Source organism: Capra hircus, chromosome 6, assembly GCF_001704415.2.
Source record: "Capra hircus breed San Clemente chromosome 6, ASM170441v1, whole genome shotgun sequence".
Taxonomy (NCBI): Eukaryota; Metazoa; Chordata; class Mammalia; order Artiodactyla; family Bovidae; genus Capra; species Capra hircus.
In genome coordinates this window covers 90,988,844-91,044,971 of record NC_030813.1, presented here as the reverse complement: position 1 = coordinate 91,044,971, position 56,128 = coordinate 90,988,844, and the positions used below count along the sequence as shown (strand labels likewise).

At 39.1% G+C, this 56,128-nt stretch overlaps 1 protein-coding gene and 1 pseudogene across 3 annotated transcripts; one reads left to right on the top strand and one right to left on the bottom strand.

Annotated features, from left to right (window-relative positions):
• G3BP2 (G3BP stress granule assembly factor 2) lies at window positions 16,068-54,609 on the top strand. Of its 2 annotated transcripts, XM_018049593.1 has the most exons (12): window positions 16,068-16,341; window positions 37,519-37,637; window positions 39,831-39,912; window positions 40,634-40,807; window positions 41,251-41,341; window positions 42,219-42,321; window positions 42,839-43,019; window positions 44,003-44,101; window positions 48,418-48,520; window positions 49,766-49,894; window positions 51,191-51,309; window positions 51,639-54,609. In XM_018049593.1, exons 2-12 carry the CDS (start codon window positions 37,543-37,545, stop codon window positions 51,909-51,911), a joined length of 1,449 nt encoding a protein of 482 aa, XP_017905082.1. In that variant the 5' UTR covers window positions 16,068-16,341; window positions 37,519-37,542; the 3' UTR covers window positions 51,912-54,609. The 2 variants fall into 2 exon arrangements, with proteins under 2 accessions (XP_017905082.1, XP_017905083.1); XM_018049594.1 differs by lacking the exon at window positions 44,003-44,101.
• LOC102183498 lies at window positions 35,185-36,697 on the bottom strand (annotated as a pseudogene). Its single transcript, XR_001295812.2, has one exon. The product of XR_001295812.2 is annotated as a BRCA2 and CDKN1A-interacting protein pseudogene (transcript).

Below are 56,128 nucleotides of genomic sequence, written 5' to 3'. Positions count from 1 at the left end.
AAATTTCTATATTTTCTCAGTTTGTGCAGAAAAATAGGGAAGAAATGCAGAGGTTTTTCATGGAAATTAAGCCCAGCTTTTCTTAGACCTCTGTGTTGTCATCTTTGCCCGTCATAGAAGTAGGTTCTGGGATGAAAGTATTTGTGCAATTACTTTTTCTGGGATTTATTTACAGTGGAAAAGCTTAAAGGTAAAATTTCTTTAAATGCTATTTGCCCTGCTCCCTCCTTTTTGAGATATTGGGTTCAGCCTTGAAGCTGATGTTGTGGTAACACCAAACTACCTCTTCTTGCCAATACATGTCACCATTGCTCCAGCTTTGTACTTGCTCTTCCTTCTGCCTGGGACAGCTGTTGTCAACCATTGCACTTCCTTCCCTGGCTCATTCTTTTGTTGTTCTTGTTTAGTTGCTAAGTTGTGTCTGACTCTTTGTGACCCCATGGACTGTAGCCTTCCAGGCTCCTCTCTCCGTGGTGTTTCCCAGGCAAGAATACTGGATTGGGTAGCCATTTCCTTCTTCAGGGGGTCTTCTGACCCAGGGATCAAACCCACATCTCTGTTGCAGGCTGATTCTTTACCACTGAGCTACCTGGGAAGCATGGCTCATTCTTATGTCCAGATTCAGCTCAGGTGTCATCTCCAGGAATTCTGAGCCTCCAGGTTGATGTCATTGCCCCTTCTGTTTGTTCTCACCGTGCCCTGAGCAAACCTCCATCTTAAACCTTAGTATAGACACTCCTTGAAAGCAAACTATTAATAAAAATGATGGCTTATATAATGTCCTTTTATTTTTCTTTTAAAAACCATAATATTGGCCAATTTCCAAGCTTTAGGTTTATTTAAATCCTTAATGGAAAACATGTGGCTTTGTGAAATGCACAGTATCATTATTATTTTGTCTACTATTAAACAGAAATGATCTAGATGAAGATTCTAAGTCCTTAAGTACACCATGATGCTGAGCAAATATGGGCTGGTGTACACATTGTGAAAAATTGCCTCATCTGCTTTTGTTTTGTGTGTCTTTTGTGTGTTCCTTCCTTTACTAACCGCTTATGGTCTCTGTTGAGGCTTCCCTGGTGGCTCAGACGGTAAAGAATCTGCCTGCAATGCAGGAGATCCAGGTTCAATCCCTGGGTCGGGAAGATCCCCTGGAGAAGGAAATGGCTACCCACTCCAGTATCCTTGCCTGGGGAATTCCATGGACAGGGGAGCCTGGCAGGGTCTCAAAGAGTCGGACATGACTGAGTGACTAATACTTTCACTTTTCACTACTGTCTCTGTTAAACTAGATTTTCTTTCTTCTGATTTCTAGAAAGTAGTTCCTTGTTTATGCTGTTTACTGCCACTTTAAGGATTTTTGTTTCCAAGATTACCCCAAAGGAAACAATTTCCACTTTAACAACCATATATGAAAACCATGTACCTGCCACTCAGTGAAGGCTGCTATCCAGGCTATGAGCATTTGGCCTAACAGTAATCATAATAATTTATATCTGTACCAGCAGGTCTATGAGATAGGAATTGCAATTGTGCCTTTTTATAGATTCAGAGAACTTAATAATTTTTCCAGCATCATGCAAGTTATAATCGCAGAGCTGGGTTTAAGAACAAAACTCCACCAGATTCCAGAACTTATGTTTTAAAATTTTTAACTGTTTTTGCAATAGAATAAGGATAGATTAATAGAGAGTTGCAAAGAAATGTGTGGGGAGGTCCTATGCAACCCTCATCCCATCTCCCCCAATTTGACATCCTGTATCACTGTCAGTTCAGTTCAGTTCAGTCACTAAGTCGTATCCGACTCTTTGCGACCCCATGAATCGCAGCATACCAGGCCTCCCTGTCCATCGCCGACTCCCGGAGTTCACTCAAACTCACGTCCATCGAGTCAGTGATGCCATCCAGCCATCTCATCCTCGGTTGTCCCCTTCTCCTCCTGCCCCCAATCCCTCCCAGCATCAGAGTCTTTTCCAATGAGTCAACTCTTCGCATGAGGTGGCCAAAGTACTGGAGTTTCAGCTTCAGCATCATTCCCTCCAATGATGTTAACATCAAAACCAGGAGATAATTCAACACCCCTTGGTGTGGTATCCCCCAATTTGACATCCTGTATCACTAGTCAACATCAAAACCAGGAAATAGTTTAGCATCCCTTCATGTGGTAAGCCAAAGTCACTGATTAGCATAGAATTTTAGTTAAATATGGCTTTTGTGAAGCTTCTTTATATTGTAAAGCCTTCTTTTAAATAAACAACTCATTATTACCATGATACACACTGAAGAAGAATGTGATTTAGATCATTAGTTCTTAACCTTTTAGGTTAGATATATTTTAGAAGGCAATGCAACGTGGACCTTCCGGGCAAAAAAAGATGCATGCGTGCATATGTACAAAATCATGGTTTCCTAAACATCCTCTATCTCCACCCCTCAAAATGTGCTGAGACTTAGATTAAAAACTTCTGGTTTACAAGCAGCATTTAAGGAAGTCACATTTGCTTAATCTGAAACAGTCTTTCTTAGTGCTTATCTTTTCCCAACTCTGCTTATAGAGAAGCCTCCAAACTCTCTTATTACTCTTTTGTTGACATTTAAAGGGCTGAAAGTTCCTTGGGTTTCCTACAACTCTTGGTGGCTTAGGGAAAAACTGTTTGCAACATTATTGCTCTTGTGAACACACTTTATCTGGGTCTGCTTTCCTGTGCATAGAAGTCATTTGGTCAATAACTTTTAAGTTGTCTTTCCCTTTTCACAACTTGGGTAATCTGGGGTCCTGGCTCTGGAGTTAGGGATCAGGCCTGGGATCTCTGAAGCCCGGCTATATATGAAAATGCCATTGAGAGCTTCTGTCAGTTTTGAGCCAGCTACCAGGACCCTGGAAATGTGTTTCCACAGCCAGGGCTCACCCAAGAGAGTTCGAGTTAACAAGTCAGATGTCAGAGCCGCAACCTGGAAGGAGGAGGGTAGATATATATCTATATATATAAAGTCAGGCTGATGGTCTGCCCAGAAGGGTAGGACAAATCTTTGATTATGAAGAAGATTCTTGCCTTAATCATAAACCTCTTATATGCTTCCTGCTGAGGTAAAGCTCAGAGGTGTGTTCTGCTGCCGGAAGCCAGAGTTCAGTGAGCCAAGAACCCACAAGGAAGTGGTCACACCTGGAAATGTGTGGGTGAAATTAAGGGCTGATGCTGACACTTTGCATGAGGAATTGGCTGTATTTTGTGCTCAATTGGCTAAGGCAGAAGAAAGCCAAAATACTTTTACTGTGTATCAGCTACCTGATTTTTTATGATGATCTTTTTCCAGTCAGAAGAAGTTTCATACCAGCTCTATCACTTTTTTTTGAAGTTTTCTGTCTGCTGATGAATGCATTTTATTTTGCATACGGTTGGCTTTTACTGCCCTGAATAATTCTGTAGCCTGGTTGCTGAAAGAGACTAGTTGAATAAATTGCTTTCAAAGGTATCGTGTCCATTTCCTCCTCCTGAATTTGTCTACTTAAGACGAAGTTTTTTACCGTGGTTTCTTTGTACTGTCAAACCAAGTATTTGACCCAAGAGGAGAATGAAGATTGGAAGAAGGGAGGGTGGTCCTGGGCTAGTGTCTAACTTTGTCCAGTGCTGTGTTGGGGTCCCCTGTTGTTGAAGGTCTGCCTCAGTTTTATAACAGGAATCAGACTCTTATATCTACCATGCCAGACACTGTGCTAAACACTATAAATAATCCTCCCAACAACCCTAAAGTTGGCTCTTTTCTCTTGGCCGTGCTATGTGGCATTCAGTATCTTAGTTCCCTGACCAGGGATTGAACCCGTGCTTCCAGCAGTGGAAGCACGGGGTCTTGACCCCTGGACCACCAGGGAAGTCCCCTAAAGTTGGCTGTTTATCCATGAGGAAAGTAAAGGTCAAAGAAGTAAACTAACCTGACCAGTGTCTCAAAACTAGTGAGTGAAGAAAAAGGGGTTTGATCCCATGTGTTTCATCCTTCTGTATTTAAGGGGAGGATTTGGCCTTCAGCTCTGGCTTCTCATGCTACAACCTCTCTCTTCCCCTCATCCCTCCATGAGGAAATCTGGCTCAGGGATAGGAGTTAACACTTAATCCGTTGAAGACTGATTAATGACCCCAGAATGCCTTTTCACAGAAGCAAATATGCCTTTCCAATAAACAGAATATCCACTGACCAGGGACCCTCCTCTGGGTCAGAGTGCTTAGTGAGAACTGCTGGCACTGCTGCTAAGTCGCTTCAGTCGTGTCCGACTCTGTGCGACCCCATAGAGAGCAGCCCACCAGGCTCCCCTGTCCCTAGGATCCTCCAGGCAAAAATACTGGAGTGGGTTGCCATTTCCTTCTCCAGTGCATGAAAGTGGAAAGTGAAAGTGAAGCCGCTCAGTCGTGTCCAACTCTTTGCACCCCATGAACTATACAGTCCATGGAATTCTCCAAGCCAGAATGCTGGAGTGGGTAGCCTTTCCCTTCTTCAGGGGATCTTCCCAGGGATCGAGCCCAGGTCTCCCGCATTGCAGGCAGATTCTTTACCAGCTGAGCCACAAGGAGAGCCTGGATACCTTGAAGGTATATCATATCCAGGCTGTAGTGTTAGTTGCTCAGTTGTGTCCGACGCTTTGCGACCCCAGAGATTGTAGCCCACTAGTCTCCTCTGTCCATGGAATTCTCCAGGCAAGAATATTGGAGTGGGAAGCCATTCCCTTCTCCAGGGGATCTTCGCAACCCAGGGATCGAACCCAGGTCTCCTATATTGCAGGCGGATTCTTTACTGTCTGAGCCAAAGGCCTGAAGAATTAAACACAGCCTGTAGCCCTGAGATGGCTATAGGCCATGTAGCCATCTGCCAAATATAGTCTACCCTGAACAGTGCAAGATAAACACTGATGAAGCTTCTTTCCAAAGTCATCATTTTCTGCACTCCAGGCAACTCAGGGCAGATGACTCTTCTTTTATTTATGTTATCTTTAGTTGTTAGGATTATTCTATCTCTTAGATCACTTAGCCTGAGGTGATTTTAGCTGTCATCATAACTTTCTGAGCATTGGATAGAATTCATTAGAATTTACAAACCATTATTCAGGGTGGCTTACTTTTGTAATCCCAAGCCTATTTCTTGATTTATGATGAGATTATTGTCTCTAAATTCTGAAGAAGTTATCTCAAGAGTTTGCAACCTTTATTCTGTCAAGTTTGGTAGCTTTTAGAATCTCCTCTACTTGAAGACTTTAGTGATCTAAACCCACTACATGGCTGAAAATCCACCATCTAGAGCAGTCATTTATTTACATTTTATACTGAACAGCAAATGGGCAGGCTGCACAAGTTTTTAATGCACTTTATGGATGTGTGACACTTTCACATACAATGCCTGAATGGAGAGGAAGAACATCTCTTCAGTCTTAGCCTGTCCCAGTCTCACAAAGATAATGGATGGAAAGATTTCAGGAGAAATGAACATTTTGTTCTTTGTTCAGGCCATAATAGTCTTTTTCCTCTTCTGCCTTAAAAGGAATGAGGTTTATCTTACTCACCAAAGTAGGTTTCTCTTTGCATCAAAAAGCTTTGTAAAGGAGCCAGCTGCACCAAGAGAGTCCTGAAAGTCTTGAGAAACCAGTTTTCAATTAGGAAGGCTTGATCAAAGGCTAAGGGGGTTCATCATTTAGTGGCACTAAATTAGCCATGGGGGACTCTGGGGTCTCTTTCTAAATTGGCCACTTTTAGCCTTGTGCAGCCTGCCTGCTTTGTGAATTGCTTGTGAAACTGCAATGAGGTAATGTTTTGAAAGTGTTTTGAAAACCATAAAATGCTATATACAACTCTAAGTTGTTCCTTCAGAGCAAAGCAGTGAGCAGTGAAAAAGGAATCAGCTGAAAGCAATTGGTACATTTACTTTTTCATGAACCAGACACGAAGTGCTGATGTTTACACTCCAGTACTCTTGCCTGGAAAATCCCATGGACGGAGGAGCCTGGTAGGCTGCAGTCCGTGGGGTCGCGGAGTCGGACACGACTGAGTGACTTCACTTTCACTTTTCATTTTCACACATTGGAGAAGGAAATGGCAGCCCACTCCAGTGTTCTTGCCTGGAGAATCCCAAGGACAGCGGAGCCTGGTGGGCTGCCGTCTATGGGGTCGCACAGAGTTGGACACGACTGAGCCACTTAGCAGCAGCAGCAGCAGCAGGCATGGTATAAATGTTTTGCTTTTATTAACAGATCTAATCTTTATAGTGTTGTAATAAGGTCGAGACCATTGCTGTTGTTTAGTTGCTAAGTCATGTCTGACTCTTTTGTGACCCCATGGCCTGTAGCCCACCAGGCTCCCGTGTCCATGGGATTTTCCAGGCAAGAATACTGGAGCGGGTTGCCATTTCCTTCTCCAGGGGGTCTTCCTGACCCAGGAATTGAATCTGTGTCTCCTGCTTTGGCAGGTGGATTCTTTACCACTGAGCCACGAGGGAAGACCATAAGGTAGATACTTATGGCCCATTTTACAGATGAGAAACACTGAAGCACAGAAAAGTTAAGCATCCTATCCAAGGTCAAGAGGAAATATACTCAGGTCATACATTTAGTAAGTGATGAGATGAAGCTGGGATGCAAATCCTGGCAGCCTGGCTCCAGAGCCCAGACTATATTGCTGGCAGTCCAATCCTTCCTTACTAACTGAATTGGTAGCAGGTCCAAGACATTTGTTATGTATGTCTCAAAAGGTTAAATGTTATGTAAATCTTGAAAGGTTAAATTTGTGATGAGTAAAGACACTAAGAAAAATGAGAATCCTTTAAGGATTTGGATTTGATTCTCTTCTAATGCCTAGTCTTCATAGTTTTGGGTCCTATCTTACTTATACAGAATAAGTGTGGTCCTTAAACATGCTTGTAAAGTCATCTCTTAAACACCCACTTCATCAGCAAAATTGTGGTAATGGAATTGTTTGATCTTCAAAGACCAATAAGATTGAAATGAGAGGGTATAAGGAAAAACTTTATAAAGTAAAATATCAGTGAAGTATTTTATGCTGAAGTCTATAAATAAAAATCAGCATCAGTTAATATAATTCTAATAATTTTACTCTTCTAAAAAATTCACCTGCTGATGGTGATTGGCTCTCTTTTCCCTTTTTTTTTTTTGTAAAAAAAACAAAAACAAAAAACCCCAAACTGGCCGCACTTGCCCTCTGCAATGGCCCACACTCCGTCTGTGGACTGTGCTTCTCTCAATCTGAATAAATCCATTTCTTACCTTAAAAAAAAAAATAAAACAAAAACAACCAAAAGTATCAACTGTATTTTTTAACCTAAGATTGATTCATAAACATGTTTGGATTTCATACTAAAATATAAATATATAACTTAAAAATATATTCTTAAATATTTAAATCTATAGCTTTTGATGTATATGTGTCAAGGATATGTGTCATAGTTAACCATTCACTATTATCAGATGTTTAAGATGCCTCTAGTTTTTAAATGATAATAAATAATATCACAATGAATTTCTTGGTGCATATCTTCAGAGGAATAAATACCCAGAAGTAGAATTATTGACCCAAAAAGTATAGACATCTGAAAGCTTTTGGTATGTCTTGTTAAACTTTTTTTAGAAGGATGAATTAATATTAATTACAGGGTAATTAATAAAAATGTACAGGGTATATATTTTTTGAAAATTGGACGTTTTCGTTTAAAAATATTTGCCAGTTTATGGTTTGCATTGTTTCCATTTAACAGCTCTTCATATATGTTTGATGCTAAGTCCTTTTTTTTCTATAAATGGGACATACTTTGCATGTCTATTGGTTAGGTTTTCATACTGATTTCTTATGAAGTTTATTAGTCCTTTTGATTCACATTTGTAGCAGAAATGTGTTATTATGTAGCTTATATTTATTTTGATTCCATCCTCATAATTTTTTTTGTAATTTAGCTTAAAGTCTCTAAGCTTAGGATGTCATTTCTCACCTATGGAACCATTGAAAAGAATTAAGTACTAATAATATAAAGTGCAATGGCACCCCACTCCAGTACTCTCGCCTGGAAAATCCCATGGATGGAGGAGCCTGGTGGGCTCCAGTCCATGGGGTCGCTAACAGTCAGACACGACTGAGTGACTTCACTTTCACTTTTCACTTTCATGCATTGGAGAAGGAAATGGCAACTCATTCCAGTGTTCTTGCCTGGAGAATCCCAAGGATGGGGGAGCCTGGTGGGCTGCCGTCCATGGGGTCGCACAGAGTTGGACACGACTGAAGCGACTTAGTAGCAGCAGCAGCAGCAGCAGCAATATAAAGTGCAGAGAAGGCAATGGCACCCCACTCCAGTACTCTCGCCTGGAAAATCCCATGGACGGAGGAGCCTGGAAGGCTGCAGTTCATGGGGTCGCTGAGGGTCAGACACGACTGAGCAACTCACTTTCACTTTTCACTTTCATGCTTTGGAGAAGGAAATGGCAACCCACTCCAGTGTTCTTGCCTGGAGAATCCTAGGGACGGGGGAGCCTGTTGGGCTGCCGTCTATGGGGTCACATAGAGTTGGACATGACTGAAGTGACTTAGCAGCAGCAGCAGCAATATAAAGTGATGTCCAGTTACACTGTTAAGAAAAAAAGAGAATGTCTTGCAAAACAATGTTAATTATGATCCCATCTCTCTCCCTCTTTCTGTCCCCCTATCCCTCTCTCCCTCCATATACACACACATACACGTTTATTTATTTATGAATTTATTTTGAATGTCTCCTTTGTGGCACAGATATAGCATTGGTCAACGCAGACAAAATCTGAGTCCTTATGGAACTTGGTTTATTGGAGAGGCCATACACCAAAGGATTGGGAATTCCCTGGTGGTCCAGTGGTTATAAGTCTGCACTGTCACTGCTAAGTACCTGGATTTGTTCCCTGGTCAGGGAACTAAGATCCCACAAGCCACGGGAGAAAAAAAAAAAATCACCAAAAATAAATAGAATGTTAGATTTTGGTAAGTGCTATTAACAGAAGTTCAGTTCAGTTCAGTTCAGTCACTCAGTCATGTCCGACTCTGCAACCCCATGAATCGCAGCAGAAGTAGAGCAGGGTAAAGAGATGGAGAGTGACGGGGGCTCCTTTAGATTCAGTGGTCAGAGACCTTTCTAACGTGGCATTAAGATCAGAATGTATTGAATGAAGTAGCTAGTATAATATTGTATATACCCATATGGATAGAAGAAACCCAAAGTTCTGTATTCCCCTTCTCAGTGAATATTAATGGTGGTTCTTTTGTCACTCAGACAAATCCAGCAAAGGAATCTATCCTAAACTTTTCCCTTACCTCCCATACCTAGTTAATCATCACATCTTTGCCACTTATATATTTCCAAATTTCTTTTCTACTTGCCATTGTCTTCTCTTAGGCCTTTGCCACTTTTTGTTTTCTTTCACTTTTTGAAAAGATATAGTGGTTTATTTTTATGCACCAAATAGTGTGTAATTAAAATCTGTAATACACTAGAACTAACTTGGTGTGGCTTCCACTGGTCAAGGGCGGGTAATGTGAGCATGAAAATAAACATTAATAGTAATGGATTATCAAATAGGAATCTGGGAGTTCACACTGATATAAACAAAAGAATTTTTAAAAATGAGAAAGAAGAAAAGGTCTTACCTATAGTAGAAATGCAGCTGATCAATGTGGAAAGAATGATAGAATTAGAAAAATCATAACTAGGTAGCCACTATTACAACAACTGACTTGGCCAAGAGTCGTCAATGGCTGCTAAAACTGGGTGAAAGTATGATGATAAATGGTATATATATATAATCTCAAAGTAGTAGCCTACACAAGGTACTTACTGATTATAAAGGGAAAAATAGTAACTTATAGTGGAGAATTCCTTCAGACACTGCATTAACCAAGCAAAGCAAACATCACTGGTAATAGGACACCTGGACATCACCTGCCTCCATCATGCACTGAGGACAGAACAGTACTTCTTTGGTATTTTTGCCAAAAATGCGTAACCTAGATCTAAATACCACGAAACAACATAGGTTACCACATGCAGGGGCATTCTTCAAAATAACTGTCCTGCACTCTTTAAAAGTATCAAGGACATGGTATTTCCCTGGTGGTCCAGTGGCTAAGACCCTGTACTTCCAATGCAGGGGGCCTAGGTTTGATCACTGGGTGGGGAACTAGATCCCACATGCTTCAACTAGGACTCGGTACAACCAAATAAATATTTTAAAAAAATAATAAAATAAAAATATCAAGGTCATGAAAGAAGACTGAGAAACTACTTTAGACTACAAAAGACTAAGGTGACAGATGATATTTAGATTCATTTGTAATCCTAAATTGTATCCTGGTTAGAAAACAATTTTCCCTTTTGATATTAGTCAGACAGTTGATGAAATCTGAATGTCTAAACCCACTCCAGTATTCTTGCCTGGAGAATCCTATGGATGGAGGAGCCTGGTGGGCTACAGTCCACGGGGGTTGCGAAGAGTCGAACACGGCTGAGCGACTTCACTTCACTTCACTGGTGGCTCAGATGGTAAAGAATCTGCCTGCAATGTAGGAGATTCATATTTGATCCCTGGGTTGGGAAGATCCCCTGGAGAAGGAAACGGCAACCCACTCCAGTATTCTTGCCTGGAGAATCCCATGGACAGAGGAGACTGACAGGCTACAGACGGTGGGGTCGCAAAGAGTCAGACATGACTGAGCAACTATCACTCATTCACTCAGATTATAGTAGTGTATAAATGTTAATTCCTGATTTCGATAACTGTATTGTGGGTATAGAAGGAAAAGCCCTAGTCTTTTAAGAAATAATACTAAAGTGTTTAGGGTAAAGCATGTCCAAAGAAAATTTCAACTAGAACCTCTTCTAGATGCTTTTTCATGGATGGAGGTCATATGACAATCTATCAATTGTCTGATGGAGTATCCATAATAACCACTTGCAGGTTTCTTTGATACTCCTGGATTTGTTCGTTCAGGAGCCATCACTGAGTGCCAGTGTGTAAGCACAGTACTGTGTATGCATGGGATGAGGCAGGAACAATTGAAACGTGTCCTCAGGGAGTTGACAACCTATAGGAGACAAGCCAAAGAAAATTAATGAGAATGAGAAAGCAAATGTAGTAAATACTAACATTTGAGGAATGTAGGTGACGGGTATCCATTTATTATTTTTGCAAATTTTCAGATCTACGAAATTATTGCAAAATAAAAAGTAAAAAAGGTAAAAACTATTAGAAAGATGAAAATAAATTAAAAGACAGTAAAAAGATTTCAACTGCAAAGGAAAATAACAAATTCTACAAAGCACAGAAATGTACACACCATACTCACAGACTATAAGCACTAAAGCAAGTAAAAATAAAGTGTTTAAAAATCCAAACCGCTTAGGCATCTCAACTCTCTCTAAACCATAACTGAATCAAAGAAGAGATACTATATACTTCCAAACAATTTAGATTATGTGTTAGTTGCTCAGTCGTGTCCAACTCTTTGCGACTCAATGGACTGCAGTCCACTAGGCTCCTCTGTCCATGGGGTTTCCCAGGCAAGAATACTGGAGTGGGTTGCCATTCCCTTCTCCAGGGGATCTTCCTGATCCAGGGATCCAACTCAGGTCTCCTGCACTGCAAGCAGATTCTTTATCAACTGAGCCACCAGGGAAGCTCATTTAGAATATATTTATATATTTAGAATAGAAATATATATTTCTGTATTTAGAATATAATAGTAATGAATAAAACCTCTGGGATGTTGCCTAAATTATAGGGCAAAAGTATAAAAACTACTAGAAGTCCAAGAGGAACACTGTGGTGCTCTCCCTTCTCTGCTCTCACAAGGCTTTGTCAGCTACTTTATGGAGCAATTTAGGGAGCACTTTCAGTGGGCCAGTACCGAGTGCTGGACTGGAGAAGCAAACAGGAGTATCTCTTTGTGGAACTTTCAAGGTTTGTGTGTAAAAGAGGGAAAATATCAGATAATAAATTATAAATCCAAAAATTCAATGAAGGTTAGGAAGGTGAAGTACACAGTGCTATTCAATATCCCTGGTGTAGTGTCACTTAACAGGACTGTCTGTTGGCACTGCCTCCTTCCCTCCTGTTTTTCTCTAACTTTACCTCTCCCTCTTTTCCTGTCTCTCCCTTTTTGTTTTCTCTTTTTTCCTCTCGCTTTCTCTCTCCCCCACCTCCCAATTTCCTGAAGACAATATGCTTATTTTTGCCTCATCTTGAGCCTAGTTCTTTGCTTGATAGCACTCAGTAGTGGCCACTGAATGAACGTATTGAGAAATTAATGAATGAACCCTATAGGCTATTACTGAGTGGACACTCTGCCAGACAATGTGTAGGTTACCATTTGATAAACTATTTATAAAAAAAACAACCTAGAAGAGAACATAGGAAATATATACTATAGAGTACAAAATAGCCACAAAATACTGTTTAGACAGGCTAGTAGACTGTTTAAGCAGTATAGGGTTAATTGAAATTCTATGAAGGGTAGTTTGTGTAAGGGAAAATCATGCCTAGTTTATTTTTTAGAATGCCTGAATGAAGTATTTCAGTGTACTCTGGGAAATCAGTACATGCAGTTTATTTTGATTTTTCACAGAATTTTGATGAAGGTTCACATTCAAGACCCACATTGGGGTGGGAATGTGAAGTGTCAAAGGAAGGACTGAGGTGTATGAGAGAAAAAGTAGTAAGAAAAGACGTGGAAGTAATAAGTGAGGACTAAATTAGGGACACCTTGCATGGTAAGGACTTGGGATTTTATTGTGCTGCCTTTGGAGAGTTTTGCGAATGTTATCTGATTTATAGCTGTATAGGATCTGGTTGCTGTGAGGCTAAACCATAGTTAAATAAGAGCAGTACATCAAGACTAAATAAAAGGTTGCTGCAGTAGCTGACGGTGGTATGAACTACAATAATAGCAGTAATAGTAGTTAAGGTGAAGGTGAAGGTGCAGCCGCTCAGTCGTGTTCAACTCTTTGCGACCCCGTGGACTGTAGCCTACCAGGCTCCTCTGTCCATTTCCTTCTCAAGTTTGCCATTTCCTTCTCCAGAGGATCTTCCCGACCCAGAGATCGAACCCAGGTCTCCTGCATTGGAGGCAGACGCTTTAACCTCTGAGCCACCAGGGAAGAAGGTAGAGGAAACAGAAATTTACTGTGATTTGCTGTGTGGTGTAAGAAAAACAGAATCAAGAGTGACTTAGAAGTTTTTGACTTGAGCCATTGAATGAATACATTTATACTTGTCTCCTTGCCATATTGCCTGAAGAGGAGTGAGTATTTCATGGAGGTTATTTCTGTAGGATAGGGAGATTACTTAGGAGGTTGTTGCAATCGTTCTGGAAAGATGAAAGGGGCCTGAATCCAGGTATCAGCTCTAAGTACGGAGAGATATTCAAAGGTCACATTCTTGAGAGACATTTAGGAAGTAAAAATAACGATTTAGGAAAGCAGTTTCAGGTATTTCAATAAAAATTCAAGATAACGGAATTTTTCCCAATAACTCCACCTACTGATACACTAAACCTTTGAGCAAGGTTTGTCTGAGGCCTGTTTTTACACAGCCCAAAAGCTCAGAATGGGTTTCCCAGGTGGCACAGTGGTAAAGAATCCACTTGCCAATGCAGGAGACTCAGGTTCGACCCCTGGGTTGGGAAGATCTCCTAGAGTATGAAATAGCGACCCACTCCAGTAATCTTGCCTGGAAAATTCTATGGACAGAGAAGCATTGAGGGCTACAGTCAATGGGGATTGCAAAGAGTCAGACATGACTGAGCACACATGGACAGAGCTAAGAATATTTTTTTTTTAACATTTTCAAAGTATTTTAAAATGCAGATGAGCTTGGATATGTAACAGAGAACATTTATGGCTTCCAAACCTAAAACATTTACTGTCTGGCCTCTAACACTGTATGTTTGCCAACCCGTGGTGTGGATTAGTGGCTTTTTTTTCGTTTGTCTTTAATCTTCTATTTCTTTAAAAAATTATTTTTTAATTGAAGGATAATTGCTTTACAGAATTTTGTTTTCTGTCAAACCTAAACATGAATCAGCCATGGGTATACATATGTCCCCTCTCTCTTGAACCTCCCTCCCATGGATAAGTGGTTTTTAAAGTGTGGTTCCTAGAGCAGCAAGCAGCGCCTGGTAACTTGTTATAAATTCAGATTTTCAGGCCTCAACACAGACTTGCTGAATTAGAAACCCTGGGAATGGGACCCAGCATTGTGTGTTTTAACAAGTTCTCCAGGTGATTCTGATGCATGTTAATTTCTGATAATCACAGATCTAGAGAAATTTTTGTACCTGGTGAGAAATCACGGCTTCTCTTGAGGCTCAGTGGTAAAGAATCCGCCTGCCAATGCAGGTGATGCAGGTTCGATCCCTGGATGGGGAAGATCCCCTGGGGAAGCAAATGACAACCCATTCCAATATTCTTGCCTCGGAAGTCCCATGGACAGAGGAGCCTCGCAGGCTATAGCCCTTGGGATTGCAGAGTTGGAAACAACTTGGCAACTGAGCACATGAAGAATAACAGTATTGTGCATAAGAGCTTCAAACTGCAAACAGAAATGTCAACCAATAGAAAGGTTGGTACGATGAAAATATTTAATAGCTTGTGGTAAAGGGCATGTCACTGAGTGCACATAAAAGGCAGACTGCTTGTGTTTGAATCCCAGCTCCATCAGAGTAGCAGCTGTTATGACCTTGGGCAAGTTACTTGACCTCTCTAAGCCTCAGTTTCTTCATGTGTTAATGGGCATAAAAATATTAACTACTTTATAGGGTTACTGTGAGGATTAAACAAAGTAGATGAGTGGCTGGTACATAAATATTAGATATGAAGGGCAATCTGCATTTAATGTATTATGCTACTTCTAAGGAAAAACATGTCAAAGTTCACTTCATAAAAGTGACAGCCCATATATTTTGCATATAACAAAATGACTGAGCAACCTAAAAGTGTAGATTTTGGAGGTTCAAATGTTGGCACTGCCCTGTAAACCTGTTTTCACACGTGAAAGAAAAAGCTTTAAATTGCTTTAATAGGATTGTGAAGAAAACTGCTGAAATGTGTATGCCTACATTTTGTCTGTATATGGGCATTTCCTAATTGCCTTTAATTTCTTTCACCATTTCCTCAGCTCCTCTTTTCCAAAATTCCTCAGCTGTCTTGATAGTCCCTGAGAAACATTGCCAGAACTAAGGTGCAAAGTGGCTTCCTTGACTGTAAGCAGATTTGGCTTTTTCCATGAATCAAGGTCATGAGTCGGTGTCTAGTGTTTTCTCAGCTATGCCCCCGGGGCCAAGTCTGAGCCTAGATCTAGGACAGGGCTGTAATCCTGATATCTCCTGGGATTTCACCCTTTTAGCTGCTTTGGCATATAAAATGCTTATCATGTATTTAGCAACGCCTGAACACTGAACAGGCACACAAAGAAATAGAACCTCCCCCCCGACACCCGTGGAGGCCACGTCGTATTTTTTTCCACATCCCAGTACCTAGAACGCAGTAGGCCCTATAATGTACGTTGCGTTAAACCTGTTTGAACGGATCTGCCCTTCTCCGTGGAGCTTTAAAACCTCCATTTCCTAGACTGAGTTTGCGGTGCAAGCAGCTAGAGCCACTAACTGCATTTTACGCTCGTCTAGAGCAGCAACCTGCAGATACCTAGTTCAGAAAGAAGAATCACTACATTCTCTCCCCCCTTAACATTAATAATGTAAACGGACCAGAAAAATCAGTCCCCAAAAGGGCACAGCGCAGAAAGCACAGCGCTGCAGCCACCTGGCTCCTGTTACGCCGCGATCTCGAAGGGCGACGAGGCCCGAGCCTTGGGCCGGAGAAAGGCAGCCTCCTTGTGACGTCAAATCAGCGGACTCTCGCCCCGGCTTCAGGCCGGTTCCGGTTCCCCGGCTTTCCGGGAGCGAGAGTACGTGAGCGCGGCGGCGTTCTGCGCGTGCTCCGCAGAGGGACGCGAGAAGGTTGGGTCCAGCTCGCGGAGGAGATGCTTGATTGGCTGAAGCCGTGCTGGGGGGTTCCCCAGCCCTTTCGGCAGGGGTAAAACAATAAGAGGGGGCGGCGGCAAAGGGGGCGGGACGTCCGTGTTCCTTGTCGCTCGCCGCAGCGCTTGGCACCCGGGAAGAGGTGTTTGTGAGGGGAACCAGCTCTCGGCTCTCCGGCTTGCTAGGCTTGAAATTTGTCAGAGGGAGGGGGCGGCGAGTGAGACGAACCCGCTGCAGCCGGTCCTCGGCGACTCTCCGGCTGACCTCCGCGCGACGTACCCGCCGCCGCTGTTGGTTGGAGGTGTGTACGGGGGCCGGGAAGGGCGGTCGGTGTGGTGGTCGGAAGGGGACATTCCCGTCGCGCGCAGCGGCTCGCGGCAACCGTTCTGTGCGTGAGCCCCGGTGTCGGAGGTGTTGAGGCCGAGAGAGACATTGTTCTTGCCGGCTGCCTACGCTGCTGGTGTGTGCGTGAGAGAAACCGAGCCTTTCCTCTCAGGTGAGGGATGGGAGGCCGCGTGGGCAGGGAGGTGACCGGCGCGCGTCGTGCGGACGGAGGGCTCCGAGGGCACAGGTGGGGCCGGGGTTGGTTGGGGATGAGATGGCGAGCTGGGTAAGGGGACGCAGCGGCTCCAAAGGCGCGCTGATGGAGGCTTCGGACGGGACGTGGGGGAGTGGGCTTGCCGGAGAGGATGTTTTCGGGTGCGGAGCCCTCCACTCTCATCCTCGACTCTTGCGGCTCTTATTCCCGGTTCCCCGGGAACGGGGAGGCCGCCGCTGCCGCCCCGCCCGTGGGGGAGGGGAAAAGAGGCTGTGTCGGCGGAGGCAGAAGCGACGCAGATGCGAAAGTAGCGGCCTCCGGGCACCATTTCTCTGCACGGAAACAGAATCCGGGTCTGAAGGCAGCCGCTGCTTTGCTTACCCAGTACCTGGTGTTCCGCGGTCTCTGACCCCCTCGGTTTTATCCCGAACGAGTTCTGAAACCCGGGCTATATATAACGTGCTCCTTCTCCTTGCCCTTTTATGCAGGCGATCTCTTACTGACTCAGGAATAGAAAAGATGTTTGCGTGCTCTGGGGAGGGGGTTTATTTCTTTTCTCCCATTTCTTTCTTGGGGAGAGTGGGAAGAATAGTCAAGGGGAGAAACATAGCGTCCCTAGGTTGTGTTAATTTTGTTAGTTGAATCTGATCGAATTTTACCTGCATCTCTAAAGGCAGATTTCTTAAGATGGCCCTGTGCCGCTTTGGGGCGAGTGTAGATTGCAGCTACAATTTTCCGCATAGATCAATTTTTTGTTCCTCCAAGGTATGCCTAATTTCTTAACAGAATTTTTTTTTTGGGAGGGTCAGTGCCTTTGCTGTCTTAAAGATCAAAACACAAACAAAACCACACACGTGCACCGAAGGTGGAGTAATAGCAAAGTTATTCCGTCTTGCCCCCCATATGATTGTTGTGATAATAACTTGTGTCGAAATGCTTTGGCACCTCGTGCTAGTCTTTCAAATGTTAGCATTGCGTGTACCTGGGTTCGTGAAACATTAACTTCAGTTTGGGGAGCCTCCTATATTAGAGGGGAAGAAAATGGGAATTCCTTGTCTAGCTCCATATTTGGCAGTTAATATAGCCTTAGGCATGTGAACAAAGTTTCAGAGTAAACATTTGGCCCTGTTAGTATCCAGTGGTCCTTTTGATGTCCAAAATTCCTGGTCTCAGAAAGTAGACTGTATGATTCGTTTAAACTGAAATGTGTTGTTTCTTTGGTGATATTAATTTCCCGTTAAATATTTGGGATTAGCTATAGTATTTGGGATTACCTTCTTCCCTGGTGGCTCAGAGGTTAAAGCGTCTGCCTCCAATGCGGGAGACCTGGGTTCGATCCCTGGGTCGGGAAGATCCTCTGGAGAAGGAAATGGCAACCCACTCCAGTATTCTTGCCTGGAGAATCCCCTGGACGGAGGAGCCTGGTAGGCTACAGTCCACGGGGTCGCAAGGAGTCGGACACGAGTGAGCGACTTCACCTTCATAAGTAAACATGCATTATGATTTCATCTCTTGAGGGTGTTTAATTCTGAAAAGTTAGCAAGGAATTGAAGGGAGGGTAAGGACCTCAAATGGATTTCTTTCTATTTAGGAGCTGTTATAGTTCAAGTTGTTGAATATTTAGGGGTTGAAATATAGATAGCATATTGAAAAGCAGAGACATTAGTTTGCCAACAAAGGTCCCTCTAGTCAAGGCTATGGTTTTTCCATTGGTCATGTATGGATGTGAGAGTTGGACTGTGAAGAAAGCTGAGCGCCGAAGAATTGATGTTTTTGAACTGTGGTGTTGGAGAAGACTCTTGAGAGTCCCTTGGACTGCAAGGAGATCCAAAAAGTCCATTCTGAAGGAGATCAGCCCTGGGATTTCTTTGGAGGGAATGATGCTAAAGCTGAAACTCCAGTACTTTGGCCACCTGGTGCGAAGAGTTGACTCATTGGAAAAGACTCTGATGCTGGGAGGGATTGGGGGCAGGAGGAGAAGGGGTCGGCAGAGGATGAGATGGCTGGATGGCATCACTGACTCGATGGTCGTGAGTCTGAGTGAACTCTGGGAGTTGGTGATGGACAGGGAGGCCTGGCGTGCTGCGATTGATGGGGTAGCAAAGAGTCGGACACGACTGAGCAACTGAACTGAACTGAGCAAGAGGAAAGAACTAGAATGCTTGTGGGGTGGATAGGGATCAAAAATGGAAGAAGTAAATGTCTTTAATTTGGTAGTCGAGTGAGTGAGTAGTTAGTAGGTGAGGAGAACTGCTACCAGACAGCTCTTGAGTTTGAATAGTATTGGCACTGTTGGTAGTAGGTTATTTTCATTACCCACAATTCACTTAATGAAAACGTCCCTATCAGTTACTGAAAATATATAAATACCAGTAGTGTCTTTAGGTTAACAGTTTCCTTGTCCTGAAGAATAATTGTTGTTAATTGCCCATTATCAGGATTGAAAATTCTTCCCTTGATTGTTTAAATAAGACTTTTGCCCGCATATTTTATACTGAGTAAGTATGGAGGTGAGGAATGACCCCTTTTCAAGGCTGATTTTGATAATTACAAACTAGAGGGTTGTTCCTGAACTTAAATTCAGTAGAATTTAATTGACAGACATAACTCTGTCCGCTGGGAAACATTTAAAAGCTGACAGAACAAACAAGTTCCATCTCCTGGAACTCTGGACTGGCTTCAGCAGCAGTGTAATCAGTTTGTTGATGGCTGTCCTTCAACTTGTTTTCACCTTTTAAATTCTAGATGTTTTACCCTATGTTGATAGTGTAGGTGTGTTGGGATGACTGTTGTGGGTTTCTTTTTGTTACTGTCTTTTGTCTTTTAACTTCTCCCTACAGTATCAAATAAACTAACAGTTGGACTTTAAATTTTTTTTATATTCTTGCATCCCTGAATGGTCTTCAAAAGTGGTAGTTCTTAAACAGATATAATGAAAACATCACTGTCCTAGGGAGGAGACCTGATTTCAAATGCTCTCTCTCATAACTGAGGGACTTTGAACTCCTTTCCTTAGGCTCTTAACATGGTGGCTTCCTTTTCTGTAAATGAAGCTATTATCCTATCTATCTCAAGGAGGTAAAGGGATGTGTAGGTTACTTGTTTAAGGTTACCTTAAAGCATAGTATAAATACACACTAATTTTTGTGGGGCAACATTTCCACTTTAATGCTTGGTTACTTTTAATACCTTCTGAACTTAAAAACTCACCTCCTTACCTTTGGGGCCCTTGGAAAGAAAAGGCTTAATCCACAACTATCTCTCATTTCTGTGACATGCTTAGATCTTGTTTGTGATGCTTTCATTCCATGGTGTGCCACAACAAATTGAAGGTTGCTGCTTTCAGATTAGATAAGCGTTGCTGTTTTGATTGGTAAAGTCATTTTAAATAGAGACCCTTTGATAGTTCCAAAGGTTTCTATTTTACTATGGGGTTAGCTTTTAAGAATGGGTATTACAGCCCATGCTTCAGTGACAGTGGACCTGAGCCTGACTAGTGTGAGCCAGCCAGGAGTGAGGGGCTCTAGAGAGGAAGGGGTGGGGAATAATTATTCAATAGTAGAGATAAGTTCTGTCCTAGCATAGACATAGCCTTTGGTAACATAGTGTCTGATAAGAGAACTGCATCTTCTTTCTAGGAGTTCACTTTTTTTTTAATAGAAAGCAAGATAGAGTACTACTTCTAACTTCACAATACTGAAAAATTATTTTTGTAGAATTTTTTGTTTTCCAAAATGTCATTTTCTTTTGGCTTCTTGACTTTTTTAAAAAACAAGACAACATGGGGTCTCAACTTTTTTAGCAGTTTTTATTTTGGATTTTTTTTCCCTAAGTATTAAATTGTGATGGAATTTCATGTGATTAGTTTGCAATAACTGAAATTCCCCATCCCCAACTGTTTGAGCTAAAGATCCTGCAGTTCTCATCACTCGTTATAGATGGTGGTCAGAGTATTCCAGGCTCTTTGAAGAGTGAATTTTCAATTCTGCATTTTGATGCTTATGGGGCTTCCCAGGTGACTCAGTCATAAAAGAATCTGCCTGCAATATGGAGACCCTGGTTTGGTCCCTGGGTTGGGAAGATCCCCTGGAGAAGGGAATGGCAACCCACTCCAGTATTCTTGGCTGGAGAATCCCCAGGCAAAGAGGAGCCCCAGAGGAGGCTGGTGGGCCACAGTCCATGGGGTTGCAAAGTGTCGAGCATGACTGAGCAGCTAACACTCACTCACTTTGTTATTTATATATGGTTGAGGTGCAGCTAGGTGTTTAGCAGTTTAGTATAGTTAGATTTTATGATCATGTGTAGATAGAGCCATTTTATTACTGAGTAGAGAACAGAGGTGCCATCTCAGAGATTCCTAAGATTAAAAATTATTAAAGGAACACAAAAGTTTTTCACTTGGATAACCTTATCTTTTGTATTGTATTCTGCACTGATCATTGTTTTGCAGTAGTAGATCTAAAGAATTAATTTCATTTTCCTGTCCAAGTGCATACATTGCCCTTCATGTTATTGAAATCATACTTTAGTTGCAGATTTTATATTTCATTATTTTCCCCCTATGGTTTTAGCCTTTGACAGTATTTTAATGACTGCATATGAACTGATGTTCCACAGTTGGTGTTCAGTATATTACATTTTTGTTTTCAAGACCATTAAATTAACATTAAGCTATCAGAAAAAAAATAGTACTATATCAGGTAAGCATACCAGATGTTTTTAAAATTACCTCTTGGAAACAACAATATTCCACTGTACCTTTGGATCTCGGCAGTAAGTTTCTTTTTGTTTCTCTGTGTAGCTGCTCATTTTAAATTCCAACATGGTATAGCTTTACTAGTCTGTTCCCCTCCACCTCCACCTACTCAACTTCAATTAGTTGGTAGTATTTAAGCACACTCAAGATTTTAACGATAAATTGTCACTAATGTAGCCATAATGTCAGATTATTTTTGCTCTGCTACTAGTGCTAAATTAATTTTCACACTTTTGATCTTTATTTTAGAGCCATGTTTTCGAACCAATAACATGTATCTGCTATGGTTATCAGAAAGCCAAGTGAAAATTTTAAAATGTTTTTTAAAATTACAAAATTAATTATACTCTTTTTAATACTCAATAAATAGTTTACCAGTGGTGGTGCGAATTGATAGGCAGTTTTTTTTCCCCCTAGACCCACAACACATTTTATCTTGTATACTTCTTTTTTGTATTATCCCTTTTTTCCCCCCCGAAGATGGGATTTGAAGCATTCTAGAATTTACTGTTTCTCCCAGCAGTCTTGATTCCAGCTTGTGATTCATCTATCCCAGTATATCACATTATGTCCTCTGCATATAAATTAAATAAGCAGAGTGACGACATACAGCTTTGTGTTCCTTTCCCAATTTTGAATTCTGTTGTTCTATGTCCAGTTCTGTTAATAACTTACTTCTTGACCTGCATGTAGATTCCTTAGGAGACTGGTAAAGTGATCTGGTACTCTATTTCTGAAAGAATTTTCCACAGTTTGCTATGATTCACTCAGTCAAAGGCTTTCTTGTAGTCTATGAAGCAGAAGTGGATGCTTTTCTGGAATTCTCTTGCTTTCTATGATCCAACAAAATGTTGGCAATCTGATCTCTGGTTCCTCTCTGCTTTTTCTAAATCTAGCTTGTACATCTGTAAGTTCTTGATTCACATACTGTTGAAGCCTAGCTTGAAGGATTTTGAGCATTATGGTGCTAGCATGTGAAATGAGTGTGATTATGTTGTAGTTTGAACATCTTTGGCTTTGCCTTTCTTTGGGATTGGAATGAAAACTGATTTTTTCCATTCCTGTGGCCACTGCTGAGTTTTCCAAATTTGCTGACACATTGAGTGCAGCACTTTAACAGCATCATCTTTTAGGATTTGAAATAGCTCAACTGGAATTATATCACTTCCACTAGCTTTGTTTGTAGTGATGCTTCCTCAGACCCACTTGACTTACACCCCAGGACGTCTGGCTCTAGGTGGGTGATCACACCATCGTGGTTATCAGAGTCATTAAGACCTTTTTGTATAGTTCTTCTGTGTATTCTTGCCACTTCTTCTTAATCTCTTCTGGTTCTGTTGGGTCGTTACCATTTCTGTCCTTTATCATGCCTATTCTTTCATGAAATGTTCCCTTGGCATCTCTGATTTTCCTGGAGAGAGCTCTTCTTGTTGTTATTCAGTGGCTCAGTTGTGTCCAACTCTTTGCGGCCTCATAGACTACACACCAGGCTTCCCTGTCCTTCACTGTTTCCCAGAGTTTGCTCAAACTATGTCTATTGAATTGGTGATGTGATCCAACCATCTTGTCCTCTGTCATCCCCTTCTCCTCCTGCTTCAGTCTTCCCCAGCATCAGGGTCTTTTCCAATGAGTCACCTCCTCATATCAGGTGGCCAAAGTATTGGAGCTTCAGCTTCAGCATCAGTCCTTCCAATTAATGTGCAGGGTTGATTTCCTTCAGGATGGGCTGGTTTGATCTCCTTGCAGTCCAAGGGACTCTCAAGAGTCTTCTCCAACACCACAGTTCAAAGGCATCAGTTCTTCAGCGCTGTCTTTTTTATTGTCCAGCTCTTACATTCATATATGACTACTGAAAAAACCATACCTTTGATGATATGGAACTTTGTTGGCCAAGTAATACCTGTGCTTTTTAATACGCTGTCTAGGCTTGTCCTAGCCTTTCTTCCAAGGAGCAAGCATCTTTTAATTTCATGGCTGCAGTTACTGTCTGCAGTGATTTTGGGGCCCAAGAAAGTAAAAGTCTGTCACTGTTTCCATTGTTTCCCCCATCTGTTTGGAATGAAGTGATGGGACAGATGCCATGATCTTTGTTTTTTGAATGTTGAGTTTTAACCAGTTTTTTCACTCTCTTTCACCTTCATCAAGAGGCGCTTTAGTTCCTCTTCGCTTCCTACCATTTGAGTGGTATCATCAGCATATCTGAGGTTGTTTATATTTCTCTCAGCAATCTTGATTGACAAGGGCATTTCATATGATGTACTCTTCATGGAAGTTAAAAAAGCAGGGTAACAATATACAGCCTTGATATACTCTCCCAGTTTTGAACCAGTCTGTTGTTCCATGTCTGGTTCTACCTCTTGTTCTTGATCTGCATATAGGTTTCTCAGGAGGCAGATAGGTGGTGTGGTATTCCTGTTTCTTGAAGAATTTTCAACGGTTTGCTGTGATCCACACAGTCAAAGGCTTTAGCCTAGTCAATGAAGCAGAAGCAGATAATTTTTGGAATTCTCTTGCTTTTGCTATGATCCAACAGATGTTGGCAATTTGATCTCTCGTTCCTCTGTCTTTTCTAAATCCAGTTTGTACATCTGGAAATTCTCAGTTCACGTACTGTTGAAACCTAGCTTCCCATACTGAAAAAAAGTCTATCTTCTTTCCCATTCTGTTGTTTTGCTCTATTTCTTTGCATTGTTCACATAAGAAGGCCTTCTTATCTCTCCTTGCTATTCTTTGGAACTCTGCATTCAGTTGGGTATATCTTTCCCTTTCTCCTTGCCTTTCCCTTTTCTGCTTTCCTCAGCTATTGGTAAAGCCTCCTCAGACAACCACTTTGCCTTCTTGCATTTCTTTTTCCTTAGGATGGTTTTGGCCACTGCCTCTCCTGTACAATGTAATGAACCTCCATCCTTATCTTCAGGCACTATTGTCTACCAGATCTAATCCCTTGAATCTACTTGTCTCCTTTGCTGTATATTTATAAGAGATTTGATTTAGGTCATACCTGAATGCCTAGTGGTTTTGCCTAATTCCTTCAATTTACATCTGAATTTTGGAATAAGGGGCTTATGATCTGAGTGATCCTCAGATTGCTCCGGGTCTTGTTTTTGCTGGCTGTACAGAGCTTCTCCATCTTCAGCCGCAAAGAACATATCAGTCTGATTTCAGTATTGACCATCTGGTGATGTTCATGTGTAGAGTCTTCTCTTGTATTTTTGGGAACGGTGTTTGCTATGACTAGTGTGTTCATTGGATGAAACTCTGTTATCCTTTGCTGTGCTTCATTTTGCACTCCAAGGCTAAATTTACTTGTTATTCTTGTATCTCCTGACATCTTACTTTTGCATTCTAGTCCTGTATGATGAAAAGGACATCTTTTTGGGGGGTTCTAGAAGGTGTTGTAGATCTTCATAGAACTGGTCAGCTTCAGCTTTTTCAGCATCAGTGTTTGGAGCATAGACTTGGATTACTATGATATTGAATGGTTACCTTGAAAATGAACCAAGATCATTCTGTTGTTTTTGATGTTGCACCCAAGTAGTGCATTTCAGACTCTTGTTGACCGTGAGGGCTACTCCTTTTCTTCTGAGGGCTTCTTTCCCACAGTAGTATGTAAAATAGTCATCTGAATTAAATTCAGGCATTCCCATCCATTTTAGTTCACTGATTCCTGAGATGTTGATACTCACTCTTGTCCTCTTCTGCTTGACCACATCCAATTTACCTTGATTTACCTTTACCTAACATTCCAGGTTCCTATGCAATAATAATACTCAAAATTCTCCAAGCCAGGCTTCATCAGTACATGAACGATGAATCTCCACATGTTCAAGCTGGATTTAGAAAAGGCAGAGGAACCAGAGATCAAATTGCCAACATCAACTATATCATCGAAAAAGCAAGAGAGTTCCAGAAAAACATCTACTTTTGCTTTGTTGACTATGCCAAAGCCTTTGACTGTGTGGATCACAACAAACTGTGGAAAATTCTGAAAGAGATGGGAATACCAATCCACTTGATCTGTTCCCTGAGAAATCTGTATGCAGGTCAAGAAGCAACATTTAGAATTGGACACGGAACAGCAGACTGGTTCCAAATCGGGAGAGGAGTATGTCAAGGCTGTATATTGTCACCCTGCTTATTTAACTTATATGCAGAGTACATGAGAAATGCTGGGCTGGAAGAAGCACAAGCTGGAATGAAGATTGCCAGGAGAAATAGCAATAACCCTGAATACGCAGATGACACCACACTTATGGCAGAAAGTGAAGAACTAAAGAGCCTCTTGATGAAAGTGAGAGAGGAGAGTGAAAAAGTTGGCTTAAAACTCAATATTCAGAAAACTAAGATCATGGCCTCTCGTCCCATCACTTCATGGCAAATAGATGGGGAAGGAATGGAAACAGTGAGAGACTTTATCTTTTTGGGCTCCAAAATCCCTGCAGATGGTGACTGCAGCCATGAAATTAAAAGATGCTTGCTCCTTGGAAGAAAAGTTATGACCAACCTAGATAGTATACTAAAAAGCTTTAATAATGTTTCATTAAGAAAGAGACATTACTTTACCAACAAAAGTCTATCTAGTCAAAGCTATGGTTTTTCCAGTAGTCATGTATGAATGTGAGAGTTGGACTGTAAAGAAAGCTGAGTGGTGGCAAGAATTGATGCTTTTGAACTGTGGTCTTGGAGAAGACTCTTGAGAGTCCCTTGGACTGCAAGGACATCCAACCAGTCCGTGCTAAAGGAAATCAGTCCTGAATATTCATTGGAGGGACTGATGTTGAAGCTGAAACTCCAATACTTTGGCCACCTGATGTGAAGAACTAACTCATTTGAAAACACCCTGATGCTGGGAAAGATTGAAGGTGGGAGGAGAAGGGGACGATAGAGGATGAGATGGTTGGGTGGCATCATTGATGTGATGGACATGAGTTTGAGTATGCTCTAGGAGTTGGTAATGGACAGGGAAGCCTGGCGTACTGCAGTCCATGGGATTGCAAAGACTCGGACACGACTGAGCGACTGAACTGAACTGAATGTTCCAAGTTCCTATCCACTGTTGTTTTTTACAGCATCACACTTTATCTTCACCACCAGACACATCCAAGCTGAGCATCATTTCTGCTTTGGCCCAGCAGCTTCATTCTTTCTGGAGGTGTTAGTAATTGCCTTTCCTTCTTCCCCAGTAGGGCTTCCCTGGTGGCTCAGAGGATAAAGCATCTGCCTGCAATGCAGGAGACCCGGGGTTGATCCCTGGGTGGGGAAGATCCCCTGGAGAAGGAAGTGACAACCCACTCCAGTATTGTTGCCTGGAGAATCCCATGGACAGAGAAGTCTGGCAGGCTACAGTCCACGGGGTTGCAAAGAGTCGGACACGACTGAGTGACTTCACTTTCTTTCTTTCTTTCTTCCCCAGTAGCATATCAAACACTTTCTAACCTGGGGGCATCTTCTGGTGTCATACCTTTTTCTGTTTCATACTCTTCATGGGTTTCTCATGGCAAGAAATTGGCAGTGGGTTTCCATTCCCTCCTCCAGTGGACCTTCTCCATGTTTTGTCAGAACTCTTTGCTATGAACTGTCCTCCTTGGGTGGCCCGACGGGCCGTGGCTTATAGCTTCATTGAGTTGGGCATGCCCCTTCACCCGGAGAAGGCATACATGAAGGGGAGCATACATGAAGTGATACATGAAGGGGAGCATTAACTTTATCTTTGAGTAATACTTTGGAAACTCGTTTATGTTGTTGCATTTTGCATGCTAAGTTGCTTTAGTTGTGTCTGACTCTTTGTGACCCTATAAATGCAGTGTAGCCCACCAGGCTCCTCTGTCCATGAGACTTTGCACACAAGAAGAATGAGCTGCCAACCCAGGGATGGAACCCATTTCTCTTAGGTCTCCTGTATTGGCAGGTGGATCTTTACCACGAGTGCTAGCTGCATATTATTGGTAAATTATTTTTATTGCCGAGTAGTATTTGATTTACCACAGTTTGTTCATTCACCTGGCTAATGATCATTTAGTTGTGTTCCAGGTTTTGAGTGTTAATAAAGCTGCTAGAAAAAACATACAGTTCTCTGTATAGACATATGCTTAATTTCTTTGGCATAAATATCTAGGAATGGAATTGCTGGGTAATATGAGACATGTATGTTTACTTTTATGAGAAACTGCCATACTGTTTTCCAAAGTAAGTGTACCTTTTTTCAATTCCTACCAACTTCTCCCATCCTTGCAAGCACTCAGTACTTTTAGATTTTGATGTAAGTATTATTAAAGATATTTAGTGCTATGTCATCATGGTTTTAACTTCCAAATTTTAAAAAAAGTATTTATTTATTGGCTTTGCTGGGTCTTGCGCTTTTCTCTAGAAGCAGCAAGTGGGGGCTGCTCATTGTGGTACCTTCTCTTGTTGCTGAGCGTGGGTTCTAGAGCACAGACTCAATAGTTGTGGCACATAGGCTTAACCCACCAGGCACCTCTGTTAATGGGGATTCTCCAGGCAAAAATACTGGAGTGGTTTGCCATGCCCTCCTCCAGGGGATCTTCCCAACCCAGGGATCGAATCCCGGTCTCCTCCATTACAGGCTAATTCTTTACTGCCTCTCTGAGCCACCAGAGAAGCTGAAAAATTCTTGAGTGGGTAGCGTATCTCTTCTCCAGGGAAACTTCCTGACCCAGGGATCGAACCAGGGTCTCCTGCATTGCAGGAGGATTCTTTACCAGCTGAGCTACCAGGGTTGCAACTAAGCGCTGGGGCAGCTAAAAGAAAAAGATAACTAGAGTGTAAAAGATTAGCTTTCAAAATGTTTTGAAATTACATGATTAATGACTTAATTATTTTTTCATTAGCATTCCAACATTGCATCAGATGGTAAATCATATGCCTGTAATATAGGAGACCCAGGTTTGATCTCTTGGTTGGGGAAGATCCCCTGAAGAAGGGAATGGCTACCCACTCCAGTATTCTTGCCTGGAGAATTCCATGGACAGAGGAGCCTGGCCAGTTACACTCCATGGGGTTGCAAAGAGTCAGACACAACTGAGAAACTAATACACAATTGTCATAGCATTATATAAGTTTGTGTGCAGCGAGATGATTAGACTTACATACATTATGAAATGATTATCATAATAAGTGTTTGACTGTCCATCCTCTCATACAGATAAGAAATTATAGGACTAGAAAGAAAAGGTTTGTGATGTGACCTCCTTGAATTGACTCTCTTAACAGCTTTCATATGTAACATAGAGCAGTGTTAATAACTTAAGTTTATCATGTACATTACATCCCTCATAGCACTTTAGAAAGTATTGAAATACCTTTGTATTTTGGTAGGCTCCTTCTCTTAAGAGTGTTTTGTGGGTTTTTTTCGGCTGTGCTTTGTGGCATGCACAATCTTAGTTCCTTGACCACGGATGAAACCCCTGCCCTTGGCAGTGGAAGCATGAAGTCATAACCACTGGACCACCAGGGAGTTCCCTTTGGAAGTCTTCAGCATCACAGATTTGTTCAACAATTTTTTTTTAATCCTCTTAAGTACAAAGGAATCGTAGATGCTGCAAAGAATCTCTTGAGCATCTCCTGGAAGCATAACACTGCCAGGCCTTTGTTTAGCATTAACTTAAGGAATCTTCCAAACAGGAGAGGGTTATGCCTGTGCGCATGCACACATTACTAGGACTAAATGTGTTAATAAAAAGAGCCAAAGATGATACACGTAGTACTTAGAAGAAATGATTAGTCCTGCCTCAGGGACCTAGTTAAGAAAGCCAGGTAGGATTGGAATAGGATCTTGAGTATGTTTTTGAAAAGCCCATGAAGGAGAATTGATGGTTTTGAAGAGATGGTCGTTCCCTAAATACTTTCTCTTTTATTAATAGCTTTGATTTGGAATACTTAACTTCCATCTTCTGCATGCCAGATTTCTGTTCCTGTTCCAGTTCAAGTGGTACATTCATTGTGGTAGGGCTGTAGCATTTATCACATTAGATACTTGCATTTAGGAATTCTGTCTCCCACTGGACTTGAAATTTCTTTGGAGCAGCAGATCAAGTCTGTCATATTCACCTCTCTTTTTCCTTGCATAGTTTCTGGCCCTTAGACAGTATGTATTTAATAAATATTGAATGAATTTTTATTGTCCCACCTATTTATCCAGCTGGTGTTGAATGAAGTAGGACAGTAGCCTAGAGTATGAAAATTGCAAGTTCAGGGAAAGATGCTAAGTAGTATGATACTCTTGCTTATTTACTCAGTCATGTCTGACTCTTTGCAACCCCATGGACTGTGGCCCTCCAGGCTCCTCTGTCCCTGGGTTTCTCCAGTCAAGAATACTTGAATGGGTTGCCATTTTCTCTGAGGGATGTTCCTAACCAAGGGATTGAAACCAAGTCTCCTGCATTGCAGGTGGATTCTTCACCATCTGAACCACCAAGAACATAGAATTTGTTTAGAGAGGTGAGAAGTGTAGGGGAAGGTACATTTGAAATGTTGGTTAGGGCTGTGTATATCAGCCTGGATTTCTGTGGAAGGCATAATACTTCAAACTGAATGCAGGTGTTTCAATTTTACATGTACAATGAATGCTACACATGATACAGAAGTTTGGAAGACTTTTTTTTTTTAATGAGGACATTAAACTTAGAAAAATTATTCCTTTATTTTTGGTCGTGATGGATCTTTGTTGCTGTGTTGTGGGCTTTCTCTGTTTGAGTGAGCAGGTGCTGCCCTTCCTTGTACTCCGGCTTCTAACTGAGGTGGCTTCTTTTGTTGCTGAGCACTTGCTCTAGGCACAGAGGCTCAGTAGTTGTGGTCATGAGCCTAGTTGCTCCACGGCATGTGGAATCCTCTCAGAACAGGAACCTCACCCCTGACCCCTGCGTTGGCAGGCGAATTCCCATCCACTGTACCAGTTTGGAAGGCTTTTGAGAAAGAACTGAAAGAGTCTGAATTTAGTGGGAAACAGAAAGGATGGGACAAATTCCAAGAGATTTTTGAGTTGTCAAGATTTTACTTGGAAGCTTTTTAAAGAGGACAAGTCACTTAGGACTGAGCTTTCAAGTAAAAAAGGTGGTGGCATCATTAACAGACACAAGGAAACTGCTCTATCTATATAGGGGAGCGTGTATGTATTGGTTTACTTATGAGATCATGTGTGCGTATTCAGCAAGGGGTTAAGATGTCAAATTTGAATTCTAGCAGAGACTACATACAAATTTAGGTAAATCTGGGAGCTGAAGTTGTTTGATGATCAGTAATTGACGCATTAGAAGACAGACCTTGAGAACTTTGCATTTTAATGAGAAGAAAAGTTGCCTCATGGTAGAACTCTAGAAGTGTTAGGAGGAGGTGAGCATCAATGGTGATGCAGACTGGTAGAAGACTGAGGTCATTGGAGTTTTGAGAATCGTGACTTTCTAGAGAATTACATTTAAGGGAGAACTTGGGTTATAATATTTGAGAGGGGAGTAGAGAAGGGGAAGACTAAGATAGATGCACGGTTAGTAATTTAGGTCAGAATATGGTTAGTAGAGTGCAGAGTGCATGATAGCTCCTTGGCAAAGTTATGACCAACCTAGACAGCATATTAAAAAGCAGAGACATTACTTGTACAATAAAGGTCCATCTAGTCAAAGCTACGATTTTTCCAGTAGTCATATATGGATGTGAGAGTTGGACTGTGAAGAAAGCTGAGCGCCAAGAATTGATGCCTTTGGACTGTGCTGTTGGAGAAGACTCTTGAGAGTCCCTTGGACAGCAGGGAGATCCAACCAGTCCATCTTAAAGGATATCAGTCCTGAATATTCATTGGAAGGACTGATGCTGAAGCTGAAACTCCAATACTTTGGCCATCTGATGCGAAGAACTGACGCATTTGAAAAGACCCTGATGCTGGGAAAGATTGAGGGTGGGAGGAGAAGGGGACGACAGGATGAGATGGTTGGATGGCATCACCAACTCAATGGATGTGAGTTTGAGTAAACTCTGGGAGTTGGTGATGAACAGGGAGGCCTGGTGTGCTGCAGTCATTGGGTCACAAAGACTCAGACACGACTTATGACTGAACTGAACTGAGTGCATGATAAAAAGTACTTTGAGAATTCAGAGGAAAGACAGGAACCAAATAAAAAGATGTTTGAAGATACACAGGAGTTACAGGCAGAGTTAGTGAATGACCTCTGAGGTAGTTGAGGTTCTGTTAAATAGTATGGAAAGCCAGATGTAATCAGGTTAGTATCTTGATGAATAAATAGGATGATATTGCTTTTAACTGACAGGAAAAGAGTACCTTTTACACTGTACGTTCCAGTGTGACAACAGTCTCCACATAATCACGTGTTTTGGGAGAAAGTAGGACTTTATAGGGGAATTTGACATTCTGTAAAAAGGTGTTAGATGATAATTGCTCTTTGAAGTTGATTTGAGGCTAACAACCTTCTGAAGATTCTTTTTGTACATAAGTATTCTTAAATCTTGCCTGGAAAATCCCATGGACGAAGGAGCCTGGTAGGCTGCAGTTCATGGGGTCGTTAAGAGTCAGACACGACTGAGTGACTTCACTTTCACTTCTCAGTTTCATGCATTGGAGAAAGAAATGGCAACCCACTCCAGTGTTCTTGCCTGGAGAATCCCAGGGATGGGGGAGCCTGATGGGCTGCCGTCTGTGGGGTCGCACAGAGTTGGATACGACTGAAGTGACTTAGCAGTAGCAGTATTCTTAAATCTTGGCTCTTTGTTAAACTATATAGTCTTGTAGGTTTGACTAAAGATCACTTCTTAATTTGTGAGTTGAGAAATCACTTAACCATCTCAAAAGGTTAAGGCTTTTTCATGGCTTTAGTTAAAACCCTTTCCTTACTTTGATGTTCAGGGTTTTATTTTATATACAAACATAAATGAAAGGACCCAAATCCCATAAATTTCTTGCCTGTGACTTGGTTTCTTTTCTGTGAATGCATTTCCCTACTCCAGGGGAGAAAACTGAAAGATGGCAGTTCTTTGTGTAAGTAAGTGCAGGTGTTTGTGTAAGTAAGTGTTAGTCGCTCAGTCATGCCCAACTCTTTGCGACCCCATGGACTGCAGCCCATCAGGCTCCTGTATCCATGAGATTTTCCAGAAAAGAATACTGGAGTGGGTTGCCATTTCCTTCTCCAGGGCATCTTCCAAACCCAAGGATTGACCTTGGGTCTCCTGAGCTGCAGGCAGATTCTTTACCGAGTGAGCTACAAAGGAAGCCCTTGTAGCTTCCCATGTTGTTTGTGTAGAATACATTAACCTGTTGTTAAAAGTAGAGTGAGGTTGCTTTCCATACCCTTCCCCTCCATACTTTTTACTTTCTGGTTAATGTAGTTGATTTCCCATCAGTCAATTATATTTTAGCTCTCTAAATTGAGTCCATTTAAGTCAGTGTATTTAATTGGAACACCGTCCTCTATGTAACATTTTCATTTCATCTATTCCCTGTGGGAGTTTACCTGTAACTTTTAAAAACTGGACTTTGCACAGCCTCTTATGCATAGCTGTTTGTTCAGGCTTTTACCAGGTTAGCACTGCTTTATCTCATTCCCCATTCAAAGTTCACTTTTCAGGTTATCTCTTTTCGAATAAATGTAATTTATTGAGTAATCAAATAAAAAGTTACCCCCACTGCCAGTTTCCTTTGCCTGTCTCTCTGATCTAAATTGATGATACCATGGCTTCATGGCCATCAACTTTAGTGACTGTAAAGGTAGTGGGCAGTGTGAAGCCTCTCTTGAACTTTGTTACAAAAACTCCAGTGTATTTTGACCTTTCTTTGATATTGATTTGTGTGACACTTTTTTTTTTTTTTTTTTTACTTTGGCAGTACGTAGGTGACAAAAGTGGCAGGTGAATGTGTACTTTATAAATGTGATGGGAAATTGGGATAAGTAACAAAGTCTCACCAGAGAAGGCAATGGCACCCCACTCCAGTACTCTTGCCTGGAAAATCCCATGGACGGAGGAGCCTGGTGGGCTCCAGTCCATGGGTCGCTAAGAGTCAGACACGACTGAGCGACTTCACTTTCACTTTTCACTTTCATACATTGGAGAAAGAAATGACAACCCACTCCAGTGTTCTTGCCTGGAGAATCCCAGGGACGGGGAAGCCTGGTGGGCTGCCATCTCTGGGGTCTCACAGAGTCGGACACGACTGAAGCGACTTAGCAGCAGCAGCAGCAACAAAGTCTCGCTGAAGAAAATCTGGAAGTAGAGAAGAAAAGGGAAAATGAGAATCCCCAAACTCAGAAACAATACCTAATAGTGTTTTTTGTCATTGACCTTTGAACAAAACTGTTTTGTACATAATATTTTATTCAGAGGGTAAGTTAGTATTTTGCCAAAGCTTGACATCAGTTGTTAACAGTAGTATTAAATGTACGTAATTTCCACGTTTTTGTTGTTTTATAAAATTTTACTGGATAAATCTCCTGTTCTTCAACCTTGCCTATTATTCTTAATAGAAATACTGTGGTTTTTTTCTTCACTATTTTTTAAGAGTGTTTATTTGCCTGTGTCTTCATTGTGTCCTAGAGGAGCTTTCCTTTTGGTGCTTGGGCTTTCTAGTTGTGGTGCATGGGCTCAGTGGTTGCAATGCTCAGGCTTAGTTGCTCTGTGACAGGTGAGATCTTAGTTCTCCAAACAAGGATTAGCCCCATCCCCTTGCATTGCAAGGTGGATTCTCAAACATTGAGCCATCGGGGGAAGTCCCTGCTTCATTTCTTTAAACATAGCAAATAAGTCTCTCTATGCATCAGGATTTGTTAATCCTTATTGTTGGAGGTTTTTAGGTTTGGGGGAAACTAATGGCACCTGAAGTGACTATGTCTAATTTTGCTTTGTGCCTTATCTTTTTTTAAATGAGTTGGTTTAAATGTAGGTTGCACAAAATTTAAGGTAGAGCAAAGATTGAAGAACAGACTGCCTGGATTCTAGGCTGGGTTTACTTTGACCTCACAACTAGGATAGAAATGACTAAGGGAGAACTGAAGGGATAAGCCACTGTGTGAACATTTCTTTTCTTGAATGTGCCACGGGCTCCAAGACAGCACTTTATTCTAGCTTATTTGTTGTTGTGTAGTTGCAGAGTCATGTCCAACTCTTTTGTGACCCCATGAACTGTAGCCTGCCAGGCCGCTCTGTCCATGGGGTTTGGATTTCCCAGACAGGAATACTGGAGTGTGTTGCCATTTCCTTCTCCAGTGGATATTCCTGTTTCAGGAATTGAACCCACTACTCCTGCATTCTGTGCATTGGCACATAAATTCTTTACCACTGAGCCACCAGGGAAGCCTTTTATTCTAGCTATTGGTGGCAAAAAAAAGTTATGAAAGAGAATGCAGTGTTTAAACAGCAGCGGAAGTAAGGATTACCATCACCTGAGGCATAAGGAACAGCTTTTTGCCAGATTTCCAAATTCTGCCTGTGGCCTGGGGCGCCTTCTGCATGGCCTTCGCTTTTAGCTCCTCCAGCATCTCTGCTCCTCTTTTTGTTACTGCTTGAAAGCCTTACCTTTCTCTTCCATCTTCTTCTCCTGTTTCTTCGGCTGCTTCAAGGACTTCTTGCCACTGCCTCTCCCCCCAGACCCTGGCACTGGAAGCAGTTAAGCATTATATAAAAATATACAAAGAATTTTTTTAAAATATCAGTTTCAAGGCAATCGCAAAAGGAGAAACAGGGAACCTAATACAGTATTATGTAAAAATTGAGTTAGGAGTCACCAGGATTAATTTAATAGAGTTTTATCCGTAGGCTCCTTTATGGCTGGTATCTGATTTTTGTTAAAAAGCATCACAGTTGTAATGATAATGGTGGGCTATCTTTGCGAAATTTTTATTTATTTATTTATTTATTTAAAAACTAAAAATAGAAGTTTTTATTGAGTTCCTTAAATTACTACCCTGTGGTTTTTCTTCTTATTGGAAAAGTTCTTAACCGTTCTTAATTTGACCAAAATTTTAAAAAAGCAAAGATACTTTGTAAATGTGTCGCAGACACGGCTGACAGAACCCAACTTTTTGTAGGACCTTCATCTGAATAAAGTCGTGAGTTTTTCAGGAAGCCTCCACCAAGTCTTCCGGTAACTGTGCAGAAGCCCGCCCGCCACGGTCCATGGGAGATGGGTTAGACAGAGAGATGTTCTTTCAGTTTTTCCATGATTTCATTCATTTTGTCGCCTGGAATTAACATCACAGTTCGCAGGGGCTTCATTGGTACATCATCAAAGGACCATCGGCCTCCCAGACACGGGTCGCTCTCCTCCTGCACTGAGTAGTTGAACTTCAGGATTGCCTTCTCGTAGAAAAATTCTTCTTCCGCATTTGCAAACATTAACGCTTCTTTCTTTTGGTTGCTCCGTTTCTTCTTGGAATTGCTTTTTCCTGCTTCCACAAACGTCTTGCTAATCAGAAGGTAGAAGTGACACTTCCCACACGGCTTGTTAGTTCTGCGTGCCTCTGCTAATTCTTTCTGAAGCTGCTGGTGCATAGGCAGTGTGATCTGTGGAGGAACGTTAATGAATCTCTCACTCAGCAGAAAGCCCACAGGCCTGGCGGTGTCGTTGAAAAGCCTGTCCAACTCCTCAACCGTGCTCTTCTCACAATTCTTCTCACAGAGGCTCAGAATCAACTCCTTACTTTGCTCAGCACAAGGGATTCCCTTTCTTTCAGTTAAATTTAAAAGACTTATGAAACCAAAAATCTTGTCTTCATCCACATCGTCATCGCTGTCTTCTGAAACATCCGTTTGCTTAATCACACTCCCGATATGGTTCTGTTGAATCAAGAGATCTGTGAGTTCTGCGGTGTTCACAGGGGCTTTCAGAAAAAGCTGCTGTAGTAACTTCTTAATTCCATCATAATCGTTATCTGAGATAGAATAAGCTTCAAATTCAATATTCACTTCCTCATTGACGACCTCGTCCTCTTCATCTTCTTCGTCACTGTCATCTTCGTCCTCCTCCTCCACTTCATCCTCCTCTTCCTTGTCGCCCAGAGCCGGGGCCACGGGGCTCACAACACGCCGCTTCGGCCGGGACGCCATGTTGCCGGCGCCCTGTGAAATTTTGAAAAGGGGACCTACTTTGGGGGAATTCCCTGGCAGTCCAGTGGTTAGGACTTCTCACTTTCACTGCGGAGGGCATGAGTTTGATCCTTGACAGGGAGCTAAGATCCAGCAAATTTAGTGCAGCAAAAAAAACCCACGTTGAAGTTTATTTGTTAACAGGAATTTAAACTGCATCTTGATTTGCTCAGTAGTTTGACACACACAAACGTGTGTATATATGTGTATTTAAACTAGTGATACTCATATTTTCTCTTTTTTCCTCCCATTTCTCTTAATTCCTAGTGTTATGACTTTTACTGTTTGGAGGGCTATAGGCATAAATTATTTACTTTAAATGATGAAAGGTTATGTTTCTATTATATTTTTTACTTATCTTTGAGAGTTGGGGCTTAGAGGTACATTTAGGTCGCACCTGACCCATTCTGTTCCCTGTTTGCATGTCTATATTCCATCATAGATTATAAACTCGGAAGGCTAGAGTCCTGTTCACTGAGGTATGCCACTTACTATGAACAGTGCCTGACATGTAGTTAGATAATTAATGGCAAGAAAGGTTGAAAAGACATACACTAAATGTGAAACACCATTATCTGAGTATTTCAAGTATTGCTGATTTTTAATGGTAATTATTATGATTTTGAAACAGTGCAATTAATCCCTAGAAGGCGAGAGTATTACATAAAGAAGACAAAAGCTAGTACTGTCTGTAAGTGCAATCTCCCAAGTCTTGAGTTGTGCCCTGTGCTTAGTTTTCAAAAACAAACCATTAGAATCTAAGAATGTAGGAGATAATGTTCCCCAAAGGAAAAATATACCATGAGTAAAAAGACTTTATTATGGTGCCACCTAGTCTGAGACAGCACTGGACATGCCACTTCCCCCTGTATTGAGACATAGGGAGATCAAGAAATAGAGACATTGAGACAAAGAGGGAATGGAAAATGTTGGAGGTTATAAGTAGTTATTGGGAATTTATTATTTTACTGTTATTTTTTAATAAGTGATATTTTATTTTCATTTGAATGGCTAAGAAAATTTGCTTCATGGTATTTAACAAAGATGACTTTTAAGAGTTATTATTCCTATGTTTGTTTCCCTAGTATTTGACATTGTGCAGCAAAGAAATGGTTATGGAGAAGCCCAGTCCGCTGCTTGTAGGGCGGGAGTTTGTGAGGCAATATTATACTTTGCTGAATAAAGCTCCAGAATATTTACACAGGTAAATTTTAATTGGATTATTTACTATTTTTATTTACGTTTATTTTCTTGAATATGACTACATATAAATTTTGTCTTTCCTGTCTCCTTGCATCCTGACAAGTATCTTTACAAAGCTCATCCAATATTTTAACAAACTGATGGCATAAAACCCATCTTTTTTCAAGTTTCCTCCTTGAATGAAATCTGCAGTAAGAAAAACACTTATCAGATCCCATTATATAACACATTCACATCTGTACACACACTTAACATACACAATTACATAGTCTGGTATTTTATGTTTCTTCCTTTTTTTAAACTACAGACTTGACCAACTAATGGGTTCTAGTCTTGATGGGAATCACAGGTTAAGTTTTTCGTTTGGTTTTTGTGTGGTTTTTAAAAGTTCTCTGTAGCAGTGTTAGGAAATGAATCAGTTAATTGATTTCATTTGTGAAAATTCCTTCGGATTGATTCACAAGAAAATATTCCTTTGTGAGATGGCAACAGTAGCCTTATTTACTAGTTTGGCAAGACATGTATAAGCTTACTTTTTTCCAGAGATGGAAATGAAATTGATTTATATTATGAGTAGTATTTATCATTTTTGTTCTACCTGTTGTATTTTTTAGTAGGTCAGAGATAAATGAGACCTTTGTAAGGACGCTTTGCCAGCGTTTGTTGTAGAACACCCTAGCCAGATGAGTTAAGGATAAGTATGTCATTGCCGCTTTGCATGGGAAAGAATGTTAAAGGACTTTTCTCTCTGATATATAGGTTCTCTTTATAAATGTGCTGGGCATTCTAAAGTTCTATTTTGCATTGTGCCCTGCCATTGTTAAGCATGTGTGTAATACTCCCTATGTTATTCCAGGAGACATTTTTAGATAACTAACACTGCCCCCCCCAAAATGAATCAGTACCTGTACATTTTTATGATTATAAAAATAAAAACATTCCTGTTGACAGTATATGTGAGTTTGAGGGAGAATGGAATTATTAAGGCTTTTCATTATCTGAAATTTTATCTTCACTGTGTAGGTATTAGCATTTTTAACTTAAGTTTGTTTAAAATTTTTCAGTTACTAACACTGTAGTGCATATCCTTACATGTGCGTTTTTGGGCATCTTTCTAGTTGTTTCCTTAGGATAACTTCCTAGAAATAGAACTGTTAAATCAAAGGTATAATTTTCTCTAAAGCTTTTCTTATGCACACTTAACAGCCAAATTGTCCAAATGATAACTGTATACATGCTTGCCAGTAGTACATGAGAGAGAACAGTGTAAACATTTAAAAAAAATATGGGTAGTGGTTAAAAGCATGGGCTCTGGAGCCAGCTGCTCTGACTTGATAGGTGTGTAACATTTGAGGAGTTAATTTAACCTCTTCTGAACTTCAGTTTGTTCATTTAGATAACAGTACTTAGGTTAGTCCTGAGGTTGTTAGGAGACTAGAATGAATCAATACATGTGTAGTGCACTGAGAAAGTTGTTTGTCATAGAGGAAGTCTTCCATGATTTATTGCAATAGGAGCTGAGTTCTCTTTATGAAAAAATTTATTTTGCATATTTGATAACCTTAATTTAGGAAGATCTCCTAGTTGCTTTAATACCAGAGAAACACTATAATTTGTCATGTACATAAGAGCAGTATAAAAGTATTGAGAAATTAGATGCTAAAATAATATATATATATTTTAAACTTGATCTCTGAATTATTTCAATTAATTTAAATCTAAACTTTTAACCTTAGCCTTTGGAATTAGTAGTCATTTGGAACTCTTAGTAGAATGAATGTTAAATAGTATCTGATTCTAAACAGATCTAAACAACTGAGTTTTTATATTTAACAAAAATGGGTAAATAAATAGCATCTGTATTTAGAATATTTTGAATGTCTCATTTTCCCACTTAACAGCATATAGATACAGTAAGGTGAGAATAGCTAAAGACAGCATAACTAATAGCCACGCACACTAAGAATTCTATGTCATTGCTCATTTAATCCTTATAGTAACTCTGTGGAGAAGTTACTCTTGTTCCAAGTTACCAAGGAAAGTGAACTTGAAGACTGTAAGTCTCAAGGTTACACAGCTAATAAATGACAGAGCCAGACCTGGAAACTAGCTCTGCTTAATAGCGGGATTCTACTCCCTCTTAGGCTTCTTTCACTTCATAACTTAATGTTAATCATTATCATTGCTTTTACAGGTTTTATGGCAGGAATTCTTCTTATGTTCACGGTGGAGTAGATGCTAGTGGAAAGCCCCAGGAGGCTGTCTATGGCCAAAATGTAAGTGTCAATTTCATATACATTTAAGATTATTTTAACCTATTTAAACCTACTTTAACTTGTTTAAGTTAAGATTATTTTATTTAAGTTAAATTAGAGATTTGGAAAATAGCCTTCTTGTGCCCATGGATTTCTTCTTGACTGTAATCGGTTAGCTGTGCTAAAATTTATGTTGCAATACTTGTCAAATGTGCTTTGAGTTCTTATAAACATTGATTTTGTAAGAAGCACAGTATTAACATTGGCATGGATACAAAAGAGAATATGGGACATTTTTTATATCACTGGTGTATTTTATACCTGAAACAGTTGAGACAGTGTATAACATTTATAGAAATATGGGCTAAACCTTATATTACAGGAATGAATAGAAATATATTCCTTATGACTATGTAGAGGATGTGGGATTTCAGCTAGTCTCTGAATTATAGGATTGGCCTTACCAAACAAGAGGAAATTGAAGGAAGAAATGCAGACAAGCAGTAAAGTAAAACCACGTGTGAGGTCATGTAGTAGTCAACATAGTTTATGGAGCATGGGTCTGTCAGTAATGCATAGCATGGCGGAATGGATTCAAATGAGGCAGAGAGATTAAGCAGTTAGAATTCTAGAGTTGTGAGGAAATCGGTGGAAGTCTGTAGTATTGAATAGGTAACCTAGTATTAAAAAGGTAATGCAATATCATGAGTTTGTATTTCCTCCCTACCTTCTCCTAATAAAGGATATACACCACAAAGTATTATCTCTGAACTTCAGTGAATGTCATACTAAAATTCGTCACGTGGATGCTCATGCAACCTTGAGTGATGGAGTAGTGGTCCAGGTCATGGGTTTGCTGTCTAACAGTGGACAACCAGAGAGGAAGTTTATGCAAACCTTTGTTCTGGCTCCTGAAGTAAGTTTTCGTTTCAATTAATTTTCATTTATGTGATTTCATTTTGCAGTTAACTAGTTGCTGGAAGTGGCTAGAGTTTCCTCTTACAGGTATAGATATGCATGTAGCTGTTTTTGAGAAATCTGTGTTGGACCTGTTCGTTTATTTGAACTTTCTGTGCTTTGACTATTGAGCAGAAAAAAACGAGATCCTGATACAAATGTGCAAACAGATGATTAAGATTACAGAAGTAATATTAAAAGTGTATTAATAGTTTGAAAGTAGTCATTTCTTGAGTTTAAGTATTCTGTGATTTTCTTCATATTAACATTATAGCATGTTAAGCTTTGGAAAATTATATTTAGTCTATATATTATTTCTGTGTTAAAATAAAAACTTTATTCTTTTTATGTCATACCATGTTTATGGGTATTTATGGAGTATTTGGGTGTTTTTTTTTATAGGGATCTGTTCCAAATAAGTTTTACGTTCACAATGATATGTTTCGTTATGAAGATGAAGTATTTGGTGATTCTGAACCAGAACTTGATGAAGGTGAGGTTACTTTCAAGATACAAGGGTTTTGTTGGTATCAGTACTCTTTAATAACATGTAAAGTGTGAAACAGAAATTTGACTCTGTAACTGAGTCAAAGCCCCTTTGCTCCTTTTTGTTCTTTTTTTTTGGTTTGTTTAAAAAACAGATGTTCTTTATATGAAATTATATAAAAATCATACACAGAAAGTAGAAAAAAAATCTCCCTCAATGTCATCTCTATAGATAACCAAGAATTTGGTGCCTACTACAGAATTTTGTTATATTCTATACCAACTGATACCTTCCTAAAAGTGGAAGTAGCTGATTCAAAGCTAGGCCTTTTTTTCATCTAATTTATCTTTGTTAGCCGTTGATATTTTTTTGTCTATACCATAATTATTTAATCTTCTATTGACGTACATCAGCTTGTTTCTTATTCTCTGTCATTATTGCTTCATTGAATTAATGTGGCAAAGGAAACTGAGTTATGACTTTAAGACCATTTTTTCTGGGGACTTTGCTGATGGTCCAGTGACTAAGACTCCACACTCCCAATGCTGGGGGCCTGAGTTTGATCCCTGGTCAGGGAACTAGAACCCACGTGCTGCAACTAAGATATGGCACAGCCAAATAAATAAATATATATATTTTAAAAGACCATTTTTTCCTACTCTTTCCTTTTCTTACTAATAGATCTTTTTAAAAAATAGTGTAATTCCAAACTTCTTCTTGCTTGCTCTTTTTTAAGAGAACAAGGAATATTAAGTGCCTTTGTACTTTCAAGAAACACGCTATTTTTAAACTATTTTATGATTTCTTTGAACATTAAAAATATATATATGAAATTGTATATTAAGCCTCTTAATAAAAGATGTGGTGTATTATGTGTTGTCAGAATCAGAAGATGAAGTAGAGGAAGAACAAGAGGAAAGACAACCGTCTCCAGAACCTGTGCAGGAGAATGCTAACAGTGGTTACTATGAAGCTCACCCTGTGACGTAAGACTAGTGCTTGCAAGGCCACCTTTGGCCTAAACTATTCATATCATGTAGTTGCAAGTGGTTTTTGTTCCTAGAATTGTTGCTGAAAGTAAATTCTTGATAAAGCTATGTACCAGTGCCTGAGTATTTACCATGTATATGCAAGAAATTTGGAAAGCATTCTTACGTTTAATTCAAAAATCAAACGTGGGTTTGACCTAAAACTAATCACTTGCTAATAATGTGTACTGTTTGGGACAACACAGAGTACGCATTTTATTTTTTAAATAATGGGTTTTCCTTATTTCCTAATAGTACTAAAGTAAACATGTTGAGTAATCCAGTTTTTACATTTAGGTTAAAGAAATGCTGCATGAGAGTATTGTTCCTTCTGCCTTCTGGTTCTTAATGAACTTTGCTTCAAGACAGTGTATATTACTTGTTCTGCCCATTAATTAGAGAAATGCTGAATTTTCTCCTATTTGAGTTGATCATTTCACTCCTGCTGAAAAGTGAACAAAATGTTTTGTTGTAGTAATGGCATAGAGGAGCCTTTAGAAGAATCCTCGCATGAACCTGAACCTGAGCCTGAATCTGAAACAAAGACTGAAGAGCTGAAACCTCCAGTGGAGGAGAAGAACTTGGAAGAGTTAGAGGAGAAGTCTGCTTCTCCTCCGCCTGCTGAACCTGTTTCTCTGCCACAGGAACCACCAAAGGTTAGATCAGAGGAACTCTTTAGACCCGTAACATCACGCTTTCATACGGTGCCGTTAATGAAGCATGACTTTTGTTCTGTTGTGTTAATTGCTGAATAGTAAACTGTGCTTTTTTATGTGTATGAAAGAAGCTGTGGGGTTTTTTTTTTTGTAATTGTGAGGAAATCATATTTCACCCCCTAAAAAAAACCCCTCAGAATAAAATTTAAGATTGATTCTTATCTGTGTGCAGTGTTTAGTACCATACATGAAATTATTCGAGTCCATGTAATAAAGCCGAGAGTTGCTCTTCCATTCTGTATTAAGTCCTCTACACATGGATGCAAATAGGAGTCATGCAGTTTCCCAAGTTAAAACAAATTGGCCTATTGTTAAAACAAGTAACGTGTGCTATTTCTAGTTTAAATGGGAACAATTTCCTTACTACACCAAACTGTCTTGGAAAGATGAGTGATACCCATAGTGTTTCATTTAAACCTACCTAAAACATCTTTTATCTTTCTGTAAAGTAGGTATATTTGGGTAGTGAGAGGAGGAGATTGCTTGTTTTATTTGTGAATGTCTGTTAAAGTTTCCAGCTAGTACTCTCTTCTTTCCTGTCCTTCCTCTCTCCCCTTAGCGCCATCACAACACCTTATCTTCCCCCCAAAAGGGGAAATAAATTGATTCTATTAGGTTCTTATTTTTCTAGCATGTGTAGTTGTTAGTGGTTTTGCTTGCCACTTGCTCATCTACTTAGAGCATATAGGAACTTGCTTGTGGATTTATTTAGTAGTTCAGACAAACAGTCATAATCTTGCATAATGAGATTTTGAAACCTGGCACATAGACTGGCATGTGTGTGTGTGCCTTTCTCTTTAGGAGTCCTCCAATATAGAGCAATAGTTTAGCAATGAAAAGAAAATATATATTTGGAAGTTTCCCTATAGGAATGTTGGTGGTTTTCCATGATTAGTAGTCTAGGTTTGTTGCATTTCCTGCAGGCTTTCTCCTGGGCTTCAGTGACCAGTAAAAACCTGCCTCCTAGTGGCACTGTTTCTTCCTCTGGAATTCCACCCCATGTTAAAGCACCAGTCTCACAGGTAACCAATCTGTGAACACATTGGATTGTATCCTTGTTACATTGCCAATTGCTTATCTTTTTCATACTTTTTAAAATGAGTCAATCAGAAATTATGGATTAAATATACAGAAAAATTGTATTAAATGTCAGTTGCACCCACTTTAAATGCCAGATCTCCATTCATCATCTATATAGGTGGTATTTGGGGTATGGGTGTGTGAAATACAGATTTAGTTAGTTTTAACAATATGTATTGTCATTTAAAAGCCTTCTTAAAATAACCAAAAAATTCCTTTTTTATAAGTTTAAAATATCATTTAGCAAAAATATTAGGGAAGAAATTTGAAAGCCACAGAGTAGTATGGCATTATAAAGAATCGTTTTTTTTAAAAACAGAAAACTTAAAAAAAAAAAAAGCACTGCCTAAGCTCTCAGTCTGTAAGTGGTTCATACTGTTTAATTGAAGCCTGTACCAACTTATGACTGTAGTGTTCACCTTAACTGATCATTCTAGTATTCTACCTTTTGTCTGTCATCTTACCCACCTCAGAGCTTTCAAAAACATTGAAAAATAAAGACACTGGCTACCTAATGTGTTCATTAGATATACTTTAGAGTTAACCAAATTCTAAAGTAAATAGGCACAGTTAAAGGGTGTCCAGTACTTCTCCTACATTTTGAGTCAAGCTTCATTCCGGTATAAAATTTACATGTAAAATGGTTAGTGCACATAAAATTGTGTTTATGCACTTCTTTTTGTGCTCTAAACATTGAAACTGTGAGATTTCAGAAGTAGCTTGGAATTATTAGGCAGTCTGCCTGGTGTTGGTACACATAATTAGCTATGTAATAGAATACGTGGCCTTGCAGTAGCTTTTCTTTTCTTTTTTTTTTTTTTCAGCTAGATATTCAGGAAATACTGAGTAATTACCTCAGAACACAAACTAGAAGTCTGTCTTAATGAAGATAATTATTTTGCCAAGTACTGATTGTACTTTTCTACCCATCTGAAGACTCAATAAGTGATTTTCTGAATTTTCTTTTGGAATTCTTGGTTTCTTACCAGATTTGTGTTTGGAATCTTTTGAATTATTACTTGAATTTCAGAGAGTTGGCTACATTTATTTTAAACTTAGCGCTTTGTTAAAAGTTAGAGTAACTAATGCCTATTATGCCTTTAGTATGGCACCACACATTGTGCAAAGTACTTATTTATTCTTACCTAATCCCTACAACTACCTTGTGAGAATGGTTACTATTATTATTCCTGTTTCACAGACAAGTAAATTGAGACCTCGAGTACTTCACCTAAGGTCAGACAGCTATATAAATAAAATAGCAGGGCTTCGAATTCATGCAGTTGGATACCCATGCAAGCCTGTAGGTTTCTTCAGCCCTTGCAGGGCAGTGTATCTCTGTTTACATCAAAGAAGAGGAGTGCTATATCTAAGTCATGTCTGTATATTACATTATATTAGATCCTAGCCTTTTGTCCAGAGAAATAAAATTTTAAGAGAGGAAAAAATAAGGGTAAGAGACTGGATTGTGTTTTAATAACCTATCCCCTTATTAAGACAAAATTTTAAACATTTATAATATAAACTTTAAGTTTGTGATCTCCTTAAGCTGTATAAGAATGGATTCATAATTGTTTTCCTTTTGATTTAATAAACCATTCAGTTTTATTTTGTCACTTTGGTATAGTATCCATTTCCTTAACACTTAAGAGCATAGATTATTAATAAAAGGCTTCCCAGGTGGTGCTAGTAGTAAAGAACCCGCCTGCCAATGCAGGAGACATAAGAGATATGGGTTCGATCCCTGGGTCAGGAAGATCCCCTGGAGAAGGAAATGGCAACCCACTTTAGTATTCTTGCCTGGAGAATGCCATGGACAGAGGAGCCTGATGGGTTCCAGTCCATGGGGTCGCAAAGAGTCAGATATGACTGAAGCGACTTAGCACGCATCAATAAAAGGAGAATTAAATGTAATTCCAAAGTATTGGTAGGCATGAATTTAGAAGTAGTTAAGTTATTTTCTTGGCAGACTTGTTGGAAGTTGATTAGTTCATTTAAATAGCTTTTGTTTGGTTGAAGTACACATTAGTTGTGGTTTTACCTGCTGTTACTGAGTTGATTTGATGGTTTCATTTTTATTTCATATTCTGTTTGCTTTCATTTGTGGAATTTGTCATGTGAGCACACTTTCTGGTTGCATGGAATCAATTTTCAGGCCTGAAGGTTGTATGTGGTTGTCTTAGTTACTTTATCTCCTTGGAACAAGAAGTTTTCATGAAATTAATCCTGAAGAATTGTAAGTGCATAGTTGGCTTAGTTGACACATATTGAAAGAAATATTGATAAATTTTTTTTGTCTCACATTTTTCTTGTACTGACATCAAATATCTAAAAAGTTGCTAAATTCATGTATGGGTTATTTGTAAGATGTTGGAACTTATTTAAACTTGTGTTTTTAATATTAAATCCTTAAAGGATAATAAGAACTTTTTTGTTTTGCTACTTGTAGTTATTTTTGTTTTAGTTATCTTTTGAAAAGAATCTGAATCAGTCAGCTAGAATTCTTTTTCTTGGATTGAATGAATTGAGGTTTTTCTAGATATTTAAATTAAAAAGTGTGATTTGCTTTGTTCCTTAAGTATTAGCTTCATCAAACTTTAGAAAATATCTGTTCTTTAATAAGGTTTTTTATTCATACTGTTCAAGTTGTGCTTTTAGGCCCTGCCCTCCTCAGTTGAAATTTCTAAATAACTGTCCTTTTCCAGGCACCACATCCATCAGATTATTATGTAGTCTTAAATTAAATACAGATAGCAGTGGTCTCAGGGCTGTAATGTTGGCTCCCTGGTCAGGCTAGAGCATTCTCCTACAGGTTTTGAATTAGAGAACCAAATATAATTTAATTTGAAATGAACTATTAGTTACTGAACATCTGTGTCTAATAGCACTGTACTTGGTACTTTTTCTGGTATAGAAATAAGATATGGTCCTTGTAGGAATAAAAACACATAAATAATTTAAAATACCTAAAAGAATTAGACATTGAAAAAAATTTTTTTTTAGCTAAAAATTCTAGAACATGGGAAGCAACTTCATTTTGAGAGAAGTAGGAAATCTAGAAGAAAAATAACTGAGTGAGACAGGCAAATTTATTAAAGACTGCTAGGATAGGAGATAAATATACCTTTTGGTTACAGTGGGTGAAACAAGAAATTGTTTTTGGAAAAAGCATAGCTCTTTGTATCAAAATTTGTCCTTGCAAATTATAGTATCCCAGTTATATAAACTATGAAAGAGTTTGAGCCACTCTTGGGCTGAGGTACTCAGAGGTGGTCAGCCATAAAGATAGCTAGTTTTCTGACTTGAGGACACATTCTCCATATTCCTGCTGAGTGTTTTCAGCATTCTTTGAAGGTGCATATGTTTTCTCTCTTCCTTGGACCATAAATATTTAGGCAATAGACTGCCTGAAGAAGTTGGAAATACTGAAATGCCATGCATGAAGGAAAAGGTAATAGATGTAGATGTCATTTTATGTTTTTAACATAGTTATTTAATTACATGTATTTAATTTAGCAGTTAGGAGAAACTTTTGGAGGGTAACTTAAAATGTATCTATTACTTCTCCTACCACCCTCAAGAAACAGTTAAGAAACATTATTGGGGTCAGTCCTTAAATAAATGCATACCTCTCTCATAAGGAAGAACAACAGGGAGCTAAAGGACATCTTTGACTGTTTGAGATGCTATAAACGTTCCTGTATGGTTTTTTGTGTGCATCTTAACTTTAAGGTAGTATTTTTAGGTGCCAGCGTATACTAAATTTTATATTTTGAATTACCAAAATATTGATTTAAAAATTATTCATGATGTGGAGTTTATATGAGCACTAAATTTGAAGGGCAGCAAACTAGATAATTAGAAGTATGTATCACATATTCTTGTCTTCCAAAGATAAAGACGGCTGTTTATTTTGTATATGTATTTACATGAAATGGCTCATCTTGCATTTTTTACTTTTGTAGCAGTATCTGTCTCAATGTGGATGTAACTTTATTGAAAAAATATGGTTGTAAAAAACAGCTTATTATGGATTATAACCTAGAGTGAGAAAACAAAATTTACCCTACAGTCCTAGATTGGTACAGAATATCTTTATAAAAATTTATGTTTCACATATATAGGACATATATTAAAAATATTCTAGACTTAAAATTACCATAATGCCTGCTGGTGACTTGGTTGTTGCTTTAGTTTGGTTGTTTTTCTCCTGTGAATTGTGTTTCTTTGTAATGTGTTTTTTTCCTTTGTATTTTAGCCGAGAGTGGAAGCTAAACCAGAAGTTCAATCTCAGCCACCTCGTGTGCGTGAACAACGACCTAGAGAACGACCTGGTTTCCCTCCTAGAGGACCAAGACCAGGTGAGTCAGCCCCTCCTGTGATCTTCAGCAGTTAGCACTTGAAAAGTTAGAGAAAACTGAACTGAAAAAAATTTTTTTAAATTATAATGTATTTTATATGCAAATCCTTTTAGTACCAAGTTGCTTAAAGGCTAAAGTAATCTGATATATATACAGCCTGGGTAAAACAACTAACTTTGAGGGGAAATTAGTTGACATGCCATAGAGACATGTATTTTGAAAATGTTAAGAGAATTTTGAGACACATTTTCTTTGGTTATTGTCACTGGTTCTAAGAATTCAAAACCGAGCTGCCAATAACCTACTCTCTTACTTAGCACTCTTATCTCTTCACAGATAAACAATAAGCACACCCTGATTCTTCTTATTTTGATTGTCTTAGGTATTAAGTAAGTTGCCATGATTTTTGACTTGTTTCCATTGTTAGCTAATATATGTAGAACCTATATTTGAATTCTATAAATATGTTTAGATTGCTTTCGGGAGGAGGTGGGAGACAGTATACATCGTATTTAGAAAATATACTTTTTTTAATAAAAAAAAAAGTGTGTTATTAAACCAAGAGTTATGGGAGCTGGGATTTATCCCAGCCTTGTCACTGAGTTTGTGATCTTGGGTAAGACCCTTAAATCATGACATTCTCTTAAACCATTCAGTTACTACACAAATTTTTTCTGTGTGATGCCTTTCTTTATATGCCTCATTCTGTTCTTTGTGTTAGTGGGAGGATCATATAAGATTTTACATATGTATATATGAGCACCCTAAGGTGTATAAAAGGTTATATAAATGACAGTATTGCTGTTAAATTGGCTGATTTGGCTATAATTTTATACAATAATCTTTTATACAAGATTAATTTGTGAACTGTAAAGTACTAAACAAATATTTAGTACAAACACATCTCACTGTATCTAAAATCAGTTTGGTGCCTGGGTGATGCAAGAGTTTGGTTAAGGAGAAATACTTGTACTGCTGATACTTGGCTTTCACATGATCAGACCAGTAGATCTAGAAGAAGGGACTTTAGCAATCTAGTCAATACCTTCCGGTAACACTTCAGTGTCATGTTGTTTTCTAACTAACCTACTAATAATAGGCAGTTCCACAACTCAAAGGAGCTTATTATCTTATTAAACTAAAGCAAGAATATCAAGTGTTGGGGTTTTTAACTTTCATTGCTTTGAACTAATTTTTATTATATGACATTGTAAACTTTAATATCTGCTCTGTTCCTCTTCTCAGGCAGAGGAGATATTGAACAGAATGAATCTGAGAACCGTAGAATAATTCGCTATCCAGATAGTCATCAACTCTTTGTTGGTAACTTGCCACATGATATTGATGAAAATGAACTAAAAGAGTTCTTCATGAGTAAGTGGTTTACTTTGCTTTATGGTAAAATTAAGCAGGAGATGAAGAGAATTTTTTTTCTAATCATAAGACCTACTCTTCTTGACGTTTATTTCAGAGAAAGCATTCTGTTGTTAATAATCAGGATTTTCACATAATATTATATTGCAGATAATTGACGATAATGCCAAATATTTCTGACAACTATTTTGATTTGCTGTAGTTTCTAGAGTTAAAAAAAATTTTTTTTCTAGACTTTTCTTCCCCTTTGTTAGTTACCGATTATTTTTTTAAACTTTTTAGCTTGTATTGGGGTGTAGCCAATTAACAGTTATAGTTTCAGGTGAACAATGAAGGAACTCAGCCATACATATACATGTATCCATTCTCACTCAAGCTCCTTTCCCATCCAGGCTGCCACATGACATTGAGCAGAGTTCCATGTAGCTCTACAGTAGGTCCTTACTGGTTATCCATTTAAAATATAGCAGCGTGTACCTGTTGATCCCAAGCTCCCTTAACTATCCCTTCCCTTTTATGTGCGCGCCCCGCCCCCCCTCCCCCCCACCCCGCCTCCTGAAACGATAAGTTCATTCTCTGTGAGTCTTTTCTGTTTCATAAGTAAGTTCATTTGTGTTGTTTCTTTTTAGATTCCATGTATCATGTCATATGATATTTCTCCTTCTCAGTCTGACTTACCTCACTCAGTATGGCAATCTCTAGGTCCACCCATATTCCTGCAGATGGAATTATTTCATTCTTTTTAATGGCTTAGTAGTATTCTATTGTATATGTGTTCTACACTGAGGAGAGTTCTTTTTTCATAGTACGATTTTTAAAAAAACATTTATGTCTGTACATAGTGTGTATCTCTAGGTACTGGTCACCTTTAATTGATCAGGAGTATAAGGTTATATCAGATGTTTCCCAGTGAGTGTACTTAGTGTTGATTGACCTGGTTCTGTAGAGGTTAGAAGAAAGAGCTGGGTGAATCAGTCTTAAATTTGGAAATGGGATTCATCCGGCAAATACAAATCTAATATAGAAAATAAAATTGTCTCTCTAAAATGTGTAGGTAACTTTTCCTTTTGAATGGACTGACAAAGATGCAGGGCAACAGAATAGGCTAGTTGTTGGCATGTTAAATGAATGACCTGTAAGAGTGAAAGTACCTTAATGCACTGGCTATAGCAGCTTGCAAGTTGTGTTTTGAAATGGATCAGGAAGAATGAGGTATTTCATTCTGAACAGTTAAAGTTACAAAATATTCTGTTAAAGTATTTTATTTTATCCTTTGTGTAATGTATATTTTCACAGGTTTTGGAAATGTTGTGGAACTTCGCATCAATACCAAGGGTGTTGGCGGAAAGCTTCCAAATTTTGGTTTTGTGGTTTTTGATGACTCCGAACCAGTTCAGAGAATCTTAATTGCAAAAGTAAGTGACTTAAATGGCATAATTGAATACCTTATTATTCCTGTTGTATTTAATGTGAATAAGTCTTTTTTAAATGGTACAGTTAAAAATAGTTTACTATGAACTAGTATTTATGCAAAGAATAAAGATATGTTAGTAATTTTAAAATTTGAGGTATGGGTCATTTTAAAATAAATGTGTTTGATTATTTACTCTGGTAAAGAAGGTTGGATATTGAGAATAGATTGCATATTGAGAATTTCAAAAGTTTTTTTTATGTTTTTCACTATTTCTTACACCACTGTTACCGTCTAACCTGCCCATGTACATTTTTTTCTTCCTTTTTAAAGCCAATTATGTTTCGAGGGGAAGTACGTTTAAATGTGGAAGAGAAAAAGACAAGAGCTGCCAGAGAGCGAGAAACTCGAGGTGGTGGTGATGACCGCCGGGATATTAGGCGCAGTGATCGAGGTCCTGGTGGTCCCCGGGGAATAGTGGGCGGTGGAATGATGCGCGACCGGGACGGAAGAGGACCCCCTCCAAGAGGTGGCATGGCACAGAAACTTGGCTCTGGGAGAGGAGCCGGGCAGATGGAAGGCCGCTTCACAGGACAGCGTCGCTGAGGCTCCACTGTTGGCAGAGTCTTGGCAGTGGTACATTATTCATCGTGTTTGCATTCTTGTTAATTTTTTTTTTTGGCTTTGGAATGTGACACAGCCTTTTTGATCATTTCTTTGATGTGAAAAGCATCTTTCGGTTATCAGTTAAATTGAGGTGGACATTATTTCCCCAATTTTACAACAGGATTCACATTGTTAATTTATAAATCTAGACTTGGAGAATTAAGGACTGAGAAATGACCATATCTTAAACTGTCTACAACAAAGTGAACTTAAAAGGACATGCCCAACTGAATTCAGGTCCTTTGAGTCAAAAAAATCCTCTGCTGCACATTTTGTTTAAGTGTTACTGTTTCTGCCTATTATTGTTGGAAACACAAATAGTGCAATTTGTGCAATTGGAGAATCTTGCCTTTTTTTCTTGGCTCCCCCCAAAAATACAAACCAACAGAAACTTGTTATGCACTCATCAGAATGCACTAATGGGTACTCTGAACTCATTAACCTTGACATCTGCAACAGGAGGCAAGAGGGGAAAAAAATCTTTCATCTTTTTTTCCAGTAGAGCATAGTTTGTGAAATGATGAGGGCATTTTTACCTGCTTGCTGTGACCAGCGTGTGTACACATAAACCTTAACAAGACTACAAGTATATTCCAGAAGGAAGTCATTTAGTTATGAACGAAATAACAAAGATCAGAACTTCAAATGCTATGGTCTTGAATGTTAGACCAGATTTAGTAGCTCCATATCTAAGGTTTTTTTCTACCTGCCCCTCTTCAGTACAGGGATGGCTGGCTGCTCAACACACTCCTCCTCCCCCTTTTCCTTTCTTTAAGCTGTGTACAGTGAAAATTGTCTTTACTGTATTTTTGTTCTTTGGTAATGTAATACGCATGATGGTGCCTTCTATTAATACATCATTCCAGTCTTGCTGGTAATTTTGTACAGTATAGTGTATAAATTGCTGTGCTGCAAAGCCAAACAGCTGCAAAATGTTGAGAAATCATTGAAGTATATAAAAATTGCAGTATCTTTAAAATCAGTAAAATTGACTAGTATATTATTTACCTTGTTCTTCAGTTAACAACTTTGTGTTCTCTGTGGGAGGGAGTTTTGTGTGTTTGGGAGGCAGAGGGAAGGAGGAAGTCAGTTATTTGAGTCAAAGTCTCTTGTTGACTTTTCTCTTAGCCTGAAGGTGAACATTGAAGCGTATCACTTGAGAGGTGCTTGGAAAAGTCAGTCAACTTGATGTACATTGTTAGTGACCTTTTAAAAGCAGTCAGATTCCATAAATGGCACGTAAACCTGAAGTAAGGATACTGCAATTTTCAGAGAAAAAAGAACAGCAGCTCTTAAGTGTTTGCATTTTCTATTTGAGGGGGCAGGGAACTGTCATTCATTTTGCACAATTCTTGACCTGATGTCAGCACCCGAGTGGCTCTGAATTTAAGTCTGGGATGACATCTTTTATTTTTACATGAATCTCTAAACAATTCTGTGAGCAAAGTTTGTAGCTGCTGGATTATTGTCTGTCTTTATAGCAAGTTCCGGTAAACCACAAATATGACAAAGGATATCCGATTTTATGCTTGGAGTATTTGGTACCTACCAGTTTCTGATGTTTCAGGCCAGGAGTGGGGTAAATAAGTGTGACCACTTAAAGCTGCTTGTAGCATGGAAGACTTCTCCATTCTGTCTTAGTAAAAACAAACAAAAAATGCACTTGACATAATAGCAAACTGTTTCTTAATTATGAAACTGTTTGCTATTTAGTAAACTAGCAAATGATGCACATATTTTGTTTTCCATGTACTGGGCAATGTAAGTAAAATTAAGCCTGTCCCCTTTTTCCCCACCTTGAATGAGGTCTTCCATGTTCGAGGAAAAGTCTTGCACTATTGGATATATTTTGGGGACACAGATTTCTCAGTTTCCATTTTGGGGGGCTTAAGGATTTTTTTTCCTGTTTGAAATACATTTACGCTTTCTAATGTATAGTACTTGAAGTTCTTACAAGAAAATTACTTTCGAGTTTTGAAGCTTTTATTCAAACTGCTTTTAAATAAGTGGTTTCTTGTCAGTGTTTTTTTTTTTATATATAGCATATTGTTCCTCTTTCATTTCTTTCTCCTCCTTCATTTGATATATATATATGTAAAATTTTCAATCCAAGATATTGCCCTACCGCCCATGAAAACTGTTCTGGCACCAAAAGTAATGATAAATGTTAAGTGTAATAGAAAATTAAAGCAAAGAGCCATTCAGCTTCAGTCTTTACATACCATGAATAAAACTTTAAAACATCACATGGAGAAGTTTACATGGTGATTGTTCACCTGCAGTACTGTGGACTTTTAACATTTTGTCCCCTTTTCAGTGAACCAGAGTAAAAATATTCATCTACCATAACTGTTATTTGCTGGTTTTTTTTATTGTTGTTGTTGTTTGTTTTTATTTTTTGGATGGTAATATTCTATTCTATCCTTATGACACTATTGCAACCAAATTGGCTTTACCATCTTGGCTTTAGTAGGTATAGAAGACAATGGATTACCATCTTTATTGCTGTAATGTGTTAAGCATTATATGCTAGTAGTATCTAGTTTAATTGTTTCAGGTGGAAAGTATTCTTTGAGTTTCCATTTTGAATGTGTTTGGACTAAACAAACAATAAACTACTGATGTCTGCAGCATTTTATTTATGTCCCTAATTTAATCTTTAGGTTTGTGTTCCAAAATATTTTCTCCCAGTTGCATTTCACACAGCCTCCGGAAATAAGGAATTGTTCTAACATCAACTGATGATTATTTGTGAAATTTGATACGTAAAATTATTTAAGTAAGACTTGGAACATAATTACTTGAACTGAGATAGATGCCAGTTCAGTTAGATAATTGGTAAACAAGATAGAGAATGTTAGACCAGAATAGTAAGTAGTGAGGAAGGTGAGAAGCAGACTACTAAACGTTTATTTATTTGTTTTTAATAATCTTGGGTTTTCTAAAGGATTGCTACTTCATCTCAGAAGGAAAAAAGGATGGGAAGATCGAGGTGATCTGAAGTTATGGACATGACCAGTTCAGCAATTGGAACAAATTTGTGAAGCTCTAAAAGAATATTAAAAGGGAAAAGAATCATTCACTCATAGTTAACAAATATATTCTTCAAATGAAAAATAAAATCACAAGGCATATGTAATTTTAGAACTTGAGACTTTTACTTTGTTAATAGGGATAGTACAAGTGAATTTTTCCTGATATATTTATAACACTGTATGAAGATTCCATAAATCAATCTTTACTAGTTTGTACTGGAGAAAAGCTAGATTGTTATTCAAGTACTTTTAGGAAGTAAGACTTAAGATTTTTTAAGTGTCTATTAAGCTCACTTTCAATTTTAATTATAATGTATAATTAATTTTATGGCTATGGAAAAACATTATTCAGAAGGGATAAAATGTATGTGCCATACTATATTGAAAAAAATTTGAAGAAATAAAGTATCATTTGGTCCAGGAAATATGGAACAAAATATTTGAAAGTTGAACCACACATGATGCTTCATTTCAGTTGTGTTATATAATATAGTCTTTGTATCAAGTAAATGAAAATGTAATGAATAGCTAGCTGTTCATATCTTTTCTTCAGGATGACTTGCTCATCATGATTTATATTTCAACTTCAGGTGAAGACTTGATTTTTTTTTTTTTTTCCTTTCCAGTCTGTTTTCATAAGACTTTCTAATTATTGATCATTTTAATGCCAGAATTCTAAAGTATCTTAAATGACTGGATAAATGAAACATTTCATTATGTTCTGAAAGAGATTTCCCTTCATAAAAGATATGAGTAGGTTCATAGATCATAAAAGATGTGAGTAGTTTTGTTTAAAGCTATTTGCATAGTTAAGTCAAAATTCCTTCAGTTTTCAAGGTTTTTTGACAATTGAAGTCTTCCAATCTGTTTATGTAGTATGTAACCACACCTTATACTTAAGAATTAATAGGAAATGAAATTGGTTTTTAGCATTACCAAATACTGGGCAAAATACTATAAGTGAGAGTTTAGAATTAAACATTCACAGTAAGATTACTACTCTTGTCCTTGATCTCCTAAGAGTTTTGATAAAGCTGGCTGCCTATTTGGAATGCTTTCAGTTTTATGACAAAAAACTCATCACCCCATAACCACCACCACCTGCCCCCTACGCACATACCG

Bases quoted from the DNA above. Each gene is read 5' to 3' on its own strand.
- G3BP2 (XM_018049593.1), top strand. From the start codon at position 37,543: ATGGTTATGGAGAAGCCCAGTCCGCTGCTTGTAGGGCGGGAGTTTGTG. The intron at 40,808-41,250 runs GTAAGTTTTCGT...TTTTTTTTATAG, and splicing joins CCTTTGTTCTGGCTCCTGAA to GGATCTGTTCCAAATAAGTT. The intron at 41,342-42,218 runs GTGAGGTTACTT...ATGTGTTGTCAG, and splicing joins TGAACCAGAACTTGATGAAG to AATCAGAAGATGAAGTAGAG.